At 41.7% G+C, this 54301-nt stretch overlaps 2 protein-coding genes and 1 pseudogene across 4 annotated transcripts; all 3 read right to left on the reverse strand.

The window, feature by feature from the left end:
- Positions 1 to 11855: 11855 nt before the first annotated feature.
- Piwil4 (piwi like RNA-mediated gene silencing 4) lies at positions 11856 to 48481 on the reverse strand. 3 transcript variants are annotated; one of them, XM_048344090.1, is made up of 20 exons: positions 48316 to 48481; positions 47145 to 47223; positions 41694 to 41825; positions 40732 to 40946; positions 38267 to 38388; positions 35786 to 35866; positions 32213 to 32410; positions 29913 to 30024; positions 28537 to 28660; positions 27555 to 27672; positions 24999 to 25110; positions 23835 to 24019; positions 21453 to 21525; positions 19654 to 19854; positions 18143 to 18246; positions 16263 to 16333; positions 14656 to 14809; positions 12345 to 12464; positions 12105 to 12252; positions 11856 to 12004 (listed from the first exon to the last, which is right to left on the reverse strand). In XM_048344090.1, exons 1-20 carry the CDS (start codon positions 48400 to 48402, stop codon positions 11888 to 11890), a joined length of 2553 nt encoding a protein of 850 aa, XP_048200047.1. In that variant the 5' UTR covers positions 48403 to 48481; the 3' UTR covers positions 11856 to 11887. The 3 variants fall into 3 exon arrangements, with proteins under 3 accessions (XP_048200047.1, XP_048200045.1, XP_048200046.1); XM_048344088.1 differs by lacking the exon at positions 19654 to 19854; XM_048344089.1 differs by lacking the exons at positions 19654 to 19854; positions 32213 to 32410.
- On the reverse strand, positions 42403 to 44073 carry LOC125349733 (annotated as a pseudogene).
- A 1513-nt stretch (positions 48482 to 49994) lies between the features above and the next one.
- Positions 49995 to 51951, reverse strand: Fut4 (fucosyltransferase 4). The gene has a single exon (XM_048344092.1). The coding sequence runs from the start codon at positions 51926 to 51928 to the stop codon at positions 50798 to 50800; it is 1131 nt and encodes a 376-aa protein (XP_048200049.1). The 5' UTR covers positions 51929 to 51951; the 3' UTR covers positions 49995 to 50797.
- Positions 51952 to 54301: the final 2350 nt, after the last annotated feature.

Here is a 54301-nt window from a genome sequence, read left to right on the forward strand (position 1 = left end):
TCAGGCTCTGAGATCTTCTGTGTCAAGATTCATTACATAAAGAATTTGACAATAAAATATCCCTTCCTATTCAGATAGCAGAATTCAAATACAATGTTAGTAATGGTGTTTTGAATTTGGGTATTTAAGAAATGTCCAAGTAACTAGCAGAAAGAAATTGGCAAGACTTCTGTTGAGGGTATAAATAATGATTAAAATAGCAGAGGGAGAACTTCCTCAACTGTAAGGTCAATGACAGCAAAAGTCACCTTTATACAGTTCACCATGGCATTTCCCCACACCTAAGAAAGCAAGAGCCCCATGGGAAGAGAGCAATATGTCAAACAACCTATTTTTATCTGGTTTCAAGAACAGCTAGGCTGAAAGTATGTGAAGTCACCATCTTGTCGACCCTCTCCTTGTGGGAATGCTGTTTTAATTCTTTATTTGGCTTGAGAATTTTAAGAGACCATCTTTAACCAGAGTAGCTTTTGTGGAAATGTACCATTGCTGACCAGGTGCCTTCCCTGTCAGATATAGAACCTGGGTGAATTGGGCACAACCTCCTATGGCCACCCTACCTCTGCTTGCCTAGAGGAGCTGGCCACCTCTAAGCATAAAGCATGGCTCTTGATTAAGTGATACAACAGCCGCCAGCAAGACTTGGAAACACCTATTCCTACTGCCATCTCAGGATGATTTACTTAGAACCTCTTGACATCTTTTTTTTTTTTTTTTTTTTTTTTTTTGGCCAGTCCTGGGCCTTGGACTCAGGGCCTGAGCACTGTCCCTGGCTTCTTCCCGCTCAAGGCTAGCACTCTGCCACTTGAGCCACAGCGCCGCTTCTGGCCGTTTTCTGTATATGTGGTGCTGGGGAATTGAACCTAGGGCCTCGTGTATCCGAGGCAGGCACTCTTGCCACTAGGCTATATCCCCAGCCCCTCTCTTGACATCTTGATGACAATGCTTGGGCAATGGTTAGGTTGTTGTTGTTGTTGTTTTCAATGGCTACCCAAATAATCATTAGGATATGATCCCAGGTGATTTGAGAGGTAAGATTTGAGATCCTTCCTTCCTTCCTTCCTTCCTTCCTTCTTCCTTCCTTCCTTCCTTCCTTCCTTCCTTCCTTCCTTCCTTCCTTCCTTCCTTCTTCCTTCCTTCCTTCTTCCTTTCTTTCTTTCTTGTCCTGGGGCTTGAACTCATGGCATGAGCTCTGTCCCTGAGCTGCTTTTGCTCAAAGCTAACACTCTAATACTTGAGCCACAGCACTAACTTCTGGCTTTTTCTGTTTATGTGATACTGAGGAATCAAACCCAGGACTTCATTCATGCTAGGCAAGCATTCTACCACTAAGTCACATTCCCAGCCCCCTTGAGATCCATTCTTATAAGTCTCAAGTAAAATTTAAATGCACCTTCATGCTTCTCCTGGAACAGCCTAGAGGAAAGTGCTAAGAGTTAAAAATGTCATGTTAAAAATGCTAAGATTTAAATCCCTGCTTTTGCTTTATGGCTATGACATTTGGCAAGTTGCTGAACATTTTTGTCTTCCATTCTGTAACCATAAAAGTCACAAAACTATAGAAGCTCCCAATGAAAAACTACATGCAAAGCAGCACACAGTATAACTCTAATAAAACTCAGAGTTTTTTCCTCTATACTCCCTCTCTGCCCTTCCCTATATTGCAATAACGTCCATGGAGAGCTGGCATGGCTCTAACCTGCTTCTCTTGACTGACAGTGGTCACAATGTCAGCCTGGATTTGCAGTCCTCATTCCTGCATCCAGCTTCTGAATTTGATCCATCTTTTCTTTCTGGACCTAGTTTCCATCACCTGTTTCTGTTGCTCAGCACTATGCCCCGAGGAGATAGTTTTCTAAAAGTACCTGACTCCCATGCTGTTGCTATTCCAGCCGAGTTTCAGCATGGGGAGGGAGTATTGCTGAGTTTAGGTTTGTCCAGGACTTAAATCTGATTCAAGGCAAGGCCAGGCAAGTCCAACCTACCTCCCCACTCTCTTGGAGCTGAAGTTTGCAGAAGGTTAGGGGTTGTTGATTCAGAGCTGCGTGTCTACATCATGCCAGCACCCTTATATGGACGTTATCATCGTCGTCGTCATCATCATCATCATCATCATCATCATCATCATCATCATCATCATCTCCGATCTTGGGCTTAAACTCTGGGTCTGTGTACTGTTCCTGAGCTTCTTTTTTGTTCAAGGCTAGTGCTATCCCACTTGAGCCACAGCACCACTTCTCAATTTTTCTAAGTAGTTTATTGGAGGGAGATAAGCGTCTCATGAGGAAATTTTCTGCCCAGGCTGTCTTCCAACTGTAATCTCAGATCCCAGCCACCTGAGTAGTTTGGATTGCAGGAGTGAGCCACTGGCACCTGGCTTTATATAGAAATTTAATGCATAAAATAATTTGCTTTTCTGGGTGCCTGGGGCTCAGGACTACATTCCTAGCTACCCCAGAGGCTGAAATCTTAGAATCTTAATTTAGAGCCAGCCCCACAGACAAATTCAAGAAACTTTTATCTCCCAATAACCAGCAAAAAGCTAGAAGTGGAGACATAGCTCTAATGGTAAAGCATCAGTTGTGAGAAAAAAAGGCCAAACGAGAGCTGGAGACACTGAGTTCAAGCTTCAGTACCAGAAAAAAAGAAATTATTCCAAAGCCTGTTCAGATTTGAGACTCTGGTGTTGTGCTGAGTGGGAGTAACCACAGAGGGCCTAGTGAAGATGTACTGGGATACAAGAAGGGTGTGGGAACACACAGGGCTAAGAGAAGATGGACTGGGATACAAGAGGGATGTGGGAACACATGGGGCCTGGAGAAGGTGGACTGGGATACAAGAAGGGTGTGGGACCACCCGGGGCCTAGAAAAGATGGGCTGGGATATGAGAAGGGTGTAGGAACACATGAAGTCTGGAGAAGGGGTCAGGGTTTTGTAAGAGGAAGATGGTACTCACCCAGGAGAACAGGTTGGTCAGAATATGGTCCTGTGGTAGAGAAGAATGTCTCTGTAATGGGTGCCACTAAACATGGGATCCTTAGAATGCAACCTAGCCTTGAGCAAAAGAGCTCAGGGAAAGGGCCCAGGCCCTGAGTTCAAGTCCCATGACCAACAAAATAACAATATAATAATAATAATGATGATGATGAAAAGCAACTGACTTTACTTTCAGCTGTGTTTATTACATCCTACTAATTTGCAACAAGCCAAGGCTCCTAGAGACAAACAGAATAAGCATATTTTTCGGGGCTGGGGATATAGCCTAGTGGCAAGAGTGCCTGCCTCGGATACACGAGGCCCTAGGTTCGATTCCCCAGCACCACATATACAGAAAACGGCCAGAAGCGGCGCTGTGGCTCAAGTGGCAGAGTGCTAGCCTTGAGCGGGAAGAAGCCAGGGACAGTGCTCAGGCCCTGAGTCCAAGGCCCACGACTGGCCAAAAAAAAAAAGAATAAGCAGATTTTAAAATAGCCCTGTTGAGAGGGTTGCATGGCAGGGCTTGAGGGGCCAAACAAGGGGTCCAGGAAACTCAGGAGTCAACTCATCTACACAAGTATTACATCCTATGTTGCTTTCTTTGTCAGCACATAATAAGTTTAGAGTGAGTCTAAGAAATCAGGCAGATGGCATGGCTAAGTAGAGCTTTAAGCATAAATGAGGTTTAGAGTTACCCAGGGAATAAGGAATAGAGATATCAAAAAGAAGGTTCACAACAAAGGGGTATATTAGATACTTTCCTCAAAGTATTTGTCTATGCAGAAGTAACATGAAGTCAGGCTGATAAACCCAGCAGAAAGAATCAGTAAGAAACTGAGACTGAAGCAGAACTCCCATTATCTTCCGTGCTAAGCAAGAGGGAATCTGGGAAGCAGCTAGTCTTCCACTGCCATACCAGAGCAATGTTCTAGAAATAGGGACAAACTAGAACTAGACCTAGAATTATAAAGAATGAACTGCAGCCTTGACTCAGCCCAGGCACCTAGGGCACCGCCTTCAAGAAAGAATTTGGCCTATAACTTGGTCCTGTCACTCTCTGAGTGCTGCTTCCAAAAATCAAGAGTGGCTCTTAAGTGGCTTAAGATGGTGTCTCTTTACAGCACTTCTAGAAGATCTGGCCTGTTTCCCCCCAAGTCTAGGTAGAGGGAAAATGCAAAGGGAGAACACAACTTTCCAGGCAACAGCAAATAATTTGATTTGATCCATGTGTGAAGTACCACATGCAGAAAACCCCTGGGAAAAGTGGGAGACAGACACGGATCAAGACCAGCTTCTGACGAGGTATCAAGGTGACCCTCAAGACACCAATCATGACCAGCCTCTCACAGGCATTGAGGTGACCCTCAAGCCCTGCTCTGCTACTGCACCAGGACATTTTTGGGTCACACTGTTTAGAACCATCTCATTCTGCTTCTTTTAGAAACATGGGTAATCTCCTTTGATGCTCCAGTTGTCAGGTGTAATAAAGAAGCTAATATTGCAATACAGGTTGTATATTGTAATTGTCTGAATTGGTAAACTTTGGAGAGGGAGCAGATATGAAAGATAATTGAGATTACATGTAGTACTTGAGTGAAAGGGAGAGTAGAGTCGAGGATAACTCCTAGATTTCGAATTGAACTAATTCCTTTCAACAAAAAATTACAGTCGGGCTGGGAATATGGCCTAGTGGCAAGAGTGCTTGCCTCCTACACATAAAGCTCTTTGATTCCCCAGCACCACATATATGGAAAACGGCCAGAAGGGGCACTGTGGCTCAGGTGGCAGAGTGCTAGCCTTGAGCGGGAAGAAGCCAGGGACAGTGCTCAGGCCCTGAGTCCAAGGCCCAGGACTGGCCAAAAGAAAAAAAAATTACAGTCTTCCTTCCAGAACATAAACTTTTTAGGTGAGGCAATTCAGAATGAACAAAATGTCTTTGACAGGTCAGGCACATTAATTCCTCACAAAAACTGAAATGGCCAGGTGCTGGTGGCTCATCCCTGTAATACTAGATACTCAGGAGGCTGAGATTTGAGTACCATGGCTTGAATCCAGCCAGGACAGGAAAGTCTGTGATACTCTTATCTACAATTAACCCCTAGAAAACTGGAAGTGGAACTGCGGCTCCAGGTGGTAGAACACTAGCCTTGAGCAAAAGTGTTCAGGGACAGCACCCAGGCCCTGAGTTCAAGCCCTATGACCAACAACAGTAAAAAACAAAGGAACAACAAAACCAACACACACACACACACATGCACGCACCCACACCCAAACACTAAAGAAATTAGTACTTAGCCCCCTCAACAAGTGGGCTAAAGACTTAAAAAGATACTTCTCTGATGAGGAAATGAGAATGGCCAAGAGACATATGAAAAAGTGCTCTCCATCACTGGCCAAAAAAGAAATGCAAACCAAGACAACATTGAGATTCCATCTCACCCCAGTAAGAATGTCCTATATCAAGAAAACTAACAATAATAAATGTTGGAGGGGATGTGGCCAAAAGGGAACCCTACTTCATTGTTGGTGGGAATGTAAACTGATTCAGCCACTCTGGAAAGTGGTATGGAGATTCCTCAGAAGGCTCAATATAGAACTCCCCTATGACCCAGCAGCCCCACTTTTGAGCATCTACCCAAAAGACCACAAACAAAAACACACTAAAGCCACCAGCACAACAATGTTCATCGCAGCACAATTTGTCATAGCTAAAATATGGAAGCAACCCAGATGCCCCTCAGTAGACGAATGGATCAGGAAAATGTGGTACATATACACAATGGAATTTTCTGCCTCTATCAGAAAGAATGACATTGCCCCATTCGTAAGGAAATGGAAGGACTTGGAAAAAATTATACTAAATGAAGTGAGCCAGACCCAAAGAAACATGGACTCTATGGTCTCCCTCATAGGGAATAATTAGCACAGGTTTAGGCTAGTCATAGCAGAGAATCACAAGAGCCCAATAGCTATGCCCTTATGAACACATAAGATGATGCTAAGTGAAATGAACTCCATGTTATGGAAACGACTGTTTTATCACTCTTGTAATTACTTTCAACATGCCATGTGAAACCGTAGCTTCTATTGTTGATGATCCTCTTGTATCCCCTTCCTGTGGTTATACCCGCACTATCAATGTATCTTATCTGAGTACCTTGGAAACTGTATATACTGGTATTAGAACTAGGAAAGTGAAAGGAAACATCAAAATCGAGAGACACAGGATAAAAAGACAAAAGACTACAAAAGCAATACTTGTAAAACTTTTTGGTGTAAACCAACTGAACAACTCATGGGGGGGCGACGAAAAGGAGGAGGGGGAGGGGGAATGAGGAAGGAGGTAACAAACAGTACAAGAAATGTATCCAATGCCTAACATATGAAACTGTAACCTCTCTGTACATCACTTTGACAATAAATAAGAAAAAAAAGAAATGAGTACTTTGTTAAAAAAAAAATCTATTTGGTGACGAGAAAACTGCTCTGAATCCCACAACTAACAAATGGATAAGTAATGGATAACTTACAAATGACTGATTTGAGTACAGTGTATACAAATTTGGCTTCTTTAGGAAATGTGTTGGATTTTAATGGAAAGCCACATTTTGAATTGGTGCTCAAACTTAAGAATGATATGGCTCATTAAGATGTTCTCACAAGTGATGACATTGATATTTCTAGGTCCCCTTTTAATGAGTGCCTTACCTACATGCTTCAGTGGTTAAGGTGGGCCTTTCTGAGAGGAACGGGTCATTGCTTAGCTTCTTCCCCTTTGAGCTCCATTCTGTGAAGCTGAGAAATGTGCTCTTGTAGCCACATAGTATTTCTGCTGAGCAATCAAACTTACGCTGAGGACCAATTAATGTCAGCAGGAAGGCAGATAATCTTTTAGAAGTAAACCAGACAGGGTGGAGAGTCCAATTTGACTTTTCTATTTGCTGTTATCTGGAGAGGGTAATAAAGTCTTTAGAGTGGAGTTTCCATTCCATCTCCATTCCATCAGGGAGAGGCCACAGGCATCCTATGTTGTATTCATCCTTGGGAGTAAAGCAACCCACTTTACTCCCCAGCTGAAAGGTCAGGGACATTTTTATTCAACACATGCTCTCTACTCTTTGGATTATTTCCTGAAAACTGTCTTGTTTCATTCCCCAAGTCTCTTGGCCCAAGCTAACAAATCAATGAGCTAATGGTAACAGTCATTAGTGTAACCAGTTCTGAATTAGCAAAATAATTTTATTTGGATGATCTCATTTTCTATCACAATAGGGCAGTGAGATATTCAGGGGGAAGTATTAATGTTCCCTTATTTTACAGAAGTTGAAACTGAGGTGGAGGAATGAAGGTGGTCAGTGGCTATTCCAAGGCTTCATTATGCACGAGAACAGGTCATAGGGATGGCATCTCAAGCCCAGGGACCAGACGGTGGGTGGGGTGATACTCAGAGGACTTCAAGGAGTTGCCTATGTGGGAGGGAGCTTGGGGTGAGAGGCAGTTTGTGTGTGGCAGGGGGGTTGTTTGGAAAGTAAAGGAGAAATTCTGAGTTTCCCTCCTTTTGATGCCTGGGGCTCATTTGAAGTGCTGTCTAAGGCCTTGTTGAATCTGTCTGCACACAACTACTTCAATCTCTTCTGGGCGACAGAGGGACAAGGATCTTTGCCTGTAGCTGCTAGGACAGGTCTAGACACCTCCCAGTTAGCCTGAAAGAATGTCAGTTATCTTTCAATACTAGGCTGGCAGGCTTCTCTTCAAAACAGCCTCCAGAAAGAGGTACCTCCCTGGAAATTGGCATCTTGTTTGCCTTGCCCTAGTTGTCTTTCATATTGAGTTGGAGTAGGAACTAATGCAAGTGGGCAAATGGAAGCAAGTTCTGCTTTTTAGATTATGATTGCTCCACTCCCCTGATTACAAGGCATTTGTATTGCTATGAGTGTTTGTATTTGATACCTTTCCTTTTGAAAAATGCATGGTTCTCTCAGTTCTACATCCTGGACCCCCAAAGTTCTTTGCAGGGTCTACATTACTGTCAAAGCTAGCTGTCATCATCTTGGATTAAGCTCCACATCCTGAAGACTGTCTCTTTGTGTTCTTAGCTCTAACAAATGAAAAGAAGGCAGAAAGGAAAGGAAAGAGCCTTGGTCTACAAAGGTAGGAATACAGTTTCAAGTTAGACATATCTGGCATTGAATCCAGTTCTGTGCTCATGAACAAGTATTTCCACATTTTTTAGCTTGGTTTCCTGAGCTACAGGAGTATTAACACCTGTCCTGAGTCATCAAAGCATTGCAAAAATCTCAGAGGGCAAAGCAAAGTGCCTTAACAAAAAAGTAAGCCTGGGACAGCCTTGTAGCTGGAACTTACTCTGTCAGTAGTTCCTGTCAGGATGGTTGCACTACCAGACCAGATTTCAACATGGGCATTGGAAATGCAGAAATGAAGCTGGGGGTGGCAGTCTTCAGTTCAGAAAAGACAGGCAGATCTTGGGTTTCAGGATATCAGAAAGTCTTGCTTTTCAGCTGTCCTCAAACTCTTGAGCATTTACACAAAGGGCTGTCTGATTTGTGATCTTGGTGGGCTTCACAGAACTTCTGGGAAGAGGAACTTTCACAGCTGGGCTTCATGGAAACTGAACCCCATGCCTGTGAGGCCTAGCCTGAACCCAGCTTCCATGTCAGCTACCCTGGTAGAGAGGGACCATGGGTAGATTTATGAAAGGCAGAATTATTTTGGAGAATGGACCACTTCACAGAGGGAAAGTGTAGACTAAGAAGAGCTCCAGGAGGAAAAAGTTTAGTAGCTACAACATGAAGTAATGACCCTGGGTACCAAAACAGGAAGAAGAGCAAGGACCATGGGGCTGGGAATGTGGCCTAGTGGTAAAGTGCTTGCCTAGCATGCATGAAGTCTGGGTTCAATTCCTCAGCACCACATATACAGAAAAAGCCAGAAGTGGCACTATGGCTCAAGTGGTAGAGTGCTAGCTTTGAGCAAAAAGAAGCCAGGGGCAGTCAGTGCTCAGGCCCCGAGTTCATGCCCCAGGACTGGCAAAAAAAAAAGAAAAAAAGAAAAGAAAACCATCCCATGTATTCAGTGATTTATTTTGTTATCTCTTTCAGACAAAAAGCTAAACTGATAAATCTAGACAGGCTTGTTCATAGGCAGTCCTGGTCTGCCCCCTGGTGGGTTAGGAGGGTAAGGAAACATCTTAGGCAACAGTAATAGGTTTACATTCCCTAATCAAAATGTAGCCTTACACAAGTCGTCTGATTAGGTAGCCTTGCTCTACATCACGCTATGTTTTTTGTTTTTTGGGTTTTTTATTTTTATTTTTTTGCCAGTCCTGGGCCTTGGACTCAGGGCCTGAGCACTGTCCCTGGCTTCCTTTTGCTCAAGGCTAGCACTCTGCCACTTGAGCCACAGCGCCACTTCTGGCCATTTTCTGTATATGTGGTGCTGGGGAATTGAACCCAGGGCTTCATGTATACGAGACAAGCACTCTTGCCACTAGGCCATATGCCCAGCCCCTCACGCTATGTTTTGAAGGAAGAAAACATCAACAGAAGAAATAGGAGATCCTGGCACCGGTGGCTCACACCTGTCATCCTAGCTACTCAAGAGGCTGAGATATGAGGATCATGGTTTGAAGGCAGCCCAGCCAGGAAAGTCTGTAAAATTCTTATCTCTATCTAATAAACTACTCAGGAAAAGCTGGAAATGGAGCTGTGGCTCAAGTGTTAAGAGTGTGAGCCTTGAGCAAAAGCATCTCAGAGACAGTGCCCCGGCCCAGAGTTCAAGACCCAAGACTGGCATAAAATGAAACAACAACAACAAAAGAAACCCAGGATATCAAAGACAACCACTTGTATCAGTGCAGTACCTTAGTTTCAAAGGCATAGTATATAGTGCCTACCTTATAGAAGAGATCTGGGTGAAAATTTTAAACTTTTACCCTTTTTTTTTTATTAAGACAGTAGAGTCTTGTGGTTTATCACATATGTTTTTCTGTCAAACAAGCATAAGAACAAATTCCCATTTTGAACATTATTAATCTCATCACCTTTGAACTGTATGACATCTTTAATCTTTATTTTGACCATCTGTAAAATGGTCATTCTTGTCTGAAGCATAAGTTGTGAACATTAAGTACATATGTAAAGTGCTTCATGCTCTCTTGAAGGTTATCATTACTCTTACTAGAATGGACACAGGTTAACTGTATTTCTACCAGATTTGAACAAAACTCTCCAACAGGAAAAGAACCTTTTCTTCTTTTATTAGTGTATACCAATTGCACAAAAGGGATTCTTTGTGATATTTCTATACATGTGTATAATGTGCTTTGATCATCTTCAATTGAAAACCATGTTTTCAGTACAAGATGGAATGACTGCTATACTGGTGCCTCTGGCGACTGGCTCCTCTGTCTCATGAAGAGGATGTGCCACTCTCCCAATTGCAGCCTTCCATGTTTCCTTCCTTCTGCAAGCAGAATTTGACACTGTAAGTTTCCCTTCATGAAAATTTCTTTTGCATATACACATGTTCTCATCCTCAGGTGTAGAAGGGTTAAGCAGAGAATATGTTAACAAGGGAGAGTAAGACTGAGTGACCAAGCTAGGAGAACATATTATCCCAGAGGTGAGGTGAAGCCTGCCCCTGACAGATCAAAGGTTGTGACAGACACAACTAATACTGACAGCTGACCAGCAAACTGGTTGATACAGTGATGTAGTAAATTTCTAATAGGAACTGGATGCATCAGGTACAGATTATTTTTTTAGACATGTTTCTATAAAGAAGAGCAAAGAAATAGAGTGGTAGCTAGATATATAAATGGTTTATGTTTTAAGATGGAAGAAATAACAAGTATTTATAACAACAATGGATAACAATTGTTAAGGGGAAAATGGTGATACAGAAACGAGAGGAAAGAGTTTGAACCAAGAATCACGGACAACACCAAGAATGGTTGCTGAAATAACGAAAAATGAAAATGGTTAACTGAAATAAAGGTACATCACAAGAGTAAGTGGGTTGGGTTTTTGCTAAAACTAGACTGTGAGGGTTCACTTAAATGCCAACTTAAAATTCCAGTAACAATAAACATGTGTGATGTTCTAAATTTTCTTACTTTCTAATACTTATTCAAACTATTCCAAACTATGGTCTATAACATTGTGGTCTATAACATTATTGAGCTGGAAACACAGCTCAAGTGGCAGATCACTTGCCTAGAAAGTACAATACCCTTAGTCCAATACCCTATCAGTTTAGGGAGGGAAGTTAGATCTCACTAATCTACCATCACTCATGCATACAATAAACAATATTTAATTTTGTGGGATTATTTTAGGTGATGGTATGTTTTAATTGCATGCTACATTGAGAATTTACTCCAAACATAAAACTTAGTTTATATGCTGGGAATGTGGCTTAGTGGTAGAGTGCTTGCCTAGCATGCATAAAGCCCTAGGTTCAATTCCTCAGCACAACATACACACAAAAAGCTGGAAGTGTCACTGTGGCTCAAGTGGTAGAGCACTAGCCTTGAGCAAAAGGAAGCCAGGGACAGTGCTAAGACCCTGAGTTCAAGCCCCTTGAGCTACAGCTCTTCCGGCTTTTTGGTGGTTAAGGATAAAGAGTCTCAAGGACTTCCCTGCTGGGGGTGACTTCAAACTATGGTCCTCAGATCTCAGCCTCCTGAGTAGCCAGGACTACAGGTGTAAGCCAATGGCTTGTTTATGTTATAACTTTTTCAAATTAAGGCATTTGTAGTTTTTTCCCCTCAGAAGTTAAAACTTAGCTTGAACCTTTTCCCATGTGACAGCCTTGAGTTTTGGGTCAGATTTTTATGAAGTTTATCAACTACTTGTTACATTTTCATGAAGTGATGCTAATGGCAATGTCATCAGAGATAGAAGAGACGATCAGCTAATTCCAGGCTTGGCTCCTTATGAATGCTTTGTGCCACCAGACAGGTCAGCTTGTGTGCATACTGGCATGGTGCTGGGACACTGACTAGACCCTGAGGAAGGAAAAGAAAGATGATAATTCAGAAATAGCCTTGTTCTTTGAAACACTTGTTTCCGGCCTCCTGAGCAACACCAGTAAACAGCCTTACTTACCTGCCAGTTGTAGTACAGATGGCAGAGTTTGAATGTCAGTCTCTGCATGTGGTCAGGCTTCAAGCCGTTGTCATCATAGATGACATTATAGTGAGTGGGGCTAACAGTTCCCCGACTGGCAGTCTGGCTAATCAGGTAAAAATCGTACCTGACGATCACAAAATGAAATGACATAGAATGAGCCCAAACCTAAGAACACACAACGAATACTTCCTAAAGCAGATTTTCCAGTATCCTTACCACTCAGGACGTGTTGCTTCTGTATCCACGACAGTGCCCAGAGGAGGGTTCTGAAGGGTGTGACTCACTTCTGTAAAGAACCGGGGCATGCTCCTCTTCCTGACCACAAGCACGGACAGCCTGGGGGCAAAAAGTCAGGAGCAGAAAAATAATTCATGTGGTTTTGTAATCTTAAATGTTAAATAAATAAATTTCATTAGAAAATACTGCAAAACAAAGAAAATAAAATGCTTCCTTCCCTAGGGAAATATGCAACTTTCAAAATATATTGTTCTCATTTGTTGCAAAAGGTATTGTGCCAAATCATTTGGCTAATTCATCCTGTTTAAAAGGCAAGAAGAATGATTAGTAGAATAGTGAACTTTCACTGCAAGTTTGTGTGTGTGTACGCACATGGGAACATACATGTACACATGCTCTTGCCACTACCATGGCCTTCTGTTGTCTGGGTTTTATTGCTCATGGCCAGATCTCTACAACTTGAGTCACTCTTCCAGTCCAGTGTTGTGCTTCTGGCTGGCTTTGAACCCCAATTCTCTGATCTCAGCTTTGTGGTTAGCTAGGATTCCATGCACGAGCCACCAGCACCTGGCTTTGATTGAACTGAGGAAAGATTTTCCAGAATTATTCATGGAGACATTTTTCCCATTAGCAGTAGTCACTCTTCCTCTCAAGTCTATTTCTGAGTAGCAAGGAATAATTGTCAGTTCCTGTTACTTTTGTATGGACCATATAAAACCCATTCTATAGGTGAACGGATTTGACCAACATGTCTGGCTAAATGCTGAATTGCCAAGTGCTAAGATACTTCATAAAGTCAGAACCAAATGGATGCAGGGATCAATGTGAAGTTTCAGTTTGAACATTGTAATTAATTTTGAATGTCTCTCTCTCTCTCTTTCTTTCTCTCTCTCTCTCTCTCCTCTCTCTCTCTGTGTGTGTGTGTGTGTGTGTGTGTGTGTGTGTGTATGTGTGTGTGTGTTGGTCCTAGGGCTTGAACTCAGGGCCTGGGCCCTATCTCTGAGCTTTTCTGGTTGAAGTTGGTGCTCTATCACTTGAGCCACAGCTCAAGACACTTGGCTTTTTGCTAGTTAATTGGAGATAGGAATCTCATGGACATTCCTGCCTGGGATAGAGCTTTGAACCACTATCCTCCTATCTCAGCCCCCTGAATAGCTTGGATTACAGGCATGAACCACTACTGGTGCTCCACTTGGATCTTTTCAGTATTGATGGTTGATATTATTGGTAAAGTAATTTCTTATCTCCATCAGCTGTAGAACTTACTTCTGCCTCCTTTAATTATATATCATATTTCTTATTTTTAATCATTCATTTGAGACACATTCACCTGAAGTCAGTGGGAAAAATCTGGCTATAGTTTCAGTGACCTGGCCAGCAAGTAACTAACAGTAACTGGCATAGGTCAAGATGCAATTCTTCTGTGGCTTTGGTTGATGGTAGTTACAGAGTTCAGTGCACCACTGAACCTGAGATTATTGTCCTAAATTTTCTTTTATTTTTTTGGTCAGTCATGGGGCTTGAACTCTGGGTCCCTGAGCTACTCTTCTGTTCAAGGCTAGTACTCTACTGCTTTGAGCCACAGCACCACTTCCAGTTTTCTGGTAGTTATTTTTGGAGATAAGAGTCTCATGGACTTTTCTGCCCAAGTTGGTTTTGAACTGCAATCTTAGATCTCAGCCTCCTGAGTATCTAGGATTATTGGCATGAGCCTCGAGCCTGGCCCTAATTTTGCATTTATAATATCTTTCTTGCCTTTGCCACTTCACATTCCCAGTGAGGAAAATTCTATACTTAAATGTTGAATGTGCAAATGCCATGAGGGAGCTTTGTGTTCAAGATGGTCTGATTTCCATCTGTAGCTTGGAGTTCTTTCACAGTTCCCATACCTCCCAGTACTTTTCAGCACCACAACTAACTCAGCACCTTAATGTCTATAACTTATTCTTGTGTGTTATTTGTGTCTTAAATCTGAAACCACGGGTTTTACAGATATATTAATAGATGTTTTCATATATATTAAAATAAGCATCATTTGCCAGCAGACCTGATGATTTTCTGTGAGTCTGTGTCAGCTGCCTCCAAGAGTACCTTTTTCTCGTTGACATACCTCAGGCCCCCGAGCTTCTGTGTGCAGTCTGTGGGAGGCCATCTTGACCCAGGGAAAATCCATGCAGCCATACTGTCACAGTGCAGAAGCACACTGCATAGAAAGTCATGTTTGTGCACTAGGGGCTTAACAATTTCAGGAAAGGTGCTATCATTGGGAGTGTCGGAGAAAGAGCAATACCTGGTACTTGAGCTGGAGTCTTTGATGCTGCTCAGCAGCTGTGGGACTTCGTATTCAAGAACTGCTTTTAGCTGGCCATCCCCGACACCATCACGGTACACGATTATCCGTGCTGGCAAATCATGGTTGTGCTTGAACCATTTTTCCAGTGCTCCTGCAATAGCTAGTGTAAGTAAAGAATGATGCCAAACAAAAATAGCATTCCCACACCATATTTTAGTGTTTTAAAAACACTTTGCTATTTCAGACACAAATAGAGCAATATCTAATTTGGTTTAATATCTAACAGGTAATTCAGAATAGAGAAATATCTAGTTTGTGTTATAGTACAATAATTCAAAAGTGGAAGATTTTAGAAGCATCTTTCATCTCTACTTGCAGATCTCTATGACCTGATATATTCAGAAATTTAGCATATTTTAAGACCAAATTTAATATTTAAGCAACAAATTCAAATTTTTATTTGACTGACAAGTACCTACAGCCAACTTATTACTCATTTATCTTTACTTCCAGTCTTTAACTTCTCTCAGTAATACAGACCCTGATAAGTTTGTGCCATTTTCTTACCCAATGAGAATAAATAGGAAATCATAAGAAAATGACTTTTCCACCTACTCTCAGTAGAAACTGCCTAAGAGTAGGAATCATATGTTAGCTTCTACACAGAGAAAATTTCTTTTTTTTCTTTTTTTTTTTTTTTTGCCAGTCCTAGGCTTTGGACTCAGGGCCTGAGCACTGTTCTTGGCTTCTCTTTGCTCAAGGCTAGCACTCTGCCACTTGAGCCACAGCGCCACTTCTGGCCATTTTCTATATATGTGGTACTGGGGAATCGAACCCAGGGCTTCATGTATACGAGTCAAGCACTCTTGCCACTAGGCCATATTCCCAGCCCTAGAGAAAATTTCAATAACAATTGCTACAAGAAATTTACCAGGGTTTGAAATGAGTGGCAAAGTAATAGAATGCAGTAATTATTTTCATGTACATATTATAAATTTTACTTTAGAAGAGTTTACTGTAAAATTTTCATTTTAGTTTGATAGAAGATAATCATATATCTAAGATCATTATCAACATATTCACCAAGTTCATTTGAAAAAAAATTATCACCTCTCTGCCTTGAGATTTACAGACTGGAAAATACAGTTTTGAAGAGAGGTTGACTTACACACATTTGGAAGCTCTAACTGTGAACAGAGCCCCCTTTGTCTTCCACTATCACTCCATCTTTTCCTGTTATGCCACATTTTGTCTGTAAGCATTGCTATCCTACAGCCAAAGACTTGTCTCCTGTGTCTAGACTTACACAGCTCTGTCTAAGCCTACTGACACTGAGGGAAGTTTCTTTTGGCCTTCAAACTGTTTTCCAGAGGCCACCAGCAATCACAAACTTTTCTCCCTTTTGGATTTTTGTTCATCACACAGTCAAATGTGAATGCTACACAGTCTGACTTTTTAGCCTGTGAGAGTCAGCACATAAATTTGGGATCCCCAACTGGATGACACTTGACAGGTTCAGGGAGTTTACTTCTGCCTAGCTGCTCTGTTCATAAGCATGTAAAATTTGGATCTGAAGCCCACCCAGATTGCTGTAATTTTAGTACCAGTCATGAAGACTTTTAGATAATCTGCCATATCAGTTGTAGTTTTCTGAAGGATGCAGCGGGAAAACCACCTAAAGCAAGCAAAAGACAAGATTAAAGTTTAACTTCAATATTCCTACTCTAAGGACGTAGTAATACTAAACTAAGAAATAGACATAAAAATTAATGTTCATAATTTGGTACATGCTATGTGATCACAATTATATTAAAAAGTACCTCATCCCAAGAATCAATTTATTGTTCTTTGAAATCATAGTGTTGGCATTGGGGTGCAAGTCCTGGCTCTTCACCAGTTATATGATTTGGCTATGTGAACTTAATCCTAATTTCCTCAACTGTACCAGAGACTGTCAAGGTAGTAAAGTTCTCACTACCTCCTAGGTTTGTCATAAATATTTAGCTCAATGATATACAGAAAATTCTTAGGACAGTATTTGGAATACAGTGAACACTAGTAGAGGCTGCTGTTTTATTACTACTACTACTACTCATGATAAAGTTCTCATGATAAAGTCATTAGTTAAAAGCATTTGGGAAATGAATATCATGGCAGAATGTATTCTATGGTTTGGGTATAAAATGTCCCTCTAATAGGCTTGTGTATTGAAGGATTATTCCTTAGTATGTGGAGCTATTGAAGGTGATTGGATTGAGAAAATACTGACTCTATTAATGATTTAAACCACTGAATTATTAGGAGGTATGTCTTAAATTTTGGGAAGGTCACTGGGGGTCACCTATGTTATCTGTTTTCCATCTCTTCCCCCACCCCATCTCATGTGAGCATGCACATATCCACACACTCATGCACATATGTACATACACACACAGATAAAAGAATTTTTGAAAACTATCCATGGATTAGAATGCCTTCATGTTAGACTAGAAGTCTGATGGACAACTTTCAGTACATTGTTGTAGTAAAAAGCAAAACAACTTGTATGATGTTGTTTTGGCTGGTTGTGGGACTGGGCACTGACTGTCCTTGAGCTTTTTGGCTCAAGGCTAGCACTCTAACACTTTGATCCACAGTGCCACTTAGTTTTGTGGTGGTTAATTGGAGATAAGACTCTGATGGACTTTCTGTCCAGGCTGGCTTTGAGCCAGGATGCGAGGCAACTTATTACATCAATATTGTGGAAAAAATCCGTGTCAGTCCTGGGGTTTGAACTCAGTGCTTGGGGCACTGTCCTTGAGCTTTTGTGCTTAAGGCTAGCACTCTACCACTTGAGCCACAGCTGCACTGCAAGCTTTTTTTGGTAATTAATTGTAGGTAAGAGTCTCACAGACTCCTTTCCAGGCTGGCTTCAAATTGCAATCCTCAGATCTTAGCCTCCTGAGTAGCAAGGATTACAGGTGTGAGCCACCAAAGCCTGGCAAAAAATATTTTTATGTGTATTATTCATAATCATTGAGTGTTAATTTTTAAAATATGAGTAAATAATATAAATTATTCTTTAGTTGAACTACAATTAAAAGTTTAATAGAACGCAGGCATGGTAATACATGCCTGTAATCCAAGCACTTGTGAAGCTGAGGCAGGAAGATGGCAAGTTCAGGCCAGTCTGGGTTACATAGTGAACTCAAGAACAGCTGGACGAGCATTGAGATGTTTTCTCAAACAAAAGGATCTAATTTAAGAATATGTTAGAGTTGGGGCTGGGAAGGTGGCTTAGTAGTAGAGTGTTTGCATAGCATGCATGAAGCTCTGGCTTCGATTCCTCAACACCACATAAACACAAAAGGCTGGAAGTGGCACTGTGGCTCAAGAAGTAGAGTGCTAGCCTTGAGCAAAAAGAAGCCAGGGACAGTGCCCAGGCCCTGAATCCCAAACCCCAGGACGAGCGAAAAAAAAAATGTTAGAGTAATCTGACAAGTACCTGGTGATTCTGGGGTTAACACTGGCCACAAATCCAACCACCACCACTTCTTTGCTGAGTGCATCTTTACAGATATCAATACCAACCACCATCAGGGACTTTAACTGAAAAAGTAAATGTGACATGATTTAATAGGATGAAATATTTACCCAATTATTAATATGAGTTTATTACTATTACTGTCAATATGAATTACTTTATTATGATTAATGATTAATATGACTTTATTTTTGTGGCAGTACTAAGGCTTGAACTCAGGGCCTTGTGCTCTTGCTTAGCCTTTCCTCTTAAGGCTAGCACTTTACTACTTAAGCCACATCACCACTTATGGCTTTTGCTGGTTAATTAGAGATGAGAGTCTCACCGACTTTTTCTGCCCATGCTGGCTTTGAACTGCAATCCTCAAATCTCAGCCTCCAGAGGAGCTAGGATTACAGACATGAGCCACTGCTGCCAGACTTAATTCTGACATTTAAGGTATGTGTTAGGGAGATCAAGATCCATGTTATTAAGCCAGACCAGAGAATTAAAGGTGGAGGAAATAGTATGATACATGCTTTGCTTAAGTGAATCACTATAGGCCACCTCAACCATGAGTATCTGTGGGGTGAAATGGGGACACAGTGGCTAGAGTGTAGGAAAGTGGTGAATCCATTTTCCCTTACTTCTGGTTTGTAAGAATCTGAAGTGAAATTCTGTTCTATTTCTTCAGATTGCTAAGGAATCTTCACTTAGTTGTGTGACCAGCATGTGTATTCCTATCTCATGTCAAACAGGCTGGGGGAGGGAAGACTGAGGCGACCATATTTGTTCTCATGGTTATGGGAATGTAAAGGAATGGGTAACATTTTTTGCTTCTCATTCTCCCAATGTCTTTCCTTGCCTGCTTCAGTTCAGGAAATGAGGATTTTCTTAATTCCTACTAGAGTTGAGAGGTGTGAGGGGCAGATCATAGGCTATGCCAATGCTTTGATATTTGGGGAACTCCAAGTAGGATGCAAGGCTAGTCTGAAAGGTAGCACACTGCAGAAAGTATGTACAAGTAGAGGCCATGGAATATAGACTTTAAGATAAGCAGTCCCTCGCCCCATCCCCAAGTTGATGATGAAGTAGATTCTTTTTCATGAACAAAATGTATTTCATTGTTTTTCTACATTAGCAGCTGAATTTAAATTCCTTGAGAATTCCTTGCTTCACCTTTTGGGGCTTTTATAATACCACAACCCAAGGTAGAGTGCAACACTCAGGCCAACAAATTACAGTTGACGCCCCCATGTCTATGAGTTTTGCATTTACATTATATTAGCTATTAGAGGAAATCTGGAGATGATTTAAAGTGCACAAGAGAACAAGTATAGGTTATATGAAAATACTAAAGCTGCAGATTTTGGTATCCCCTGGGAGTCCTGGTTCCAACCTCCCAAGGATTTGGGGGGGGGGGAACCCTACTTTGATTTAAAAGTTAATTGCCTGGTTGTTTACTAAGAGGAGAAGTGTAATGGAGCCCTCACTGGAATCTCGACGGCCCACAGCTCTCCTCCAAGCTTACAGGTCATCTGCATGGCAATCTTGGTGGCAATGCTCATCATCATCCCCTGTCTATTCAAAGTCTTAGCAAGTACACACTGGCTTGGGACCGGGCAGTCGGAGCTCAGATACTTTTTAATGGAATCATAACAGTTCTTTTGATTAGAAGGTAAAATACACATCACCTAAAAGCAAAAACAGCAACACAAGATAAAATCAATTTACTTATGTTTGGGAAGAGTTTCTGGAAAAAAAGTGAACCCTCTAAACATCTTTTGTTCCTAAGTTTTCAAGAAGCAAACATTAACATGCCTACAGTTTTCTTAAATGGCCTTTGAACCAGTGAAAAATGAATCAGGGCAAAGCCCTTTTCCAGCCAGTCCTAGCTATCTCTCTTTGCTTTCCTTTCCTCCTCACTTTTCTCTTAGATTGATTCTGTTTGTGTACTCAAATTTTCTTCCCATGAACTCTTTCTCCTATGGTCAGCTGGTTCTCCTATAGCTCTGTAAGACAGTAGCCTCTTTTTCAGGAAATGCACAAGTGTTCAGGAGTAACTGCATGTAACTTACCCTTCAATATTTCAGGAAATGATACTGGCAAATATGATAATGATGAAGAAATACAGTTACATGTCAGCCAAGACTCTGGGGAAGGTATATGAAAGGTCTCTCTATATTCTATCACAATGTTTCTGAAAGTTTTATTTCATTTAAGTAAAAATATACTTATAGTGAGAATCCTATTCATTTAGTATAACAACTTATAGACATCTTTCTGTGTATATGAGTAAAAGAGAAACAGATGGCTATACTATTTTGCATGAGATATGAACAAGCATGTTGGGAGTTGAGCTAAGTAAACTGAGGAGGCTAAAGAGGAAACAAAATATACAGGAAAAACAATGTGGTATCTGGGTAGGCAAAGGTCTAGCAAGAAGAGCAGAAATATCTAAAATGTCTAAGAAGTTGTAGTATAGGGTTTACAGGCATGGCTCAGTTGGCAGCACAGCAGCCAATGAGCAAAAGTGTTAGATACAGAGCTTGAGTCCTGGTCTTTAACGCAACAACAAAAACAAACAGAAAGTTGAAGGGTGGTATAACCATACATTGGCTCCAGTCTGTTACATATGCATGCACTCAGTACAAACACACACACACACTCACATATACAACAATTTTGGGAAATGAGGCAACTGAAAGCATCCATCATGGTGGTACAGTGCAGGAGGAAATGGCTTACATAGAAGATGAAACACACAGAGGGCAGGCTTCCAGAGGAAGCAGAAACTTGGAGCCAAGGGTACCCTAACATTTATGAGAAGAAATGGAAGTCAATTTAAGTAAAAGGTGATCCTCAACAAGCTGGAAAAGAATGCAAGCAACAGGGCTGGGGATATGGCCTAGTGGCAAGAGCGCTTGCCTCGTATACTTGATGCCCTGGGTTTGATTCCCTAGCACCACATATACAGAAAATGGCCAGAAGTGGCGCTGTGACTCAAGTGGCAGAGTGCTAGCCTTGAGCAAAAAGAAGCCAGGGACAGTGCTCAGGCCCTGAGTCCAAGGCCCAGGACTGGCAAAAAAAAAAAAAAAAAAAAAAAGAATGCAAGCAACCGAGGCAGACAGAAGACTAACAATAAATATTTAAAACTTTTAGAGCTAAGAAAATAAAACATTAATAGTAATACTTTCTTAAGCATATAACAATTTGCAAACCTACCATGGAAGAGAATGTTCAAAAACATGTAAATTGTACATCAAAAATCCAAAAAATGTCCTATACTTACCAACTGAACATCATGGTCAACATGTTGCTGAATAGCTCTAAGGAATGCAGCTGGATTTTCTTGTACATTTACACTATAGTAGAAAAAAGTTCCTTCTTGGTAGCACATAATCATATAGTATTAGAAGTCATACAAATGAATTTGCAAAGACTAGTAATTTTAGCGAAAAAGTCATTAGGGAAATATGAAAATATTTTGAATCTAAGATTCTTTTTCTCACTACAAGATATGCAATCAACATTTAGTAACCATTTTTATTATTATAAACATTGTTTTGAGGAAAATGATACTGTTTCAACTGTATAGAATGTCTTCAATTAATATTTATATTGTTCAAAATTGGGTTGAAAGTGAACTTTAGAAATTTACAAGCTCAGGTTACCAAATTCTAAAACAGGGTTCTCATTAAAGCAGTACTGACTCTCTAAGACATTTTTTAAATGAAAGTTTCTGAAATCACCAAGTTAATGAAGCCAAGGTATTCAACTATGTTCCTGCATAATTGAAGAACATAAAAAGGGGTGGTCTGTTTGGTTTTGTTTGATTAGCTTTTTTAACCACAGTGGCAACTTGTTTTGTTGGAGTCTGGACTAGACAACCTTAATCAGTTAGCCAGTCAGCATATTTATCAATCATGTAACATTATGTTATGGGTCAAAGGCTACAAAAACAACTTCCACATTCCCACATTTAAAGAACTTCTCAGTCTTCCAATTAGGAATTTCATACCTTCACAATAGCATAGAAAAAAAAAGAAGTAACCATAATTATATAAGCATCTCAAGCTCAATATAATGAGGCATGACCAATGAATGGGTTTCTAAAGAAAAACTGCCCAATTTTGAGTAAATATGTGATTCCCTCATTATGTTAAGTTTATCTATGTTTCTTATTCTCAGCAACTGAGAATCTAGCACATAGTAACTACTCAATAAAAGTTTAAAGAATAAATAGATGTCTTTATTAAAAAAAACTAAATAACCTTATGTAGCAGAATCAATAAAACTTATTTTAGGGGGTGGGAGGGGTGTGCGCACGCGTTCACATGCCTGTCCTGGGGCTTGTACTCAGAGCCTGGGCATTGTCCCTGAGCTTTTTTGCTCCAGTCTAGTGCTCTACCATTTGAGCTACAGCTCCTCTTCAAGCTTTTTAGTGATTACCTGAAGATATGGAGTCTTAAGGACTTTCCTGCCCAAGCTGGCTTTGAACCTTGATACTCAGTCTCCTAAGTAGTTAAGATTACAGATGTAAGCCACCAGTACCTGGATAGATTTGTTTACTTATTCTTAAATAAACTTTTATTTTTTTGTCTGTTTATTTTTTTGTCAATAATGGGGCTTGAATCTGTGGCCTGGGCACTATCCCTGATTTTTTTTGCTCTAGGCAAGTGCTCTACCACTTTGAGCCACAGCTCCACTTTCAGTTTTCTGGTGGTTAATTGGAAATAAATAGACTTTCCTGTCCGGGTTGGCTTTGAACTGTGACTCTCAGATCTCAGCCTCCTGAGGAGCTAGGATTATAGGCGTGAGCCACCAGCAGCTAGCTTTTATTTCGTTTTTAATTGTTATTATAAAGGTGATGTACAGAGAGGGGTTACTATTTTATAAGTCAGATAATGAGTACATTTCTTTTTGGAGAATGTCACCCCTTCCTTTGCTCTCTTCCAGTCGAGATATTTCTATATTTAAATTTTGAAACATCATAAAATCTTTCACATAAATCATGAAATACAACATTTATTTTTTAGTATTCTGTTTGCTGTTAAGGTTCATTAGTAACTGATAAGGACAAAAGTAAAGGTGGCAAAATATGGACTTACTAAGGATTTATATCTAACTAGGTTGGGTGCCAGTGGCTCACTCCTATAAGCCTGGCTATTTAGGAAGCTGAGATCTGAGGATCACTGTTTGAAGCCAACCAAGGCAGGAAACTATGATTCAAAGCCAGCTTAGGCAGGCATATCCATGAGACTCTTATTTCCAATTAACCACTCAAAAGCCAGAAGTAGAAGGTGTGTTCCAAATAGAAGAATGCCATCCTTGAGTGCAAAAAGCTAAAGAATAGCTTCTAGGCCCTGAGCTAAAGCCCTAGTACTGGCAAAAAAGAAAGATTTATTATACCCCAACTAATATTGAAAAGATTTTGAGGTAATGAGTCTTTCCTAAGGAGAACTGTGAAAATAAAGGTTTCAAAGATCAAGGTAAAATATAGTCTATCTTCATAAAATAAGCTTATCAAGTCTTTCTTCTTGTAATGAATTTCTTGATACTTTGTATTAGCAAATTGTACTAAAATGAAGCGTTTGCAGATAATGCCAGCCATTATTTCCTGCCTTCTAATCAAACAAAATTAATATACTGAAAATATTCAGTGTATTCTTACATTTTAGGGTAGCCCACATTAAATCCCATGGAACTTCCAACTCTTCTCAAACAGCTCAGAAAACTCTGGATCATGCCCTCAGTTCTGTTACTACATAAAATCAACCATTTATTCAAAGGCTGTGCACTTAGGACCTTGCAGGTTTGTGTATCCTTGGACCAATCAGCAGCACACATGGGCTGACACTGAGAAAATAAAGATCATGAAAGGATTGGGCAGATTTATTCAGACAGCAATTAAATAGAGACAACATGAAATAGCTATTCATTACAACAGAATAATTTAAGGCAATTTTTTGTTTAAAAAATTATGAATTCCTTTTTATCATAGCCAATATGATGAGGACTAACTCCTGACCATGACCCTAATGGAGGCCTACATTTTAGTACTTTACAAGGTTCTGGAAATTAGTTTTCCCCTCAGCGTTTCCAATAATGGTAATTTGTATTATCAAAAATGATGAAAAATCTCTACATGCCAACACAAAACATCTGATATTCAGTTACATTAGAGACATGTCAGTTTATTATACTAAATAAAGACAAGAGAGCTTTTTAAGGTGAAATTAAATACAATTGGCCTTAAAGGAAAAAAAAGTGAAGAATAATATAATTTTTGCATGAAATAGGTTCATTTTGCCAACTGAAACCCAGAACTGGCAACAGTTGTTTTTTCAGGTTTCAGTATGCCTGTTTTCTTAAGTACTGTCTGGAGTGAATTTTTTCACGTTAGGCCAAAGGACTATCATTTTAATTTGAAAGATTAACAGACACAACTGACACAGCATCTGAAAACCAACTGTGGTAAAAGGAAACATAGTCTGTTAGAGTTATCTTTCATCAGGAAATAGAATTTTCACAAGTAGAGGCTTTCTTTTTTTCCTTCTTCTTTCTAGAATGGCAGGCAATACTAGGTTTTTAAAAATTAGAATGGTTAAATATATCATTTTCTAACAAACCTAAACTGTGTCTACTGGGTACTGATAAGTCCAGTCAATTAAATTTATACTGAAAAGGAAATCATAGGGGACCTTAAATCTTAGGAAAAAAGGGAAGGCAGGGATATGGCCATGGAGAAACCTAGCAAATATTACAAGCCCTCCATCACTCTGGCTAATGACCAAACTTACATATTTTTAAATACAAATAAAATCACAGCACTTACTATGTGGTCTCGCATTAATATTTTTTCTGAAGGCACAATCCGGCCTGTCAGAGATATTTGGTTTCCGAAATTTAGTCCCCAGGTCTCCAGCTCAAATCGAGCAACCTTGTTTCTGTTGGAAGAATTATTTTAAACCATTAGAGCACTTACTTCCCTTAAACTTTGTTTTATCCACTAGAGATATAATTATAGATTAATGGATTATTCAGGGGCCAATTTTCTGTCTTTAGTATTCCTCGCTCTTATTTCTTGTCATTGGGAAACAGTTGTGGCTGTTGGGGTTACACAGGAATGGGAACAGGTTCCACTGTGAGCACTGACTGGAAAAAAAAATAGCTTTTGAGCCAGGAAGGCATGGGTTTAATGCCTAGATCTAATCTTAATAACATGTGACCTTGAGCCACTGTTAAATATTTCAAAGCCTTGGCTTTCTTACCAGTAAAATGCAAAGAATAAAAGCAGCTACTTCATAGACTTGATGTGTGCTTATCATACTGGCTGGCACATGTTTTGAGTGCAATAGGTGTGAGATATTCCTAATAAGAAATATTAACAGGGAGACACCTCAGAGCTTCTGAATGTACAACTGTTGCCTAGGAGAGAGTAGATGGAGGATGAGAAAGGAAGGGAGCGTAAGTACTTAGGTTTGAGAAAATTTACAGGCTTGACAGGGAAGCATATGAGGGGATTAGTGTTAGCAACTTTGATTTTGTAACTTAATTAGCTGTAATCAGAGTTAGTGTTATGGCCTATGACAGAGAGCAATATCTACTTAGCTGTCACTCCTTGAGAGAAACAACCCAGTGAGCCTGTCTCTTCTTTGCCACACAATCCCCAGCATGCCGTAGGCATGTACTCACAGGACACAGACAAGCTCTACACTTTGATTTCCTGGTAAAGGTCCATGTCCTTCTTAGGGAGGTTAAACTTCACCACTGGCACTCCACAATTGCCCACAACTCCCATCTACTAACATTATCTCTGAGCCGTTTGAATCAATACTTCTCTTCAGAAGTACCTGCCAAAGATGAGCTGGTTATGGTCATCATCAGCCAGGAAACAAGGTTGAGATAAATGGTTTTAGTGAGGTTTGGCAGGTGGATGGATCAGGAAGACTAATCTATTGGTTCATATAAGAGGAACATACCAGAATCTTTTCTTGGCTAGGCATAATTCAAGGGGCTGTCCAAAATAAATGGCAAGAGTCTATCAATAGAATGGAACCTGTGAATTCACTAGATTAATAGAGATGCTCATTCATAATATAAAAACACTTAAGAAAAACCTTTAAATGAAAAAGATGCAAACATGTATATTACTTTCATTTTCCTAAAAGAGATATTTGCAAACACATATAACCCTATATGCATTTGTGAAATAAAATATAGTCTTTTATCCAGTAATGATTCATTGTTTTATTGAACAAATATAATTACTGAGTTCTTCCTCCTTCTGTCGCTTCTTTCCTACCTCATCATTACTTATGAAAATTTCCAAATTCTTCCATGAGCTACTAAAAAAATGAGACTGAGTGCTGGTGGCTCACACTTGAGAGGCTGAGATCCAAAGGACTGTTATCCAAGGCTGGCTTAGGCTAACGGTTCACAAGACCCTTTCTCCATGAGAGCTGATATGACAGTGTGCATCTGTCATTCTGGCTATGTGGAAGGCTGGGACTGGGGGGTGGGGGCGGTCAGCAGCTCCAAACCAGACTGCGCAGTAAAGTCTGTAAGGCTCCCTTGTTAAGGGGAGAAACCGGGTGTTGTGGTGAGCATTGGTCATGTCATCTGTGACAGGAAGCCTGGAACATGTGGAGAGCAGACCAGGTGCATGCCCAGGCAGGAAGCAAGATCCTATTTCATAAATAAACAGCACCATTTATCTTTCTTTGGGATGCTAAGTGGGGGACAGAAATGGAGGGATAAGTGGTGAATAAATGCAGCAGTGATACTCACTAGACTCTATGTTGAAAATAAACTGTACAACTTGTAGGTGGAGACAGGAGGGAAAAACTGGGAGACAGCAAGGGAAGGGGTGATACTGTCCAAAAAGAAATGTACTCTGACTTATGAAACTGTAACCGCTCTGTACAACACCTTTATAATAACAATAAGAAATAAAATTTTAAAAATAACCATCACAAAAAGAATTAGAGGCATGGCTCAGCAGTAGAGTGCCTGTCTATCCAACCTGAGGCCTTTCATTCAAGCCTCAGTTCCACCAAAAAATAAATAAAATTTTCTACTACACACTTAAAAAAGTAACAAATGCAGTTATATAAACATGTTATCTGACCTACCATATATGTCCAAAATATTATCAACTGAAGACGTCACTAACCACATTCCAAGTGCCCAGGTCTAATGTATTAAACACGGAAGCTTAGCTGTCCAGCTGAAGGAGGGTTCAAAACCTACCAGCATGGGTTCCCACTGCTGTGCTTCCACCTGGCACTGCTGAGCATCTGGGCTGACCCTCTAGCCTCTAGACATCATGTTAGAAGCCATCAAGATTAGACATTTTCATTAAGGAACAAACACAAGAGCCACACAGTACCTCTGAATGTTGTCAGCAAGCCTGGCCAGGTGCTGCTGCCTGCCCAAAGGACTGAGCCTCGTTTCCGCTGCCACGGCCTTCATCAGGTGAAAATCAGAGGTTGTCTGGGCAGTCAGGCCTGCGAGGTACAGCACCAGTTGTAAACACACAAAAATCAACTAAAGGTCATTTTGACACCACTGCAATACTATCCCCAGTGAAAATCAAAATTATTTTTCTCTCTATACTACCAAAATTCAAAAAACTGCTGGGCACTGATAACATACACCTGTAATCTTAGTGATTCAGGAGGCTGAGAGCTGAGGCTCAAGGTTCAAATCTAGCCTGGGCAGGAAAAGTCCTCCATGAGACTCTTATCTCCAATTAACCACCAGAAAACTGGAAGTGGAGCTGTGGCTCAAAGTGATAGAGTGCTTGCCTTAAGTAAAAGAGCTCAGGGACAGCTCCCAGGCTCTCAGTTTAAGCCCCACAACCAACAGGGGGAAGAAAAAAACTGCAAAAATGCAGCTTGATTTTAGAAAAATATCTAGAGGCCTATTTTATACTAAAGTAACAAATGGAATGCATGAGATAGAGAAAATAGATTTCAAAGGGTACTATATCCTTTCTCTTGTCTTTACTATTAAGTGCATTACTTTAAAAGAGCCATTCTCCATGATTTAATTAGTGCCCTGGCACACTCAGCTACCCTAAGAAGTTTGTGCCCATTGCTCAGGTTCAGGAGCTTATGGTCTGCAGCCCAGCAGAGTTTTTTTGTTTGTTTTGCCAGTCCTGGGGCTTGAACTCAGGGCCTGAGCACTGTCCCTGGCTTCTTTTTGCTCAAGGCTAGCCCTCTACCACTTAAGCCACAGCTCCACTTCTGGCCATATTCTATATATGTGGTGCTGAGGAATTGAACCCAGGGCTTCATGTATACAAGGCAAGCGCTCTACCAGTAGGCCATATTCCCAGCCCCAGCAGAGTTTTAAAACATAAACATTACCTGTCAGAAAGCAAAGTTCAGGTATTAGGTGGACGATCTTAGATTCAGTGTTGTCATTTCTCTTGCTTTTCAACAGACTAACAAGCACTGGCTGATTTAGGTCAGATAAAGTAATATTGTATTGCTATAAAATACAAGATTAATGAGGGGAAAGTTAATATGGAAACACCATAAGAGGAAAATCCTTGGTTACAAGAAAGAAGCAAATCCCCAACATATACATTAATGATCCTTTTTAGTGGGAGAAAAAAATATCCCTTAGTTTCCTGAACTTTACAGTTTTCTTTTAAGGACTCATTCCTTTAAATGTAAGGTTCGGCTTTATCATTTTAATTATTTTTATAATATAATATGACTTTTAAGGAGCCATTCTCATGCTCCTCTGGGTCTCATTCAGATTCAGAATAGCCTGTAGCTGATTTTGTAAATAGTCCAGTGGCATCCCCTGGGGCTGACTCAATGCCAGTGTCTAGAGCTTCTACAGGCAGTAGGAGACCATCAATAAATATCTCTTGGGTATCTGCTATGTGCAAGGAAGTATGCTAAATGTGGGTAACCAGAAACAAAGAGCTTACATCATACATTAGATAGACTAAGGCTTAAGAGTGACCAGACTATTCATATCTTGCTTAAGATTATCTAATGTAGCTAAGTTCATTGAGCTCTGGGAAGAAAGTCATAGAGCTTCCCAGAGAGCTGATTGTTGAGCTAAATGATGAAGAATATTTAGTTTTTTCTGGCTTAAAAGAGTAGGGGGAAGAAGGAAGCTATTTTGGTGAAAATACACAGGAGAAACAGCCAAGAAACAGGGAAGGTACAGAATTTAAGAGATGAGGCTTAAAGGCAGAGGGTGACTAAATGATAAAGGATTTTGAAAGGCCTGCAAGGCAATGTTGTTTCATGCCTATAATCTGAGCTACTCGGGATCAGGGTTTGAAGCCAGCAAAGGCAGGAAAGTCTGTGAGACTCTTCTCTCCCATTAACCACCAGAAAACCTGAAGTGGAGCTATAGCTTAAAGTGGTAGAGCACTAGCGGTCAGCAAAAAAATTCAAGGACAGTGACCAGACCCAGTTCAAGTCCCATTACCATCAAAAAAGAAAAAGGTCTGAAAAGCTTATATTTGACTAGAGCAATAAAAAGTCACAGGTTGTTTTAAGTTTATAAATGACATTATCAGGAGAGTACTGATACTACCAGCAAAAATCAGAAGCAGAATGAGGATCTCAGCCAAAACAGGGACCATGGAGATGGAGAAGGGACAAGAGAGCATGTTATGGAAGGTAGACTCAGCCTGGAAAAATGGGGGAACTTCCTGCATTGGAAAGGAATATGAAGTCTTCTAAGCTAAGAGGAAAGGAAATAAACACATTCATACCTGCATGTAATAATCCACGTAAGAGATTTCAGAGCCATCTCGTCTCTGAAAGGTATGCACAGGCTTCACCGACCAGTCAATGTCATCAATGCGGTAGGTTCTGTTATTGTATCTGGTAAACATATGAAACTTTTTTTTAAAAGAAGATTTTTGAATCACTCAGATAAGCAACTGTTTCATCATACTTGTAACTCAAAGTATAAGACAGATTCCAGAATATCAGAAATTATGAGACAGTAACATAAGATAGTCACTTCTCTTTTTGCATGGTCAATGCTTACAAGAGTATTACTGCTTTGTATACAAGATCTTGTATTCCAACATATCCGGTGAGAAAGTTGGTAGAATACAATGTGTGTTTCTCACAGACAGATGCTCTAACTTCTGTTAAATCATGGTTAAATCTTCAATTGAGAAAGCATTACTTTAAAATTTTCCATCTGCTCTGTCATTGAAATTATTCTGAGACCAGAAATTCTTTCGGATAAAAAATACCAAGTAGGCTAACCAACTGCACAATTCTGCCATCTTGTTTAATGAACGTGGGACAGGTTGCCTAAGACCACTCTGAGCACCTTTTCCCCTTCAGAACTGTGTAGCCTGGAACATCCTGTCGTATGCCTCAGCCTGCAGAAATCTTCAAAGCAAGTTTTTCCAGAGCTAGGTATCCTGAAAGGCTGTTTCTTTTCTTTTCTCTCTCTCTCTCTCTCTCTCTCTCTCTCTCTCTCTCTCTCTCTCTCTCTCTCTCTCTCTCTCTCTCTCTCTCTCTCTCTTTTTCTTTTTTTGGCCACTCATGGGGCTTAAAACTCAGGGCCTGAACATTGTTCCTGGCTTCTTTTTGCTCAAGGCTAGCACTCTACCACTTGAGCCACAGCGCCACTTCTGTTTTTTCTGTGTATGTGGTGTTGAGAAATTGATCCCAGAGCTTCATGCATGGTAGGCAAGCACTCTACCACTAGGCCACATTCCCAGCCCACTGAAAGGCTGTTTCTTGAAAGAGTATGCTATACTAACCCATCAAGATCTTGACAGAAGTGCAGAGAGAAGTGTTACTGACCCAGGTAGAACAGCATTCAATTAGTTCTACCCTTCTCCTATGTGACCCACAAAATAACCCTAAGAGGAAAGACTAGCATGTCCCCTAAAAGATGCCTGTTTGGATTAGCAAAAGTATATGCTGTGCAGGCAGGGATGAGAGGGGAAACTGGGGAAAAGCAAACAAGGGATGTCCCAAAAAAGAAATGTACTCATTACCTGACCTATGAAATGGTAGTCCCTCTATACTACATCTTAATAATAATAATAAAACTATTTTCTTTTTAAAAAGTATATGCTGATACTCAGGAGACTGAAATCTGAGGATCACAGTTGGAAGCCAGCCTGGGTAGAAAAGTCTGTGAGAATCTTATCTCCACTAAACTACCCAGAAAAAAAAAAGTGGTGCTGTGGCTCAAGTGGTAAAGTGCTAGCCTTGAGTGAAAGACGCTCAGGGACAGTGCCCAGGCCTAGTTCAAGCCTCGGGACCAGAAAATAAAAGTATATGCTTAGCTTTTTTTTTTTTTTTGGACTCAGGAAGTCATTTAACAACAATTTTTAATTCAGTTCATTGTGCATGGAGGGGAAATTATGTATAGATATAAATGTAGAGGTTTCCCAATAAGGATCGAAAAGTCCTTACTCTCCTGTTCAGTACTGTGACACAAGAAAATGAAATGAAATGACCACCAAAAATTGGCTGAGGGGCTGGGAATATGGCCTAGTGGTAGAGCGCTTGCCTCGCATACATGAAGCCCTGGGTTTGATTCCTCAGCACCACACATATATATAGAAAAATCCAGAAGTGGTGCTGTGACTCAAGTGGTAGAGTGCTAGCCTTGAGCAAAAAGAAGTCAGGGACAGCACTCAGACTCTGAGTACAAGCCCCAGGATTGGCAAAAAAAAAAAAAATGGCTGAAAGCAAAGTGTTTATGGGAGCAGGCAGGTAAGAAATAGACTTACCTCATCTGTGGAAGTGAAGATTTGAAGCACAGAACTTGGGGTAGGGAACCCAGTTCCCTGTTACTAAAGTAACAAAGTTCAGACTGCTAAGGATCAGAATGGAAGAAGAGGATACAACAAGTAATAATATGTGACTATGTCAGCTTGGGACAGCCTGAACTTAGACAATAGAGGACAGCCACATCTGTACAGGTAACCAAATGGATCAGACTTGTATTGTGGCCAGTGCTCCAGTGAAATTCTTGTTCACAGAGACCTAAGTAATTCATTCTACAGAAAACATTTATTTAGTGGATTTTTACCTTGTAAGGACAATGAGCCCTATAAGCTGTTTCTCACACATCTGGGTGAAGTGGGGCATGCCAGTGTTGTAACAGAGATCAGTCATGAACTCCAGAACAGTTTCATTCCGGAGGATTTTGTAACTTACATCAGCACTAAACAGGATCCTGCTTTCAAAATATGACACAGAAATGGCAAACCCCGGCCAAAGGGATAATCTTTAAAAACATAAATTAAAACAAGAAAAAAATTCGTATTTAAAATGTTATACCAGAAAACAATAAAGATTTTTTTGTATGTGTGAATGTTGCTTGTGAGGCTTGAACTCAGAGCTTAGGTGCTGTTTCTGAACTCTCTGCTCTAGGCTAGCACTCTACCAGTTTGAGCCATAGCTCCACTTCTGGTTTTCTGGTGGTAAACTGAAGATAAAAGTCTCACAGACTTTTCCTGCCCCAGGCGGTATTGAACTCAGATCCTCTGATCTCAGCCTCCTAATTAGCTGGGATTACAGGTGTGAGCCACCAGTGCCCGACACAGTATTTTTTTTTTAAACAGTGATTTTTTTTACTCTAATTCTCTACAGGTAACTTTTTTCTTTAGTGTGGTTTCTTCCAGTTGCTGCAAGTTGTAGTTTAATTTTAACTATATTAAATTTTTAATTTTCTGTTGGAGTATCTAGTTTAGGACAAAATCTATTTCTGTAAGGCAGTTTCTCACTTGGTTCTACTGATATTAGACTGGATAATTTTTTTTTTTTTTTTTTTGCCAGTCCTAGGCCTTGGACTCAGGGCCTGAGCACTGTCCCTGGCTTCTCTTTGCTCAAGGCTAGCACCCTGCCACTTGAACCACAGCACCACTTCTGGCCATTTTCTATATATGTGGTGCTGGGGAATCGAACCCAGGGCTTCATGTATACGAGTCAAGCACTCTTGCCACTAGGCCATATTCCCAGCCCTGGATAATTCTTTGTTAGGAGCTGTTCTTTGCATTTTTGGGTGGTGAGCAGCAGTCCTTGTCTCTACCCACTGGATTTCAGTGGCATGCTCTCAGCAGTGAGAACCAAAAATGTCTCTGTACAATGCAAGTGTTGGAGGTGGAGAGAAGAGAACAGCATGCAGAGAGGCAAAGATGCTGTAGGAACTGTATGTTTATAAAGCAATCTGAAGTTTGGCAAAGTGCACTCCCTTTTCAGACATAGGAATGTGAAATGGGATACTGGTGACATATGCCTTTAATTGTAGCTATTTAGGAGGCTGAGATCTGAGGAGTGTTGCTGTAAATGAGTCTTGGCAGAAAAGTCTGCAAGACACTCTCCAGTTAACTGCCCAAAAGTGGAAAGTGGAGGTGTGGCTCAGCATTAGAGTGCTAGCCTCCAGTGAAAAAGCCAAGGGAGAGCTTCAGGCCCTGAGTGATTGCTTTCATTTGCAGATATATAAGAGAAACCAACGTCCAAGCTATCGTTCCTTTCTATACGGACTGAAAAGTCTTGAATAAGAAGATACAGAAGTGACATGAACAAATAGACTTTTTTTTTTTACAAACAATTCTAGTTTATCCTTTGAGGATAAACTTTGAGCATGTTGTGACATTAGGCCAATTTGCAGGACAAGCCTATGCACTTGGCATTTGTAACTTAGCTCAACACGGAACCCATGGATATTCCTATCCACACAGATTTTCAACCTTTTATGCACTTTGTTTATGTCTCTGTCTTTTGTAGGCTAGTTGCTTATCTTTAACTTGATCACAAAATTCTGGAGACAGCTAGGCACTGGTAGCTCACACTTATAACCCTAGCTATTCAGGAGACTGACGTGAGGATTGCATTTTGAAGCCAACGGAGCATAGAAATCTGAGAGGTTCTTATTGCTAATTAATCAGCAAAAAATTGGAACTGTTGGCATGGCTTCAGTGGTAGATGATCAGCCATGCATATAAAACAAAGTGAGAGGGGCTGGGAATATAGCCTAGTGGCAAGAGTGCTTGCCTCCTATACATGAAGCCCTGGGCTAGATTCCTCAGCACCACATATATAGAAAACGGCCAGAAGTGGCGCTGTGGCTCAAGTGGCAGAGTGCTAGCCTTGATCAAAAAGAAGCCAGGGACAGTGCTCAAGCCCTGAGTCCAAGGCCCAGGACTGCCAAAAAAAAAAAAAAAAAAAAAAAAAACAACAACAACAAAACCAAAGTGAGGGCTGGGAATATGGCCTAGTGGCAAGAGAGCTTGCCTCGTATACATGAAGCCCTGGGTTCGATTCTCCAGCACCACATATCTAGAAAACGGCCAGAAGTGGCGCTGTGGCTCAAGTGGCAGAGTGCTAGCCTTGAGCGGGAAGAAGCCAGGGACAGTGCTCAGGCCCTGAGTCCAAGCCCCAGGACTGGCCAAAAAAAACAAAAAACAAAAAACAAGGGCTGGGGATATAGCCTAGTGGCAAGAGTGCCTGCCTTGGATACACGAGGTCCTAGGTTCGATTCCCCAGCACCACATATACAGAAAACGGCCAGAAGCGGCGCTGTGGCTCAAGTGGCAGAGTGCTAGCCTTGAGCGGGAAGAAGCCAGGGACAGTGCTCAGGTCCTGAGTCCAAGGCCCACGACTGGCCAAAAAAAAAAAAAAAAAAAAAAAAAAAACAAAGTGAGAGTGAGGCCTTGAATTAAAGCCCCAGTACTAGCACACACATACATACAAATATACATAAACACATATTTACGTTTATTTTTTATTTACATTATATATGAGAACAGAGAACATTGTTATCTGTTATATGCATACATATGTGTGTGTGTTTGCACACATACACACACACCTACTTTTTTCTGGAGAGCTACATGGCAACCAATTTAAGGCAATAGATAACAACTATATGTTATTCATATACATATAATATAAATTTAATATACATTATATATGTGTGTATGTGCATTTTTTTTCTGGAGAGCTACATAACAACCAGTTTAAGGTAATAGAGAATAATACAGAACAACAATATGTAATATATGTATATATATACACACATGCACACACACAATCTATATTAAATACACATTATATATACATGTGTATGTGTATGTATATATATATATATTTTTTTTTTTTTCCTGGAGAGCTATGTACCAATGAGTTTAAAGCAGGGTTGACTACTTTCCTTGAAACATCAGCTTCCCCATTTGGGATAGATATTATATAAGTATTCAGAATAATTTTGCCTTCACTAAGGTAGCTCTGTTGAATTCTGTGTCTGACCTCTATCCCAATGATGTCATGTTAACCACCTTGGCTGTTTTAACTTCAGTAAGACCACAGAAAACCAGCTCTGTCTTACAACACAATACAGTTTATTTTTCCAATTCATTTTATATTTAGAAAATTCCATTTCTGAATTCCTTCTATAATTTAAGATAATGTCCTTGTAGAGAACAATATAAGAAATAGGCTTCAAATTTCACACTGCCATTCTATAAAAAATATTCAACTATTTTAACAGTCCATTACATTCCAAATTAGAGACTAACACAGGACACAATGTTATATTACATTATAAATTATCCTGCTCACATTATGACTAATTGAGATGAACACAAAAATATAAACGTACTTGTGCTGGGGAATTTCCACTGCCTCTGAAGGGTTATAGAAGTTCCGTCCAATTTGGTACATGGACAACTTTTTCAGTATCCTGCAAGGGTAGTTTTTAATCTTTGGTAAATATTAGTCAATAAAATGTAATTCTAAATTTGTACTCAAGCTGAATGTGAAATACTTAGAATGTACAGAATTCTCCTATTAGAATACTTTGACACTAAATATCCAGGACTGTCACTTCATATTTGAGAATGACATAGTGAAGTTATTTTTCTCTTCCTGAGCTTAACTACAATGATCAATTTGTGGTCCATTATAAACTCAACCGTGGTTACTATAACATTTTAGTTAGCTGGAAAGGGCAAGGGGCCTGCCTCTTCCCCATTTTGAGAAGAGGCAAGTATTTCTGATAAAGCTGTTCAAACTCCCCAAGGGCCTCACATCTCTGTGGTATCCCCCTCACCACTGGTCTAGTCACCTCCAGTACCTCAGATCACAAAAAGGAGGTGACCACATTTGGGGGGTGGGGGCTATAGGATATTCTGAGTCTAAGTCAGAAAGCAAGGGCTCTACCTCTGTGATGTGGGCTACCAAATGTCACAATCTCATTCCCATTATTTATTTATTTGCTTATTTATTTTTATTGTGTGGGTGCTGTGGCCTGAACTCAGGGCCAGGGCACTCTCCCTGGCCCTCTACCACTTGAGCCACATCACTACCTTACAGGTAAGAGTCACACAGACTCTTCTGCCCAGGTTAGATTCGAACCACAATCCTCATATAAGCCTCCTGAATAGTTAGGATTATGGGTATCAGCCACTAGCCTGAATATTATAGTCTCCCTATTTATTAAGTAGGATTTATATAACAAGTATCTTCCTCAGGGTGCTCATGTAAGCACACTGTCAGATGAAACGATTAGAAATTCTTTGACACTGGAAGGCATCTTACAAGTAGTAACCAATTTAAAATATCCCCATCAGAGGGGCATGAGCCAGACTGGCTTCTGAAAAGGTAAATGTCAGATATGATCAAAAGAGACTGGACAAAATTTAGAATCAGAATTAGGAAAAAGTGCATCTGTGTGTTACATTTCATTATGTGCATCCACTACTCACTAAAGCTAAAACTTTCCTGAGTTCCTCCTCTCCAGAGGTTAGACTGGGAAAATGGGTGGTAGGCTATGGTTTCTGAGCAGCTCATAGGAATGATTCTACCAGCAGTATGAGGAACTGGGCATATGCTTTAGAGTATCTACTTTTCAGCTGGGAAGCACTTTGCTTTCCAGGCCCCACCCGTGATATTCTATCTATTACGTCTGCTGAGGAGTTAGAGGATCTACCCTGGATCAAATCTTACCCAAGGTGATTTTGGAACAAATAATCCTTACATTAGCCTGAAGAACAATTAATAGTTTAGTTCCTTCCTTCTACCCCAGGTGTATATGTGACCAAGGGGAAGGAGTGAGGATGTTGCCAGGACAGACAGCAGATGGTGATTTGCCTTTTATATTCCAATCAACCAGCTAGGAGAAAAATAGACCCTTCCACTGATGAAGCCAAACACAGTGAACTTAAGTCTAGGGTTCAGGATATAATGGAAATGAAGAAAAGAAAACGGGTACCCTCCTTCTACCAATGTGATGGTAGTAACTGTTGAATGTCTTGTCTCAGTTCTGATAATACTGGACAATGATGATTTGTGCTAACAAGAGGTTATGATGGAATTTTGCAAATTACTGTCAAGTATAAAAGTAGATAAAGAACTGTCATAATGATGAGGCCTACAAATTGTTAAGTTAAAAAGGTATGTAGTAAGCTAGGTGCCAGTGGCTCATGCCTATAATCCTAGGTACTCAGGAGGCTGAGATCTGAGGATCGTGATTCAAGGCCAGCCTGGGCAAAAAAGTCCCTGTGAGACTTTTCTCTAATTAACCACTCAAAAACTGATAGTGAAACTGTGGTAGAACATTAGCCTTGAGCAAAATGAACTCAGGGACAGCGCTCAGGCCCTGAGTTCAAGCCCCACAATGGACAGATGGCTTAACACCAGCACAGGTTTACTCAGGAAAAAGACAGACAGGGGGAGAGAGTAAGGCAACAGTATTTTTAACTTAAAGCACTGGTCTGGAGCTCATGATAAGGCCTTAGGTATTCAGACCTAACACAAATAACTGAACATTTTAATATCCAGGCTCTATGCTGAGAGGTATCATTAGTCCAAATTAAATTTATATTTGAAGTGCCTTACTTTTTTATGCTTTTAGGTTGGTTTTTTGTTTTGTTTTGTTTTTTGCCAGCCCTGGGCTTGAACTCAGGGCTTGGGAACTGTCCCTGAGCTTCTTTTGCTAAAGACTAGTACTTGACTACTTAAGCCACAGTGTCACTTCTGGCTTTTTCTGTTTATGTGGTACTGATGAATCGAACCCAGAGCTCATGCATGCTAGACAAGCACTCTACCACTAATCCATCTTCCCAGCCCTGAAGTGCCTTACTTTTTGAAGATGATATTGAAGAACTGGATGCACACAGGAGAGCTTGCAGCCAGTTCACACGTTAGAGTGATGGTCATCTTTACAGTCTCATCTCTGAGAGTTTTACTGGACAGTTCTGTGACCTGGGAAAATAGGCACTTAAAATGCACTCTGCTGGGCTTTCTCAAATATGTAAAATGAAGATATCATAAAGCCATCAATGCTTCATATACATGAGTGAAAACAAAACTTCAGATGTTCCTATGTAATTAATAACAATGCTCATATTATGTTGGGAGGGGTTTATTTCCTTGGTCTCACTATATATAAAGCTAAAGATTAAGCAGATACCCTCCCAAAGAAATTTCACATATGTATATACCACACGAGCACACAGTGCACCCATTTTCAGGGACTGCTTGGATGGCCAGAAGCCTCACCTCAGTGAACTGCGCTGGTGCTGTCAAGTTTGTGAATTATAGAGGAACACTCTCAAAAGCTTGTTCATAAAACAGAAAAGCAGAGAAGAGAAAAAAAAGCAAATGAGAGGATAAAGTCAAGAAGAAAAGTGAAAATGAGGAGAGGAGGAATGATGATAGAAATTAGAATAAATTCCAGAAATTTCATTCTGAAAATTTGAGAAAGGAATCTTTGAAATCATGTGACAAAACTAATTTTTCCTCATCAAAAAAAAAAAAGGAAAAGAAGAAAAAAATGAGGTAGGTACTAGGGAAATCTTTAGGACTTTTCTAATGCAGAACGATCTTTTAACAATGTAAAAATACATGCATTTGTTACTATAACATACATTTGTTTTTTAATGTAAGAATTCAGAAAACAATCAAATATCAATCTATCATCAGAGATTTTTCAAGGATAACAAATTAGAAACTGGCTTAGAAATTGGCTAATTATTAAGCATAAAAGCACAGGGTTTCATAAAAGGATCAAGCCTCCAAGAATGCATAGACATGCATTTCTTGAGTTAATTTCCAGATATGTACTTATAATCTGAAATTTTAAACCTATACTACTGTGTCATGCTACTTAAAATGTTAAGTTTAAGGATTCACTTTCTTTTTTTTTTTTTTGGCAGTCCTGGGCCTTGGACTCAGGGCCTGAGCACTGTCCCTGGCTTCTTTTTTGCTCAAGGCTAGCACTCTGCCACTTGAGTCACAGCGCTACTCCTGGCCATTTTCTGTATATGTGGTGCTGGGGAATCGAACCCAGGGCTTCATGTATACGAGGCAAGCTCTCTTGCCACTAGGCCATATTCCCAGCCCCAAGGATTCACTTTCTAAGGGTAAGAAATAGAAATATTTAATTTTGTTTTAACTTTTCATATAGAAATTGGTTCTTTTTTTCCTTGCAGTAATCTTAACATCATTTTAGAACAAAGCTATGGTAAGATCAATATCAATCTTATTAATGAAGATATTAAAATAAAAAATGAAGATGTTGGGCTGGGGATATGGCCTAGTGGCAAGAGAGCTTGCCTCATATACACGAGGCCCTGGGTTCGATTCCCCAGCACCACATATACAGAAAACGGTCAGGAAGTGGCACTGTGGCTCAAGTGGCAGAATGCTAGCCTTGAGCAAAAGGAAGCCAGGGACAGTGCTCAGGCCCTGAGTCCAAGGCCCAGGACTGGCCAAAAAAACAAAACAAAACAAAACAAAAAATGAAGATGTTGAAAGCATAACAATATAGTAACAAAATATCATATTTCATTTCCAGTGGCCATACTTAAAAATAGAACATACGTTTTAGACATATCATTACATATTTCATATGATGGAACAAGTCATAAAAGAAACGTCATTTCTATATTCAGAGACTAATATTGTTTGGACACAGGCAAGACTGTGCATAAGCAAATGCAGTAGAATAAATTAATAGCTCTGAAGTCACAGGTAAATGGCATTTTTAAGGTCTTGCCTATTTGTGGACAAGTTTTAAAATGATGCCTATTTTTAGGACACTTATAACTCTTATTTTTAAAGTGCTAGAACACTGGCGACTTAATCATGTAATCAAGTACTGATAAAAATTTAGGAAGTCTTTGAGCTTTCCAGCTGGGAACAAAAAAAAAAGTGAAGAGTTAAGTACTCAGTCTAATTTCCATTTTTTTTTTTAAAAAAAAAAGCTCTCTCTCTCTTTTTTTTTTTTTTTTTTTTTTTTTTTTGTCAGTAGTGGGGCTTGAATGCAGGGCCTGGGTACTGTCCCTGAGCACTTTCACTCAAGGATAGCACTCTATCACTCTAAGCCACTGCACCACTTCTGGTTGTCTTACAGTTATTTGGAGATAGCAGTCTCATACATTAGTTTTAAATCGCGATCCCCAGATTTTAACTTCCTTAGTGGGTAGGATTACAAACATGAGCCGTGGGCACCTGCCCCCTGTCTTTTTAAAATACATATGTCTAAGCATATATCTGCATGCATATACATACACAAATATATAATGTCAATTAACCATACTCTACCTTTTTCTCTAGCTTTTGTGAGAGAAAAAGGATAACACCATCAAATGCTTTTGCTTTGTTGGCAAGTTCACTATGATTATAAAGCAAAGCAATCCTCAGCCTTCTAGATTCAATATCTGGACTGTAAGTCACATGGTACTGGTATAGCTGCCAGTCTCGGGGAAAATCTAAATTGAAGAGATTTGTAACCAGATTCACAGGTATTCCACTAGAACCTGAGGAAACAAACAAAAATAACAATACTAAAAATTACAACACCATTAATCATACATAAATGTAATTTACATTTGCATAATAGTTGCTATAAAGCAAACATTTTTAACCAGTGGTGCAAGTTAATGTCTAAATCTTAAAGCCTTGCCATACCATTGTGAATTAGAGTACTATCATTTGTGAGGCAAGGCAACAGAGAAACACAGAACCAGAAGCTAACATTCTTAACTTGTGGAGAAGTTAACCAACCCAGCCTCCTCCCAAGCCTGCTTCCAGCTCCAATTTGCTGCAATTCAAAACTGCTGCAGTGGGCTGGGATGTAGCTCAGTGGCAAAGCGCTTGCCTAGCAAGTGCAATGTCCTGGGTTCAATCCCAAGTACCAAGAAAAAAAAGACCAAAAAAAATACAGTTTAAAAAAAAAAACAACTGCTGCAGTAACATTCTCATATGCTGCCATAAAATCTTAAGCAAGATTTGGTACCATTAAAAAATAAGTATTATGAGGGGCTGGGAATATGGCCTAGTGGCAAGAATGCTTGCCTCCTATACAGGAAGCCCTGGGTTTGATTCCCCAGTACCACATATATAGAAAACGACCAGAAGTGGTGCTGTGGCTCAAGTGGCAGAGTGCTAGCCTTGAGCAAAAAGAAGCCAGGAACAGTGCTCAGGCCCTGAGTCCAAGCCCTAGGACTGGCCAAAAAACAAAACAAAAAATAAAAAACAAAATAAGTACTATGAATACTGCATACCTGTTTTGCAGTTTTTCACATGTGCCAATTTGTCTCTAATACAGATATCCAGGTCCAGAAAGTCCCGTCTCATCTTCACACTTCGTTCTGCAACAGTACTTCCAACATTACCCAAAGATACACCATCTTTATCTAGAATATGAAGAGAACACGGTAATAATTCACATATAATTCTAAAGATATTGTCTATCACTAAATCAATAATGAAGCTATAAACTCAGATGCTTGTGAATTTTAAAACATTCCTGACTCTACAAAAGTTTTTCACCTAAGAATTAGAATGTGAAGAAATGATAGAATGTTTTGCTGGAAACAAAATATGCTGATTTAGTGTTCTTATTATATTCTTAATTTTTTATTATCCTTAAGAAATCATACAAAGGGACTGCAATTCAACATGTCATTTTATGAGTACCATGCATTTTGATCAATGTCACCCTTTCCATCATTTCCCTCCATTTGTCCCAGTCCCACCCATGTCCTTTTCATTATATTTCACCCTTTATTTCTTGGTTAAGGAAAGAAGTCTGTCTCCCTATGTCTAGCTCTACATGACTGTTCCTGTTTTCATTCTTTTTTTTTAAGTTTTTTTTAAAGTTTTTTAAGTTTTTAAGTTTAAGTTTATTTAAACAGAGCTCAATGGGGGAACCATGGTATCATCAGAGTGCATCCAGAGGAAAAAAGGGTGGAGGGGCCAAATGAGACTCAATCAAGGGCACTCCCACACCTTTACTGTTTGATCTACAGGCCAGTAACCACATAGGGGGCCGTCTTGTGGAAATCCAAGGAGGTAACAAAGTGTTCATGTGCACTGAGGGTCTGCATGCATCGCTTATTCTTATAATCCCATACATGTAGAGTCTTGTCATCAGCACAACTCAAAATAAACTTCCCCCCAGAATGGAAGAGAACTCCACGTACCCAGTTATCATGACCCACAAGAGTCATAAGGCACATGCCAATACTGACGTCCCACATCTTAATAGTTTTGTCTCTGGATCCAGATAGCAAGAATGGCCCAGGTTTGCCACTTTTTTTTAGTGTCAGATCCTGTTGCTTCAGAGATGAAGAATATGAACTTTCTGGAGCCCAGGAAATGCATTCCACCACATGCTCCTGTTCTCGGAGCTCGGCCTTGCATTCCTTTGTTGCTCTGACCCACACATGCACAGTCTGGTCATTGGAACAGCTGGCTTTCAGAGTGCCATCGTGATTTGGGTGCACCACACGAACCCATTCTCTGTGTTCTGTAAATGTCTTCACACAGTAGCCAGTTTGCACTTCCCACATTTTTATAGTTTTATTCTGTGAGGCAGACACTATATGATCATTAGGCATGATGGCTACTGAAGAGACATTGTGGTCATGGCTGTGCATAGTTCTGATTCATTCAAAGCCCTGAAAATCCCATCATTTAATGGTCATATTTGCAGAACAGGAAGCCAGAAGCTTGTCACTGTGGTCAAAGGAAATGTCCTGTACAGAATCTGTATATCCTTTAAGAGTTCGTTCAAAATCTCCAGTCTCATAATTCCACACCTTAATTGTAGCATCCTCTGAAGCAGAGACCATGACACTGAACACAGGATGGAAAATGACTCAAATGACTGGACTCCTATGACCACTCAAAGCATATTTTTCTTGTGGGCGGGGAATCCATTCTTTTTTTTTTTTTTTTTGGCCAGTCCTGGGGCTTGAACTCAGGGCCTGAGCACTGTCCCTGGCTTCTTTTTTGCTCAAGGCTAGCACTCTGCCACTTGAGCCACAGTGCCACTTCTGGCCATTTTCTGTATATGTGGTGCTGCGGAATCGAACCCAGGGCCTCATGTATATGAGGCAGGCACTCTTGCCACTAGGCCATATCCCCAGCCCCGGGGAATCCATTCTTTTGGGTCTCATTTCTGACCAAGAGGACCACCTGATGTAAATTCTTCTTTTGCTTCATTTAGCTTTGATTCTAATTCCATAACCTTCTTTTGTAATCTAATAACAGATATCCCTTTTTTTCCAAGGCCAGCATACTTTTTACCTAATTCTTTTATTTATTATTATTATTTTTTTTTTTTTGGCCAGTCCTGGGGCTTGGACTCAGGGCCTGAGCACTGACCCTGGCTTCTTCCTGCTCAAGGCCAGCACTCTGCCACCTGAGCCTCAACGCCCCTTCTGGCCGTTTTCCATATATGTGGTGCTGGGGAATCGAACTGAGAGCTTCATGTGTAGGAGGCAAGCACTCTTGCCACTAGGCCATATTCCCAGCCCACTTTTTACCTAATTCTTCATTCATATCTAATTCAGCTTCCTTTTTAAAAACCAAATATGCTTCTTCATAGCCATTTGAACGAAGATAATCTTCATCTCGTTGTGTCTGGGACAGCACCATTTTGGCTGTAATGTGGAGCTTATTTAATATAGTGGTATGTCCCTTCTACAGGAAATCAAGAAGCTTTGTAATCCTTGGATTTGTAATTAAATATGCCACTAAGTGGCTTCCACACAGAGGAAATGATTCTTTTGCAGTGAAGCCAGTAATCAGGAAATAGTCCACAAGAAAGGTTCATTCCACCGGAGCACTGCACCACTAGGCCGCAGCCTCTGCAGGGCCTCTTGGGTCCTTCACTCCCAGCCACCGGATGGGGAGGGGGCGGGGAGAGGGAAGGGAGGAAGGAAGGGAGGGAGGGAAGGCCCTGTTTTCATTCTTGACAGCATGCTGGAGATTTATACCAAGGTCTGAACAGGGAGACATTAGAACCCTTTCTTTTCCCAGTGAAAAGAAAAGGACTATCTAGAACACATGAAATTAAATTTTTTTTCTTTGTTTTTCTTTTTTTTGTGAGTTGTAGAGTTTGAACTAAGGGCCTAGGCACTGTCCCTGAGCTTTTTTGCTCAAGGCTAGTGCTGTACCACTTTGAGCTACAGCTCAACTTCTGGTTTTCTGGTGGTTAATTGGAGGTAAGAGTCTCACAGACTTTACTGCCCAGGTTGTCTTTGAAGCACAATTCTTTTTATCTCAGCCTCCTAAGTAGCTAGGGTTACAGACATAAGCCACTAGCATCTGGCTTAAAATTTATTTCAAAATGAATGTTCCCTGTTTAAATAGTATAAGAGGTACTGGGTTTGGGGGTGTGCCATTGGCACTTTGAAGACAACAAAATGCCAAAAATCAAAACATCGAAGTATATTACTTCAAAATAATACCAGTAATGAATCTCTAGAATTCTGATGTGGACTACTGTCCTGTGGTATAACTTCCACATGCAGTTTCCCCAGGTTGCCACTTTCATCTGCTCAAAACAACAGACCCTACCTTTTTCAATAGAGTCTCAATTTCTCAAGAAATAACAAAATGTAATTTATCAAAACTCTGCTTTCAATATAATGCTACCAGGCTGGGAATGTGGCTTCATGGCAGAGTGCTTGCCTAGCATGCATGAAGCCCTGGGTTTGATTCCTCAGCAGCACATAAACAAATAAGGTGGGAAGTGGAACTGTGGCTCAAGTGGTAGAGTGCTAGCCTTGAGCAAAAAGAAGCCACGGACAGTGCTTAGTCCTGAGTCCAAGCCCCAGGACTGGCAAAACAAAAAGTTAGAATGCTATCTTACTAATTCTATTCTATTTTCAAATTATGTTAACCTTAGAAGACTGACCATATTATCCAATGCTCCTGATTTCAAAAGATATTGGATATTTCCTAAAATTTCAAGCTAGGATGGCAAATATTAATGGCTGAGGGTAAATGATCATTTAGTGGGAATAGATTTTCAGTTGTGCAAGGGTGAGAAAACTTGCAAAGAATGATTGATTTAACACTTAAAATAGTAATTATGCAGGGCTGGGAATATGCCTAGTGGTAGAGAGCTTGCCTCCTATACATGAAGCCCTGGGTTTGATTCGCCACATATATAGAAAAAAGCCAGAAGGGGCGCTGTGGCTCAAGTGGTAGAGTGTTAGCCTTGAGCAAAAAGAAGCTAGGGACAGTGCTCAAGTCCTGAGTCCCAAGTCCCAGCACTGCCCCCTCCCAAAAGTCATTATGTATGTACATACATTATGTAAATTAAATAAACAGAAATTGAATCTGTATTCCAAAGGTGAAGGATTTCTATCACTTGCTATTCATATGAATGTATAGCCAACAGGGAAAAGCAGTCTGGAAGGTGGAATGATGTCTGAATGGTGCAGGATGTGGTACACTCCCTCTCATTGTGTGAGCCCAGATTACACAGGGGGTATGAAAGCGTGGCTGAAGAATTTCCTGCCAGGAATGGAAGAATGGAAGAGGTAGGTCTACGTGGAACCAGAGAATCTCCCACCAGGAATAGTAAAGCCAACCATAACATAGGTGAGAGCTCCAGACTCTCAGTTTGGGAGGTCCCAAGTGCTTTCATATTGATTAGGAATCAAAAACTTGATTTGGTGTCCAGAACAGGGGAACTAACAGGTTTCACCTGAGGTTATAAGATGAACTGTGTGGCCACTAACATGCATATGTAGAAATCCTAACCTGTGGTACTTCAGGTTAGTAAGGTGACTACTAATTTGTCTGATGTCATAAGAGGAGGAATTAGAACACAGAAATATGCAGAAGAAACATTATGTGAATTCACAGAGAAACAAGCCATCTATAAGCCATGGAGAGAGGCCTCAAAAGGAACTGACTCTGCCAACACCTTGATCTCAGATTTAGCTCCTCCGGAATTATGTGAAAATACATTTCTATTATCTGAGCCACCTAGCCTCCACTATCTTGTTATGGAAATCCGTAATTAATGTGTTGGGCATGCCAACTCTTATCGTGACAGTGGTACTCAAAATGGCATGTTGACAAAGATCCCATCACGTTTTCAGGGAAGAGAGCTATTGTCAAATAGGGCTGTGTGTCCCAGGGGAAGAGGATGAAGAAAAAGAAGTCAGCAGAAGCATTTTACCATGCTTCCACCATCCCAACAGGTGATAGCAATGCATTTGGATATCACATATTTCTAGAGGCTTTTTTTTTCCTCTCTCAAAATTTGTCATTGAATAAAAAGAATCAGAAAACTGGCTTCCTCATGACAGTGAATTACCACTTAAAAAGCACTATCAGCGGACTCTATGTTAGGGAACTTCTAAGTACATGACTACAGGCATCCCTTCTTAAAAAGGTGCTGGAGGGGCTGGGGATATGGCCTAGTGGCAAGAGCGCTTGCCTCCTATACATGAAGCCCTGGGTTCGATTTCCCAGCACCACATATACAGAAAATGGCCAGAAGGGGCGCTGCGGCTCAAGTGGCAGAGTGCTAGCCTTGAGCAAAAAGAAGCCAGGGACAGTGCTCAGGCCCTGAGTCCAAGGCCCAGGACTGGCAAAAAAAAAAAAGGTGCTGGAGAAGCAAGCCTGTGTCTCTAAGGTTGGGTAAAGTCACTCTTGCTCCATTCAAGTTGAATAAAGGTAAGGGGAACATCCTCAGTTGTGCTTACATTGCTGAGAAGTCCTGCTGGTTCCCAGGAAGCCACTGCCTGAGGCCACTTCATTGTCACTAGGATCAACAGATGTGGTCTATAAAAAGGGAAAACATTTTGTTCAGATATAAGTCACAAATGAAAACGTTATCACAAGATCAGATCAGTCAATGTCATGTCCTAAGTCATTAGATAACCATGATCTAGGAAAAGAAAATATTATTGGGTTAAACTCTTGAAAGGTGAGATCCATTCTAGACAAAAGAAAGAGCTATGGTCATTCCAATTTATTAACCTGCTTTTAGTACTATCAGGCAAATACAATGTCAAGACCCAAGTGTAGGGATGTGATCTTTGTGTTCAGGAAACCCATCAGGAAAAAAAAAAAAAAAAAAGGGCACAACTGTGCATGTGCATGGAGCTCCTGCCTCTGTGGCCACGGGACATGAAAATAAATCAAACCCAGACAGGGACCTCTAAGGCACAGATCTAGATGACTCTCTCTGAATAAACTGGCCCAATTTGTTTAAAAATACGTGGAGAGAGAACCATTAATGTTTTCTCTTTTCATGGAAACTACTTTTCATGGACATTACAACAAAATTGGCCAGTTGCAAAAATGAGGAAAAGACCACTTTCCTGAAAATAAAATGATCACAAACTACTCAACTGAGTACTCTTAATCTAAGTCTAAAAGATGGCTCAAAATACTGCAAATATAGTTGAAATGTTACTTACTTGTGAGTCCATTCAAATCTAGTCTCCTAAGACTAGCAACCAGCCCAACACACAGTAGTTAATCAAGCAACAGCAGTTGAATCTAAACCATATCTGTGTTAGAGATTATTCATTTTATGGACCAATGAAGCAAGACTAAGTTGTGTTATGATAAAGGCTATGGCATAAATATGATCAATTTCCTCCCCAAAAATGTACAGCCAAATTAGAACTCAGAAAGTAGAAAGCAATGACACACTTTCTCCCCCAATGGTCTTCACTGGCTAATGTACCTACATTCATATCTTACGCAGATGAGAGTCCTTGAAAGAAAAAGATGAGAAACTTCAGGAAGACTCCAAGTTGAGAGAAAGTGCTTTCTTTCAGAGAGAGGAGATACAGAGAGAACAAGGGCCATCCAAACTGAAGACAGAGGTAGGAAAAGAAAGGGTGCTATCTGCACCCTACTTACCAGTGGCGAGGCTGGGGAGCGCCCCACTTGGGTGGTACTGGGGCTGCGAGAGGAGCCTCGTGCCCTCACACGGGCCCGTCCACTCATGTTCCCGCCAGCCCAGAGCTTTTCTAGAGCTATGAAGCCTCAACACGGTTGTGGAGATAGGCGTAACTGACAGAGGCGGGGGCGGGCCCCGGCGGGGGCGGTGCTCAGCCTACTCTGAGGCTGGAAATGAGGGGGAGGTGTGGGCGGGGGCAGGAGCTGAGGCTCCCAGGGCAGGTGGGCGGCGACCTATGCCTTTTTGTTGTTTTGTCCCAGTACTGGTACTTGAACTTGGGGCCTAAGTGCTGTCCCTGAGGTGTTCCCCCTCCTCAAGGCTAATCCTCTACCACCTGAGCCACATCTCCACTTAGGTCAGACATCACCCTTCTTTGTATAAAGATACTGTGATTCAAGCTGCATCAGAAGTTTCTTCTCTAAAGTGGCATGGTTAAAGGACACATTTAAAGCAATTCCCTTTCTCCTTTGACCTACATCTTTTTATTGTCCTATCTTCTACTTTTCTCACTTTGTACTTGTTGACTCCTTATTTTCTTCTTCCCTCCCCATCCATATTCACCATTTATTCCCCTCCCATTTTATAATGCACTTTTTTTTCTTAACTCCATTAGTGAATCCTCTTTTCTTTCTAGTCCTGCTTTTACCTTTCGCTGGTCATTGTAATTTTTCTAAGTCTGTATTTAAGACGTGTGTGTGTGTTTGAGGATTGCAGATAGGAAGAATAGAATTCTGTGTTAATCCCAACATCACATTTCCCACTTTCAACAATCCCAGCATCCTCTCCCTGTAAAAAAGAAAGTTTGTCTCTTCTTTTTTCTGCCTGTTGTCATGTTCCAAGTCTGTCTTTATCCCACCTCTTTTTAAAAATGCCATTATTTGGATCAAGCTATGGAATGCCTAACAAGAAGTAGGCTCAAACCCCAAAACTACAAAAAACAAAGCAATTACCATAACAAAAAGGGAATTATTTGACTTGGTGGCTAAGAGCTGTAGACTGTACATAGGAAGTGACTACAGTGTTTAGGAGATGAATCATCAGGTTAAAGTAAAAACAGGCCAGGCAAAAGAAAGAGGACAAGCTGAATTGGACCTGGCACAAAACTCAGAAAAGACCAAGCTATCACAGTTCAGTTATCTAGAACCAGGAAACTCAAAAGAAACTGCCCAGCCAACAAAGCCCTGTGGGCCATGGGTGAGCACATTAGCCAATGGAGATACATACTATAATTCCAAGACTGGTCCTACAGAAGTGTCAAAGGTACCTGAAACACAAACATTACTGTAGTACAATGCAGACAAGGAGGAGGACCTGTGGTCTAGCCTTTAGCGAAAGACAGTTAATTGTAGGCATTAGTGAGGTTTCCATTTCATAGTACCCAAACATTTAAGAACTGACAAAAACTGTCACTGTTAGATGTCATGAAGTTTACTTTTCTCCCTTTGTATGATTCCACAAAGCAGTGCAACCATTTTCACTGCTCTGCACAGGCAAGGCCAGCATATCTGAAGGAATGTCATGTTCCAGTTTAAATTTCAGGTCCAGAAAAGACATAACTAATTTTATGCTAGGTGACATTGTGGCTTCCCTCTCTTCTGTTTGTAAGTGCAGGCTGGTTGGTCAGGAAAAGGTACAGAAGGTTGTTCATGATTTATTGTCACACTTGCAATATCAATTTTTTAAATCAATCCAGATTATAGGAAAATATAAAGAAAGAAGAAATTAGGCAGTGATTGTTCACATTGTAAAGGATTCTTCACAGAGTTCCATTAAATACTGAACTCCCTTAGGGCACTTAATTTAGAAGATTTGATTTAAATGCAGCTTTTCAGGAATGTTTCTGGCTTAAAGTGAGGTACACCATATATTCATCTTCACTTTTCTCCAGGGACAATGTTACCATTCATAGGGTTGAGGAACAAAAGAGTGCTTGTTGAGGATGTCAATGGCTTCCAGGATGGCCCTTATCACCTTTCCTAGGATCAGAGGTTTTGAAGAATTCGACCAACTAAGAAAAAAGAAAAAACCCAACCTACTACTGGATACAGTCAGTCCACTATCCATAGTACCACCCTTTCTAAAACCATTGGTTAGCTTCGCCCCCGGTCCAGGCAAATGTGTGAGAGATGGAGGCTGCACAGACCACAAACAAGGCACAAATGTGGCAGAGGAAGGGAACCACTTAAAGATTTCTGGTAGCTGAGCTATCTCACACCTGTCCCAGGTAAGGATGGGTCCACTTCACCTAGAATGCCGATGCCCATCAACAGCACGGGGAACCCAACTGGTAGTTGTGCAAAAAGCATGAGAACCCACCTAGCCTAAGTAGTGCCCATTGGCAAATCACCTTTATCCCACCCCGCAAAAACGGGCGTTCAAGGGGCTTCGTCCCAGACCTGGCCCTCCAAAGTGGCCTGCAGCCACCGGTCCCGAGAGGAGAAGTCAGCGCTCAAACCAGCCGGCCAAGTTGCGGATGACCTTGGTGCGGTCCCCCGCGGTCTGCACGGCCTGGCAGGCCCGGCACCAGGGCTCGTCCCAGAAGGAGGTGAGGTGCACGGCGAAGCGCCGGCGCCAGTGGAAGTAGCGGCGGTAGACGGCCAGGTTGCGGTCCAGGAAGAGCAGGTAGTTGGCCAAGGCGGCGGCGCTGGGGAAGTCGTCCACGTGGATGAAGGCGCCGCGCGGCACGAAGCGCTCGTAGTTGGCGCGGTCGGGGCCGAGCACTACCGGCACTGCGCCGGCCAGCAGCGCGTTGCGCCAGAGCTTCTCGGTGATGTAGTCCCGGTGCTGCGAGTTCTCGAACGCCAGGTAGAACTTGTAGCGCGCCACCAGGTGCAGCAGCCCGCAGCCGGGCACCGGCCGCCCGGGCCCGCCGCGCCCGAACACGTCGATGGGCAGCAGCGGGCTCAGCTGGCGGTAGAGGCGGACGCGGGCCTGGCGCTCATCCCAGTGGCTCACCACCCAGGCCGCCAGCCCGCGCTTCCGGGCCAGCGGCGGCAGCAGCCCGGGCGGCGGGTCGCGGGGGCCGGCGCGGGGGTAGAGGCGGCCGTAGGGCACGAAGACGTCCGAGTCGGCGCGGTAGGACAGCGTCCAGTTGAAGAGGCCGCCGCCCAGGCCGCGCAGCCCCGGGGAGTGCGAGGGCGACTCGAAGTTCATCCACACCCAGCGCTGGCCGGGGGGCCGAGGACCCGAGGCCGCCAGCGCCGCCGCTTCCTCGCGGCCGTCGGGGCCCGGCAGCCCGGCCTGCACCAGGTCGCGGTGGTGGAAGAGTACGACCTGCGCCTCGCTGTAGGCCGCGCGGTCGGTGAGGAGGCGGCAGCCGCCGAGGCCGAACCGCAGCCCGCAGTCCGGGGGCGGCCGCCCGGCCCCGCCGCGCCCTCGGAAGGGCTCCCACCACAGCAGCACGCCGACCGGCCGCGGCGGGGCCGGGGACGCCCAGGGCGGCGGCGGCAGCGGCAGCTGCGCCCAGCAGGCCAGGGCGACTAGGGCGGTGCCCAGAAGCCCCGCCGCCGCCCAAGCGCCCCGGGGCCCCGCGCCGGTCCTCCGCCCGCGCCGCCGGGCCCTCGGCGCCGCCATGGAGCGCGCGGGCTCAGGCGCGGCCGCCCGGGAGCGGGGGAAAACGGCGCTCATGCTGCCGCCGCCGCCGCCCAGCGGCCCCGCGGGCCGGGACGGAGGGGCGGACCCGGAATCCGGAGCCCAGGGCGGGGCGAGGCGCCGGAGGGGTCCGCCCGCCTGACTCCGGCCTGGTCTGCGGGTGTGGCGAGCACCCTAGCCGGCGGGCGTGTCCGGTGGGCGCCCGCGCCCCGAGCTCCGGGCTGCCCCTCAGGACCCCGTTTCTAGGCGTTTGAGCCTCCCCACGCGCGCCCACACCCTGGGGCTTGTGTCTGTGCCTTCACCCACAGAGGCCCGAGTCCTAGCCTTCCAGATCTAGGGCGTGTTCAGGGATCTTGAGACCCCCTCCCCACCCCCCCCAGCCGCGCCGCGTGGCAGCCGGCGGTGGCACCAACCCTAGGCGTCTGTGGCCGGGCAGAGCGGCCGCTCTAGTCTGAGCATCAAAAGCCGAGTCCTTCTCCGAGGTCCGGCCCGGCCTGGTCTCCGCCATGGGACAGCGACGCCCGCTGAACCCGGGGGGCGGGGGACGGGGAGGGGCGGACGCGAGGGGACCGGCGGAGGAGGGGACTGGAGTCAGCTGGAATGTGCAGGTAGAGGTGCGACCTCTGGTGCATGGCCACTGTGACCTGGCCTGCCAGGGGATGGCCGGTCCCTTGAGCCTGGACTTAAAGACTTGGTGCATTTTGCACTACTGTAGCCATAAAACCATTCCCTTTGCCTATAGCCAGTATAAGAGGGAAACAAAAACAAATGCCATCTAAGCAACCAGTGTCTTTCTTTTGCTCCCCCGAAGACTGCACTCCTTGTGCCACATAACTGAGAACTCACAAACCAAAGATAAAAGACCCTTGAGGCACTTGTCTTCTGGGACTTAACTGACTATTCAGTGAGATAAATAAATGGAGATCACTATTAACTTTACTAAACACTTAAGAAGCAATCTAATTTCTGCACTCAGGAAGATTAGGCAAAGTCCTTGGGACTATAATGTACTGCCTAAGATAAATATTACTGCCCTAAAGGGCTATGCTGTGTCCAAAAAGGATGTGTCACACCGGCCTCAAGTTAACTAAAGACCCAACCATCTGGTCTCTACATTTACAGTGAAAGGAGAACTTTCCCCCCCCCCACCCCCCAGGGCAAGACTGGACTTCTGGTTTGGGTCCTTCTTTTATGTTTCTCAGCTTTTATTCCATGAAATTCTACTTAGGCCCTGAGCTGATCCTAGGAGAGGGGACAACTTGAGAAAATGTTCAGTAGATTCCTTCTGTGCATTCTGTGGTTCCGGTTTAGAATGTAATATAGGCAATAGGATGTTAGGAGAGAAATGTCTGGCATAGGACCATCCTGCCTAGTATTTTGATGTTATTGGTAAGGAAAATAAACTTGGATCTGCCATCTGGATTTGTCTTGTTTTCAAAGTTTCTAATGGATATATAAGGTGTATACATATTTATGGGGTACTAGATGATATTTTGAAACATATACATTGAGTAATGTTCTAATCAAGGTAAATATTCAACATCCTTTCTTCTCACTTAAAAAATATCTACAGTACATTATCCACCATCTGGGTTTTTGTTAAGAGCCTTTTCTTTTTTATTCTAAATCAAGAGTAAAGCATCAAAGCTTCTATAACATTGGTGGCCTTTGCCACCAGCCTTCAGAAGCAGTTTAAGGCCTCCATGGAAAATGTTAGACACTTGGTCTATGCCCACCAACATAGTAGTATTTCCCCCAACACACTACAACCTCCTACATTGCTTCTAGCGCCTATCTATCTATCTATCTATCTATGCATGTGTGCATGCATGCCAGTCCTGGGACTTGAAGTCAGGGCCTGGGCACTGTCCCTGAGTTTCTTTTGCTCAAGGCTAGTGCTCTACCACTTGAGCCACAGCACCACTTCCAGCTTTTTCTGTTTATGTGGTACTGAGGACTGGAACTCAGAGCTTCTTGCATGCTATGCAAGCACTTTACTACTAAGCCACATTACCAGCACAAACCTTTCAATTTGAAAAATGAAAATTTAATTTTGTATTTGATGGCAGAAATTTCATGGATTTCCCTTTCTTTTAATTAAAAGAAAGGCCACCAAGGCACAAGTACCTTGTTTTAATCAAAAGAAGAGAAGACTGTTATGGCTTTCTTTTTCATTCCAGTCAAAAATGTTTATGCACATTCTCCTTCTGCCTGTACCTGGGGTAGAATCATCCCAACCTAAATTTCATGGAATAAAAATGGGGAGAAGGTAGGTCCTCATAGGAGAAACATGATCGTAAAGGAGCATGTTAGTCACCTCTATGTAAGCAATTATCACCATGCTTAAAATGAAGA

Source organism: Perognathus longimembris, chromosome 3 (assembly GCF_023159225.1).
Source record: "Perognathus longimembris pacificus isolate PPM17 chromosome 3, ASM2315922v1, whole genome shotgun sequence".
In the NCBI taxonomy this organism is placed as follows: domain Eukaryota; kingdom Metazoa; phylum Chordata; class Mammalia; order Rodentia; family Heteromyidae; genus Perognathus; species Perognathus longimembris.

Excerpts from the sequence above, each read along its gene's own strand:
- Piwil4 (XM_048344090.1), bottom strand. The coding sequence starts at position 48,402 with ATGAGTGGACGGGCCCGTGTGAGGGCACGAGGCTCCTCTCGCAGCCCC. Across the intron at positions 47,224-48,315 it reads GCTCCCCAGCCTCGCCACTG|ACCACATCTGTTGATCCTAG; the intron begins GTAAGTAGGGTG and ends CCCTTTTTATAG. Across the intron at positions 14,810-16,262 it reads TCTAAAAGTCTTCATGACTG|GAGCACTGGAAAAATGGTTC; the intron begins GTACTAAAATTA and ends TAGCTATTGCAG.
- Fut4 (XM_048344092.1), bottom strand. The coding sequence starts at position 51,928 with ATGGCGGCGCCGAGGGCCCGGCGGCGCGGGCGGAGGACCGGCGCGGGG.